At 30.8% G+C, this 71123-nt stretch overlaps 9 protein-coding genes and 1 long non-coding RNA gene across 17 annotated transcripts; 6 read left to right on the top strand and 4 right to left on the bottom strand.

Moving 5' to 3' along the window:
- Window positions 1-5888: 5888 nt before the first annotated feature.
- On the bottom strand, window positions 5889-7900 carry LOC112695735 (uncharacterized). 2 transcript variants are annotated; one of them, XM_029298868.2, is made up of 3 exons: window positions 7397-7900; window positions 7146-7289; window positions 5889-6696 (listed from the first exon to the last, which is right to left on the bottom strand). In XM_029298868.2, exons 1-3 carry the CDS (start codon window positions 7480-7482, stop codon window positions 6096-6098), a joined length of 831 nt encoding a protein of 276 aa, XP_029154701.1. In that variant the 5' UTR covers window positions 7483-7900; the 3' UTR covers window positions 5889-6095. The 2 variants fall into 2 exon arrangements, with proteins under 2 accessions (XP_029154701.1, XP_025603979.1); XM_025748194.3 differs by having other exon boundaries at window positions 5889-6708.
- Window positions 7901-11293: 3393 nt separating this feature from the next.
- On the top strand, window positions 11294-12481 carry LOC112695736 (uncharacterized). Its single transcript, XM_025748195.3, has one exon. It carries the CDS (start codon window positions 11430-11432, stop codon window positions 12288-12290), a length of 861 nt encoding a protein of 286 aa, XP_025603980.1. The 5' UTR covers window positions 11294-11429; the 3' UTR covers window positions 12291-12481.
- Window positions 12482-23470: 10989 nt separating this feature from the next.
- Window positions 23471-25219, top strand: LOC112695737 (DELLA protein RGL1-like). Its single transcript, XM_025748196.2, has one exon. It carries the CDS (start codon window positions 23471-23473, stop codon window positions 25217-25219), a length of 1749 nt encoding a protein of 582 aa, XP_025603981.1.
- Window positions 25220-33460: 8241 nt separating this feature from the next.
- Window positions 33461-41071, top strand: LOC112695738 (histone-lysine N-methyltransferase EZA1). Of its 4 annotated transcripts, none has more exons than XM_025748197.3 (17): window positions 33461-33695; window positions 34210-34311; window positions 34568-34830; window positions 35163-35324; window positions 35663-35747; window positions 35864-36019; window positions 36125-36175; window positions 36440-36511; window positions 36853-37487; window positions 37861-37999; window positions 38200-38420; window positions 38799-38930; window positions 39605-39692; window positions 39794-39841; window positions 39930-40058; window positions 40232-40309; window positions 40409-41071. In XM_025748197.3, exons 1-17 carry the CDS (start codon window positions 33510-33512, stop codon window positions 40601-40603), a joined length of 2742 nt encoding a protein of 913 aa, XP_025603982.1. In that variant the 5' UTR covers window positions 33461-33509; the 3' UTR covers window positions 40604-41071. The 4 variants fall into 4 exon arrangements, with proteins under 4 accessions (XP_025603982.1, XP_025603984.1, XP_025603983.1 ...); XM_025748199.3 differs by having other exon boundaries at window positions 38209-38420; XM_025748198.3 differs by having other exon boundaries at window positions 36128-36175.
- Window positions 41072-41271: 200 nt separating this feature from the next.
- On the bottom strand, window positions 41272-43953 carry LOC112695740 (protein trichome birefringence-like 6). The gene is made up of 5 exons (XM_025748201.3): window positions 43000-43953; window positions 42657-42849; window positions 42382-42572; window positions 41916-42074; window positions 41272-41807 (listed from the first exon to the last, which is right to left on the bottom strand). Exons 1-5 carry the CDS (start codon window positions 43671-43673, stop codon window positions 41510-41512), a joined length of 1515 nt encoding a protein of 504 aa, XP_025603986.1. The 5' UTR covers window positions 43674-43953; the 3' UTR covers window positions 41272-41509.
- A 5371-nt stretch (window positions 43954-49324) lies between these two features.
- LOC112695741 (cytochrome c oxidase subunit 5C) lies at window positions 49325-50123 on the top strand. Of its 2 annotated transcripts, none has more exons than XM_025748202.3 (2): window positions 49325-49490; window positions 49770-50123. In XM_025748202.3, the coding sequence occupies exons 1-2, from the start codon at window positions 49340-49342 to the stop codon at window positions 49982-49984; spliced, it is 366 nt and encodes a 121-aa protein (XP_025603987.2). In that variant the 5' UTR covers window positions 49325-49339; the 3' UTR covers window positions 49985-50123. The 2 variants fall into 2 exon arrangements, with proteins under 2 accessions (XP_025603987.2, XP_072054049.1); XM_072197948.1 differs by having other exon boundaries at window positions 49383-49490; window positions 49750-50123.
- Window positions 50124-50835: 712 nt separating this feature from the next.
- Window positions 50836-56927, bottom strand: LOC112695742 (probable glutamyl endopeptidase, chloroplastic). 2 transcript variants are annotated; one of them, XM_025748204.3, is made up of 11 exons: window positions 56503-56927; window positions 54938-55925; window positions 54124-54252; window positions 53554-53853; window positions 53014-53472; window positions 52804-52869; window positions 52525-52585; window positions 52281-52430; window positions 51949-52086; window positions 51496-51803; window positions 50836-51245 (listed from the first exon to the last, which is right to left on the bottom strand). In XM_025748204.3, coding segments are annotated over exons 1-11 (2871 nt in total). In that variant the 5' UTR covers window positions 56774-56927; the 3' UTR covers window positions 50836-51244. The 2 variants fall into 2 exon arrangements, with proteins under 2 accessions (XP_025603989.1, XP_025603990.1); XM_025748205.3 differs by having other exon boundaries at window positions 50836-51242; window positions 56503-56913.
- An 8801-nt stretch (window positions 56928-65728) lies between these two features.
- On the top strand, window positions 65729-66805 carry LOC112695743 (uncharacterized). Its single transcript, XM_025748206.3, has one exon. It carries the CDS (start codon window positions 65842-65844, stop codon window positions 66337-66339), a length of 498 nt encoding a protein of 165 aa, XP_025603991.1. The 5' UTR covers window positions 65729-65841; the 3' UTR covers window positions 66340-66805.
- Window positions 66806-66949: 144 nt separating this feature from the next.
- On the bottom strand, window positions 66950-68991 carry LOC112695744 (uncharacterized). Of its 2 annotated transcripts, none has more exons than XR_011862847.1 (4): window positions 68700-68991; window positions 68441-68544; window positions 67765-67897; window positions 66950-67201 (listed from the first exon to the last, which is right to left on the bottom strand). It is a non-coding gene; the product is annotated as an uncharacterized lncRNA (long non-coding RNA). The 2 variants fall into 2 exon arrangements; XR_011862848.1 differs by lacking the exon at window positions 66950-67201 and adding an exon at window positions 67289-67658.
- A 554-nt stretch (window positions 68992-69545) lies between these two features.
- LOC112695745 (calvin cycle protein CP12-2, chloroplastic) lies at window positions 69546-70305 on the top strand. Its single transcript, XM_025748207.3, has one exon. It carries the CDS (start codon window positions 69645-69647, stop codon window positions 70023-70025), a length of 381 nt encoding a protein of 126 aa, XP_025603992.1. The 5' UTR covers window positions 69546-69644; the 3' UTR covers window positions 70026-70305.
- Window positions 70306-71123: the final 818 nt, after the last annotated feature.

A 71123-nucleotide genomic window follows, 5' to 3' on the forward strand; every position in this document is an offset into this window, starting at 1 on the left:
TCTTTTACCGACTCTAATTTTTATATCCCAATTTTCAATTTCCTCTTTCATTTCAGCGGTCCAAACAAAATACTCACATTTTTTATTCATTTTTTGTCAGAAAAATTAGATAGAAAAAACGATTTAATAATGTAGAAAAATTATAACATCCTTTTCAACGTGCTTCAATCAACACCATAAATATTTCATACCTATTAGGATGGGTAACGAAAAAAGCTTCGTCCAAGATTTGTAGTAGTTTTTGACTTCAGCATCACAACCTCATCATGGCAGAAGCAGGTTCCATCAAAGGGTTTTTCTCTTTATCTGCTGCACACCTCGTAGTTTTTTTCGCACATAAAAGCATACGAATCCTTTTCCATTCTCTTTCTACCAGTAATGTCTGGAGCAGAGCCAAATTTTTTAATTCAGGAATTTAAGGTTCATCATTATAGACGAAGGTGATTTCGTACCTACATAGATCACTTAACCCTCCATGTAAATATTTAACGTGTTACATTGGAAGTTTAGAGGCAATGGTTAAGGTTCGGTCCAATTTGTCTTGGGCAACCCAGAGTAGCAGTAGTTCATGCCAGGGTGTTTGGTCCATAAACTCAGAGGCCGATTTAAGGGTGCTTAAGGTGGCCATGCTCCCCCAATTTAAAAAAAAAAAGTAGTATTATTAGTTTATTATTATTATATAATTAATATATATCTATTAATTATAGATTAAATATATTTTAATATATTACACACTAAAAAAAAATTATATGTTAGTAATATGTATAAATTATAATGTGTATTATAATATATTAGTAATAATTAAAAAATAATAAAAGTTTATAAATATATAAATAATTAAAAAGTTATTGAAATATATAAGGTTAGATTAATGTAAAAAATCAACAATTATAAAAAAAATTATTTGAATTTTTTTATAACAACAGTAACAATTGAATAGATTTTTTAAACAATAAAAATTATTAAAACAAGATGAAAAACGAATTTTTAGCATATTATATAATTGTATATGTTAAAAAAAAGAATGTTTTAAAATTTATTCTAGATAATAAATTGATAATTTTAGTTATATGAAATATCATAGAACAAATTTAAAAATATCAAAATCATAAAGTATCTAATTGAATGTTAATTTTTATATAATATAATTATTAATTTTGATGACTTATATACTATAAATTATATTTTATTAATTTTTTTATTATATTATATTTTAATTGATTTTGTATTTAATTTGATCCTCTCTTATAAAATTTCTGGATCCGCCACTACGCACTGCATAAGGTATATTTGTTTTTCCTTGTATCTTATATGGTGGTAATGTTAAGCTGAATTTTTGTAAATCAGTCTTTCAACTATTATAACGCTGACAATATGATTTGGTATATAGAGAATAACTAGTATTTTTACTTGTAATACTATTATGAGAATATAAATTTTTTAAAATTACGTCGATTCTGATATTATAGATTATGACACAAAAAATGTATAGTATTAAACTACTTTTATAAAATAGTCGTAAGGAATAAAAATCCCCGTCGGCTAAGAAGACCAAAGTCTTAAACAAAATTAAATAATAAATTTTTTAGTTATTATTTTCAAATGAAAGAGTTTAATTTTCTTACTTAATTTTAATATTCGTTATCTAAAATTTGAAAGAATTTAATGTGTATAATTTTATATCTGATTAGATATTAAGTTTGTTGCACAAATAGAAATAATTAATTTTTATACTTGCTATTTAAAAATAATATTTTTTTATATATAAAAATATAATTAGATATTAACATAAAAAAATTTATATTGATAGTTATAAAATTAACTCATTTTTTTAAAACAATTGAATCTTAATTTTAACTTTTAATTACAATATTAGTATTTTTTTAAAAAGTATATGTAATAAATATTTAAAAGAAAAGAAGTGAAAATATATATTAAAAAGATAAGCAGTAAAAATTTAAAATTAAATAAAAATATGTATATAATAATATTTTTTATTTAACTTATATTATGTTGTTAATTTTATTTAATTTTTTGTAGAACATAAAGATAGAAAAAAATAAAGAATGAGAGAAAAGAGAGAGAAAGATAAAGAAGAAGAATGAGAGAGGGAGTTTGTTAATTTTGAAAGTTAAGAAAATTTTTTATTTTAATTATAATGAAAATATCTTGTGACACATTTTGATTTGTCAAATTACTAATATAAAATATAAATTATATATAAGTGAGAAGGATAAAGAGAAATAGAAAAAAAAAGAGATGTAGATAAGAAAATATAAGAAGGATGTTTACTAATTTTAGAGAAAATTATTTTCTCTAAATTTTAATAAGAGAGTGCCATGTGACACATTTTAGTTATTAAATTAGTTAGTAATATATAAATATAATATATAATATAGCTATATTTCAATTTTAGTATTTCAATTTTAATTTTAATTTAATTTAAATATAATTAGAGAATATTATGTTGTATATTTTTATTGTCAAATTCGTAATTAGTCATTGATAATGATATATAAGAGAGATAGAATGAGTAAAGAGAAGAGAGTTCTTTAATTTTAGAAGGAAAGATTTGATTTCAAATATAATAAAAGAGGAACATGTGACACATATTGGCCTTAAAATTAGAGATATATAACAGACACGTTGCGGCGGAGCAGTTGACGATGACATCGCAAACACCATAGTTGCGCAGCTTCTTTACCTTGATGCTGTTGATCCTCAGAAGGTTTTTATCCTTTTTTTTTCTATTCAATATGATTATTACCTTGAACCTGTCTTTAATCTTTACAAGTTTCTAGTGTGTTAAAATCAACTTTCTCTAGTGCAAGCACTGTATCAACTAATATTATGTTATAGAGACTAAATAGAGACTTTAAAAATTTTATTGGCCAAAGAAAAGTTATACAGACCAAAAACCTATTTAAGCCTTTTTTTTTTTTTGTACAATTCTTGACAGAAAATTAATCATCAGTCCTGATCCTCAGGCAAATGAAATGCTGCATCACAAGGCTAACCTGAATGGGTATCTTTCTTACCACACTGGACAAAGTTTGGAAAAGATTAACCAGGACACTGACCGCGATTTTTTCATGAGCGCAAAAGAGGCCAAAGAATATGGATTCATAGATGGTATCATAATGAATCCTCTCAAAGCCCTCCAGCCGTTAGAAGTTGTGGCTGAGGGTAAAGATCGGGCTACCGTTTGAACTGCGGAGTTGAGATTTTTCACTTCCAGGTAAAACCATCAAAGCGTATTTGTTAGCTAAGAACAATCTTCTTGGCTGCTGAGTCCAATTTAACTATGCTATCCATGTTGGTATTCATGTAATTACGTGCCAAAAAGTTCAGGTAAAAATTGATCACAACTTGTGCCTTTACCCTTCAATCTCTTATCTATACTCTGGCGATAACAGGGCAATCCTTCTTATATCTTTTATTTTCAGCGTATTGTATTATTCTTAGAGAAACCATGAGATGGCCTTTGTGAAGAGCTGTTTTCTGGACATAGTAACGGCGTTGTAGTTGTTACCGGGGGAAAAAGAAAATCTTGATTTGTAACTTTTATGTTTCTAATGGATTCGGATTCATTCATTTAATAAAAGTAAAAGACAGAAAATTTTACTTGCTGATGCCATATTTTGTGCACGTTCGTATATTAACGTTATAAACGTTACAGAATATAATAATAAAACGTGAGAATAATTGTCAAGATTTTTTAATTTAAATTAAATAATTATAAAATTTACGGAAATACCAAAAAAAAGGAATAATTACTTAACTACACAACATACCACATCTCGAGTACAAAATTCAAATACGGATGTATTCTGGATATTAAGATCTCGGGTTATAAGAAACGAAAATCTTATATATCTTGGGTGCACCGGGATATGGGGGTCACAGTACCGAAAATATAGTCAAAGGCCTATATATATTATTTGCAATTGAGATTTTCATTTTCAAGAGTTTGGAAAAATTTAGTAACTTTGTAACACCTTCAGTTCGAGTTCCTAAAGTACAGATGGCTCTCGACAATATAGATCGATTTTGCATCTAGCTAGATTACTTGAGGACTTGAAAAGGACGATCCACTACCACCAACTACGTTACGAACTGCAACATACCACTCTATGCTATGTTGTGGCATTAGTTTTACATGTATGTCAAACATTACCCTTACATGCTAATCATCTTCAATTCAGAATAACTTGTTAGTAAATCCACTACTTAGAAAGGCAGATAAAAATTTATATGCAACCCGCCCAACCTCCTTAGAATATATTCTTCTTATATTACTTAGTATGACCGTCTTTAGGGCATGTAGGGTATCAACACAGTAAATGTATAACATCACAATTGAAGTAGACTCAAAAATCACTTATTTATCACTGTTTTTTACTATCCCATTAGAATAAATTACAACAAAAAAAACTGATTATTATCTGTGCGAATAAAGTTAAAGGATAAAAAGAGAGAAAATAGAAAAAAAATGAATTGTGACTAATGGTTGAGTATGGGAGAATATATATAGAATTTTTCTCAAAGATAGAATGCAGAAAAATCTAGACTATAATACACGTATCTTGGGTACTATGGCTAATTTGTTTCTAACTATATCTTGGGTGATGCGACTCCTTTTTGGGTTTGACCGTATCTTGGGTGATGCGACTCCTTTTTAAACGTATCTCGGGTGCTCAGTATCTATTTCTCTATGTGAAACGTATTTCGAATACGTTTGGGATACATCAGATTTTCGTTGCGTCATAGTTTGACTGAAATCTCAATATCCAAAATACGTCCGTATTTGAATTTTGCTTTCAATACTCAAAATGTGATACGTTATATATTTAAGTAATTATTCTATATTTTATATATTTTTATAAATTTTATAATTATTTAATTTAAATTAAAAAATCCTAATTGTCACCTGAGCTACCTAACCTCACCTTTAAAAAAGAGTGTGTATATATTATCTTATTACATTCAGGTACAGCAAGTGATCAGTCTTTGAAACTACTTTCTATGGGGTAGGCAAAAATACGATCATGCAAAAACGTGATAGTTGTTACAAATTACAATTTGTAATTAATTGTTTTTGGGTGTGTTTGGTTAAGGAACGAATATGAGATGAAAAAATTTACATAAATGTTTTTAATAATTAATATATAATTATATATTAATTATAACTTTTCATAGTATGAAAAAATTCTTTCTATTTTTACTTTTTTAATCAGGCATTATTAAAGATAAAACAATGGTAACTTGGTTTCTTAAACCATAAGTAACATTAGCTTAGTCTTCAAAATATTCATCAAAAGCGACACCATAAAGAGTAATAACCGTTGAGTAGTGCCAAGGGGTGGCAATTATATTGCAAAACAATACATATTTTTAAAGGACATCATAAAAAATGTTTTATTAAAAAAAGAATGGGTAAATAGAAATAAGTGAAGTGGGTGTTCATTTTTTATATGGATAAAATCAAAAAATAAAATAAGTGTCCGGTGTTGACAAAAAGAAGGGAGTGAAGAGAATAATGATAGGAAGAAAAGTGGCAAAGGAAAGCAACACTAACTCCTCCATCATTTTGGGCACCCAAGAAAAAGGGAACACTTGGTCCTTGCTAAGTGCTGAGTGCTATACAAAGACAAAAAAAGAAGAGCACTACCTCGCGAACCTCGTGCCATTTATCATTTATCTTTCAATAAAAACCAAATGTAACATCCAATGCCATTGGCCCCCCCATTCCTCCATCCTCTCCCTCATGTCTTCCAACTCCAACAGTCCAACCCCAATTCCATGCGTGCACCTTTTAAAATAAAAATGATCAAATTTAACCAATAATCATGATTTTTAAAATCAGAAACTATATTACATGAAATAACTTTATAAAAATTGTAATAGCTGATGATAGATTAAATTAAAAATGACTAAGTCCATGCTTCAAAAGTTAAGAAAAAAAATTGAAAATCTAACCCAAATGGATGATATCAGGAGATAAATAACATATCTGAACAATAATACTACTATAGATAGATACATTCTTCTAGGTGGTGGCAATTATCCAAAAAAAAAAAAAAGACACACGTGAATCAAGAAGGAAAAACGGGAATCCTTTCATCGGATAAAATGCTCCTCGTGAAGTGCAAGAAAGGTGAAGACATGGGCAACTCCTCAAGCTCATCGAAGAAATCAAGTTCATCTGATTTTTTCGTTGTCAAGTTCTTGATCTGTGCATAGCATAGTGGCTCTTCCTCTTCTAACAAAAGATCTATTCTTTCATGGCTTTTCTCACTGCTTAGCTTGAATGGATCTTCTTGGTCTACAACAACAATATCTTCATGGCTGCTTATTGGAGACTGCAAGTAATGGAAACTCTTCTCATCAGCCGTGGCCATAGACACAGTAGTAGTACTTGGCTTCTCATGATCCGTGCTGTGTTCTTCTTCAACCTGTTCATGCTCATGTTCATGTTCATGTTCTTGTTCTTGTTCTTCCACCTTTGAGAGTTCTTCTTCTGTGGTTTCTCCACCTTCTTGTTCTTTTGGTTTTTGTGATAAATTCTGGGTGGAGATTATTGCATCAGGAGAAGGGTGATTATGTGTAGAGGTGTATGTGATGATGATCATTGAAGCATCTGTTCTGCATCTCTCTACTTGCTTCTTCGCTGAACAACCCTTTGATGTGCTGCATCTGTAATAACCCCTGCACAGTTATCATACCAAGATCTTCAAGGCATAGCTAGGAGACAAAAATCATGGGTTGAAATTGAAATTGAAATTCCTTTTACACACTAACGACACATTAAGATTATGTTTTGAAACTGTCCTGAGACACTAAGTGACACAAGTTTAAATAAAGTCTCTCTTGAAATAAACTGTCTCCATATTTTGTGTTACCAATAATTATTACTAAATAGGCTTAGTTTCTCTGTATTTACTATCATCAAATCTAACCATAATGAATTGCTTTGGAAACCCAAAAAAAGAAAAGGTTATAATTTCTATAGGGGTTTGGAATTAAGAAGGACTGAATAATATACATATATATGGGACTAATTAAGGGTACATATAGATCATAAGAACATTATTACATGATGATGATGATCTAGTATAGAAATTAAACAAAGAAGGTGAATTAACCTTGGATATGGAGACCCTTTGATTGGCTTTTGTCCATATTTCCTCCAAGACCAAAAATCTGAAGGTAGCCCTTCATTCTTCAGTCTGCTGATATTGTTTCCCTCTCCTATCCTCACCCTCACAACAGTTTTCTCAACCATTTTCCTGCCACACATGCACATCAACATGAAAACCAAAAGTTGCAACAAAATAAACTTTATGTTGAAATTACATAGCCAAAATCAAATATCAGAACTGCATATTATGTCCACCTTTTCTTGGATGCCTGAGTTTCTGATGATTTGAGCTCCTCAGAAGTTTCTTCTGATTCAAGTTTAGTGGATACATTGGCGTCCATAGTAGAAGGTTGCAACAATCAGTGGCTGCTATAGCTAATAAGCTTGAGAGTATGTAGTAGTTTTTGAGATTCAGTTTTAAGCAAAGTGGATCTTACTGATTAGAGAGAGAAATTGGAGTAGGAATAAGGACAGTGAATAGTTATGAATAGATAATGGCAAAACCCCCCAAGTTGCTTTCTATCTATCTTTTCATTCATTTAATATAAGGGAGCTACTCAAATGAAGATGTAAAAAACATCTTTTTATGAAGATGCTTTGTATAAAAGTGTGATTTATTAATTTGGCCACACTTCAAATAAAAACAACACTTTTATAACATATCAAAATCTAACTCTACAATCCATCATCTAAAGGTCAAAAAGAAAAATCATCACATGAAGACAATTATAATATCTTCATGGGAGTACCCACCTTAATATAAAGCCATATGATCAACTACGCACATATATATCACTACCACCAGCTCTCATCAACCCCACCTTACTTATAATACATATATATCACTACCACCAGCTCTCATCAACCTCAATATGTTTTATTTTTATATTTTAGAATATTTTGCTTAAGATTAAAATTCAAAATCTAAAATAAAAAATAATTAAAAAATCATTGATATTGATTAAAAAATTAATTTTTAATTAAACTGATTTGATAATAAAAGATAGAGAAATTTTTGAAAATTCAGTAATTTTAATTTTTTATTATTATTTGATTAGTATAAATATTAAATTATTTTTAATAAAAAATTATTAATTTATGTGTGTAAATTCTGAAAAATATAAGTGCAAATTGTATTGATTTATATGTGCAAACTCTGATAAAAATAGATGTAAATTATATATTGTTTATATGTAAAATTTTTATAAATATAGGTACAAATTATTTTTGATCACATGTTAACTAAAAATAATAATATTTATTGATCAAGTAGCATTAACAGGCTAATTTTTTATATGAAAATTATTATTGTATTATTCTCAGTTATGGAGAAGTGGTGTATTTTAATTTAGTAGGGAGATAATCACAAATATGAGGGTTTGATTTGTGTTTTAAAAATTTTTAAAAATTAACATTCACAAATCATAAGGTTAGATTTGTGTAAGTTGACAAATCAAATGGTCGGTTTTGTATTTTAAAAAATTTTAAAAAGTTAATATTTACAAATTAGAGAGTCAGATTTGTGATTTTCTTAGAAAAAAAAAACACACCAAATTTTATATATTATTATTAAAAAATACTACTATAAATCCAATATCAAAATTAAATTGGATTATATTAGGTAATTAATGATTTTCTTGAATAATATGAATGACGAATCCTAAATTTGACCTAATTCAAATAAAACACACTACACTTTAAATTACTCATGTAATTCTTAATCTTAAAATAATCATTCCCATACCTAATAAATTGAACATCCGATATATATTCATTATTCACATTGTTTAATATTCTCATTGTCTAGTTATACTTTTCTAAATTAAAAAGCCGCATTAGCATTGCTCTCAAAAATATATTACTTAACTTTTCCATATTGCTTAGCAATTGGGTTACTACCGGATTTGGTGGAGGGGACTATGTCATCACAGCAAGTTGGCCAATTTTTATTTGGTGGACACCATTTAAAAAAATATAAATTATATTTAACATAAAATAAAATAGATCACAATCATCCCAAGGATCTAGCCTTATTTTTACTTGTTAGTATTTGTTTTATGTGAAATAATTATTCTTCAGTTATGACTGTGCCGAGACATGGATGTTACTCCCTGTCCACTAAAACGAATCGGAGCTTGCTGACATTTTTATAAAAAGGCTGTCACTTATTTTGTAACCCTAGATAAGATTATTGAGTCACGTGACATGAATTCCAGAGCTGGATTGGATAATGTGTGTGTGCCTGATTTTGAACAGGAGAATAGTGGACGAAGTTATAACCCTTTGGGGCAATGTATATAATTGAGGCTATAAAGTATAGGCATTGTTCATTAATGCTATCACCATCTTCATTCAACAACAAAGAGCCAAATGGGAGATAAAGGCGTTGGAAGAAGGTTCTAAATTATTGGACTCTTGAGTCTCAAAAAGTCAAATCTTATTTTTGGGATATGGTAATTTTTTTTTTTAGTCTTTACATTATCAATGAATAAACTCATACATAGGTGTCTACCGAATAAAAAACTCAGTATACTTATCTTTAGAGAAAAATATAGTTTATTTATTTATTTTATTTGAAGGAACTCACATGAAACGACTTATATAGGCTTTGCCGTTAAAAACTATGAAATTGCTTAAGTCTAATTTAGATAAACAGTTTAATTAATTTTTTTAAAAATAATTTAAATAATAAATATTTATATAAAAAGTAATTTATAAATAAATTATTTTATATTTAAATTTTTAGTTATAAAATATTTATTTTAAAAAAAATATAATAAAAAAAATTTATTATGAGATAAATTGTTTTTTAATTTTTTTATAAGTACTTAAATTTTATTTTAAAAATTATATTAAACATTAATATTACTATTTTTTATAAGTCAAAAACTCAAAAAAATAATTTTTAAAATTTTTTAAACGGAGGTAATTACCAACAAAATAGTGGCGTAGATTTATTTATTTTATTTTTATCTTTTGTTAGACAATGAAGATCGTTGAGGATACCAAAAGAAAAACTGAAAAAATATTAATTTGGGCCAACCTACTACTATCATCTCCAAAACAAAAAAACCATGTCTACGGTCAATCTAAATACAGGCTGGCTCACGACCAAAAACAACTAAGGCTGGACTCAGATAAATATGGGCAATCCGTATGATTTTTTTTTTGAAAAAAAAAGCAAGAAGAGAAAGGAAATAATCCACCCAAATAAAAACTTTTTAAATTTATCAAAAAAAAAAATTTTTCAAATTTGTTCGAATATCGCCTTGCACCAACTCATTGGTTAGCGAGAAATTCTTAAATGGAGTTTTGATCCACGATAAATTAGTCCTTATTCTGTCAGTTAAGAGATACCGTGAACAATTAAAAAAAACTTTTCAAATTTGTTTCTACTTTCTATAGTTATTAGTTACTGTTTACCTTTACCACCCACCCTTCTAAAATAATCCGCAGCATCGGTAGTTAAGACTTAACACTTGAGTCAGTCATGAGTATCAGTTGTATGGTATGCCATCCATGTAACGTTACGTTACTGGAATTTTCTTTCCATTCCCACTCCTATAAGCTATTCTCAATTAATTACTAAAAATTGAGTGTGTGCTAACTTCGAAAATGCTTATTTATCTACTATGATGTGCAAACAAAGTGTTATTCTAAAGTGAGAGAATGCAAGCAAAAGTGATCGTTTAATTTTCCTTAAGAAAAACAAATAATAAAAACCTAGTGGTAGTAGAGAGTGTTAATTAGTCAAAGATATACATAACATTATAAAATTGGAGTGAACCTTAGCTTGGTGGGGAAGCACGTATCGGCGTCCTCCAAATCTGAAATCTCAAAAGTCCAAATGGCTTAACCTAATTAAATTTGCATTTTCAGCCAACCATATATGGCAGCACCACTTCAATCCAAATTCCAAGTTAGCACCAATTCCATTTCCAGCCTCTGTACCAAACCAACGCGCAAATGATTCAAGGATGCAACTCAATTGAATAATACCAACAATATCCTACATACATCTTATCAAATATCTGACTATTCAAATGAAATTCTATTCATAAATATTATTAGATAAATTTAATATATTTGATCAAATTATTATTTATTAATTTCAACTAATATTTTTATAACCAATATAAAATTGTGAAGCAAATGAACGATGGACGTGGCAACCACTTGGAAGTTGTTAAGTTCCTATACCTCTATTATCTCTATGTATGTGCTTCAATTTTATGTTGTGATCTCAAACCTTCATTAGTAGCTGTTTCCAGAAAAAAAAGCCACAAAGATGAAAGAAGATCCATTGATGAATTCTTCATCATTAGCTTCAGCTGCAAGGGAAGTGTTCTACCTCATCACTCTCACACTTCTCACACTCCTTTTACCCCTCTCCTTCCTCCTTCTATCAAGCCTCTCTACTCTTCAATACTACCTTCAAACCCTCACTTTCTACTACCACCATTATTCACCACCTTATCTTCTGTCCCTTGCACTTCGTATTGGTTCTTCTCTTCTCTGCATTCTTGTCTCCATTCTCACTGTTGCATCCTTGATCCATGGCTTCACCGGTGGTAACATCACCCTTTTCACATATTCTTCTTCTTCTTTTAAGCCTCGTCTCTACACTGCGTGGATTCTTCTTTGCGCGTTCCAAGTTTGTGTTGGGTTAGGCATTGAGGGAAGCATTCAAGCTGGTTTTTACGACGATGACGGCGACTCAGGTTCTGGCGTTGAGAGGAGCCTCTTGAGGAGGGTGGTGTTCCTCTTGGGGCTGCACGAGACAACACATGTTTGGTCCAAGATGGTGGTGAGGCCGGTGGTGGATGACACGGTGTTCGGGGTGGAAGCAAGAAAGGAGAGATTGGTTGAGAGGGTGGTGATGGCGGCGAGCCTGGGAACCTTGTGGTGGTGGAAGATGAGGGAGGATGTAGAGACATTGGTGGTGATGGGTGAGGTAAAGAAGGAACAGTTTATGGATGTGGGAATGGGTGATTTTGTTGGATGGTGTTTGTATTATGTCACTGTCATAATTGGGATCATTAAGATTCTCAAGACTCTTGTGTGGATCTTCATGATTTCCCTCTCTACAAGAAGAAGAACAAGGATTTCCATGGTGGAAACTAGTGAGGACAATGACGCCAAGGTGTAAAAGTAAAACTTAAGCAATATTCTCTATTTTTTCTTTTTTCTTTTCATACCCAAATTTGTTGTATTAGGGACATGAAAGTAATATTCTTATGGGCACCCAAAATAAATTAAAAACAAAAAATTATTGTTATACCTTTTTGCTGAGTTACAATAGATTTGTAATGGATATTTGTATATTAACAACACCACTTTGTATAAGTATAAAGCATTATGATGATTGCATCTTTGACATATGCAACTCAATGATCAGATTTTCAAAATACTAAGTGTGTGTTTGGATTAGAGTTGCCCAAATTGGAGTTTGAATAAAAGTAATTTTGTAAAATTAATTTTGGATAGAAGTGAGTTTGTCCCAACATGATTTATGTTTGACAATTTTATACTAAAATTGATTTTAATAAAATGAAATTGTTTGGATAATATTAATTAAAATCACTTTTAGATAGATAATTATTTAATTACTAAAAAAATATAATATTAAATTATAATATTATTTTTTAATATATTTAATCCTTTTTTATATTTCTTTTAGTATATTTTTTATATAATATTTTTTATAAAATTTTACTTTATTTTATTATAATTTTTTTAATAAAAATTAATATTTATTTATTAAATTAAAAATAACATATAAAATAATATATTTTAGTACCTTTTATGAGTACTCTCAGTCATTTTATTTTGTTTATTGTTTTAGATTCTATGCTTTTATTATTATTTATAATTAATTTTTTATTTAATTTATCATTTTCAATAGAAACAATAATACATATTATAACAAATTAGAATAATAAACAATGAACAAGAATTATAATAATAAATTTTACAATATCAAACAAAAAATATTCTATAATTTTATTAGTATTTTCAGTATTCTTTTATTTATTATTAATTATTACTTATGATTCCATTGTTATGTATGATTAGTTTTTTATTTACTTTATATTTTTAATAAGATCAATAATTCATATTATAATAGAATTAAAATAACAAATTTAATAAAAAAACTAAAATATAAAAAAACTAAAAATTGAAAAAAAATTTAAAATATTTGAAATGACTTGAAACAAATATGAAATTTTTTTTAGAAAAAACCAATAATGATCATCAAAGGCGAACTCCCGCTGAAGTGAACGCAGAAGCAACAATTTTTTGCTTCCAGTAAACGCGCTTTTAAGCTGCAAAATCACTTCTGCTTTAGAGAAAAAAGATTGCCAAACATTAAAAAGCAGCGTTCAAAGAACTTTAACACACTTTTATCCTCTCAAACGGGTTTGCCAAACACACCCTAAGTCTTGACGAAATTAATAATAAATATTTTAAAGTGATATTTCTTCCCAAGGATTACAATAGATTCTTTAATTAGGATCTGACACACAAAAATCTTGAGTAAATTTTTTTTTTTTATACATTAAGTCCATTCATTTACCTAATAATAGATCTTAATTTCTTTTTTTTTCAAGTAATGTTATTAAGTATATTTTTTCACTTTACTTTTTTAAGTAAAACTTAAAAAATATGTGAAAGAAGATATTAAACAATATAAAAAAATTTTTGAGATGATTTGGTTCCTCCATCACTCAAATGACTCCATCTCGTATTCTTTTTTGTTTTTTTTTTTTTTTTGGTGGACTTCTCCACCCGCTATTCTAGAGAATTAGATAAATGTGATACCTATGGGCTTGTATTGAAAATGGAGAATAGTTCATGGCCCGTTTTGGAAGAAGTGATTGAAATTACCGCTAGCCAAGCTGCAGCTTAGTCCACCGCAATCTGGTTCTGTTGGCCTAAAAGGCTAAAACCACTGCCATACGGCAATTCACAACTGTAAACAAATAATGATTCTTTCAACTGTACAAAAAAAAAAACACACACACACACACACACACACAGTCTTGTTGGCAATAGGTAGCAATTAACTAATACTGTAATGAATTATACCAACAACAAAAAGCCTAATACTCTAATGATCGTCCAAAATAAAAATAACCAATATTTTATTAGTATAATGTGGCAAAGATTTTAGTTAAAATGACAAATTATGATGGCTCATCTCATAATATGCTGCATCCATATTTGAAACTTGACGAAGGCCAAATAATAGATGGAAACTCTTAAGTTTTATGTGTAATTGTATAGTGTGAGTAAATTTGTGATGTTGTAATATCTATAATTAGAAGTTATTTAAAAAAATCAATTTCTACTAGTATAAATATTTAATAATTATGTTAAATATATATATTAAAATCAATAATTAGTATAGAATATACATGAAATATAAATATATATTTAAAACAAGTTAAATTATATTTGTATTTATATACAAATATATGATGACTGTTTTTAGTAATTAATTTTTGTTTGTAAATAATATTTTTTATTTTTAAAATGTAATCAATCTTCTTTACCCACAGGTGTATAGTTTCCTAAGACAGCACAGCAGGGCAAAATCTTGTTTCAATATTTTTTTGGTGTCCAATCTTGTTTCAATATTAATAATGCAATGTTTTAGGTGTTTTAAGAATAAATAAGTGTTTTTGTTCTACTTTATTCATATTGTGATACATCAATATACTAGAGAAAAAGAGAGTTTGTTTAAAAAATATAAGCTTTTTAAACTTTTAAATTTAATTTTAAATAATAAAAAAGAGCCACAATACAAATATCCTAAACATAAATAAAATAAACCGAAAATTCTCATGAATACCTAAATTTTCATAATAAACCATCAATCATAGAATATTCCCGTAATTTATTTGCTGATATACTGATAAAAATATGTTTCAAAAAAAGAAAAAAAATGTAGATAAGATCTAATTGATTTTGACATTTTGGTTGCTTCCCTGTTTCATTGGATGCAGTCGTCAGTCAAACGCTCATCCTTAATTTATCCCTCCATCGTTCTCTTGTATTGAATTTAAAATTATACAAATCCTCCCGGTGTAGGTATTATGCATTGTTTGGATCTTGACCATTTTTACAATAAAGACAAATTTATAGCAGACCACGATCAATTAAAAATGCTTTGTCGTGTAATCGACTAATCGTTAAAATTGATCATCACATTATTATAGGATAAAGTATAGTAATTTACTTAAGCAAAAGTGTCACTTTATTTCATTTTATGATGATAAGAATATAAATTATAAAACCAGAATATAGAAAATAATTGTTAAGTTTTAGACTCCTTTTATGTATAGGAAAAATGCTTAAATATTAATTAGGGACGGAAATAAGTATTGGAGAAGGGGCAATGGCCCTCAAATTAAAAATTTGAGAAAAAGACAAATAGGTCCTGATTTTTTAAACTTTTGATAAATACGTTTCTGACAAAATTTAAATACAAAAAAGTTTCTGACTTTAACAAACGGAGGACAATTTAGTCCTTCCGTCTATTTGCCTCTTATACACCTAACGGAACTGGCTGACGTGGCTGAAACGGTGTCCAGGTGTCCGTTACGGTGCCACGTTGGAAGGGGAAAAAAGTTCGAAGGACAAATAAGTCATTGACGTCATTTTACAAATAAAGTTCGAAAGACAAATAGGTCCTTGAGAATTTTTTTTTTCAAAATTAATAAACTCATTTCCTAAATTCTCTCATCTACCTCTCTCCATTTTTATATTTCTCTCTACTATTTTTACTCTATATATAATTATATTTTATATTAGTAATTTGACAAATCAAAATATGTCATTCGATATTTTTTTACAATTAAAATATTTTAAATGTAAAATTATACACATTAAATTATTTTAAATTTTAGATAACGAATGTTAAAATTAATTACTAATAAAAAATTAGACTTTTCATATAAAAATAATAACTAAAAATTTTATTATTTAATTTTTTATCTGCAGATATCTTGGTCTTCTTAGTCAAAAACTTTTGTCAACTTACGACTTTTTTGTAAAAGTAGTTTGATTTTATAAATCTTCTGTGTCATGCATAATTTATACTGTTAGAACAAAGTGAACTATAATTTAAAAAATATATATATTCTCGTAATGTTATTATGCATAAAAATACTAGTTCTAATATAATACACAAATGCACTAATGCTAACTTAATACATGAATGATGCACAAATGAACTAATGCTAACTTGATGCATAAATGAACTGATGCTAACTAATGCCACTGGTATGATGAAAACTGAACTAATGCAATTTAACAAATTCTAATATAATACACAAATGCACTAAAACTAAACTAATGCAATTTAAGAAAAAGAGTAGAAACATAACAAGCCCAATTTCTACAATTTTAATACAAATAATTTAAATTATAGAATAAAACAAGTTAACTAGATTTCAAAATACAAGCATAATTTTATCAGAAATTATTTTTAACATGGAAAGAAAATTGGTGTTTTGGTTGAATATTGACATTTGAAGTGTATTACAGTATTGTGAAAATTATTCAACACGGCCACACGTGTTGGCTAAGATGCTGCCACGTGTTCAACACGCCCCGACGTGTTGGCCAGAATGATGCCACGTGTTCACCACGCCCCCCACGTGTTGCACCACGCCCCCCCCACGTGTTGACTTCCCACAAAAAAATCCACCCATCTATAATTACACTACATTCTCCCATTTTCAACAAAACACCAATATTTTTTTCATACAAAAAAAATTAGCCTAATTTTATAAACTAAATTCTCATAATAGAAGCATAATAGAAGTATAATGAAAAAAAAAATTCTCAAGGATCTATTTGTCCTTCGAACTTTATTTGTAAAATGACGTCAATAACTTATTTGTCCTTCGAACTTTTTTTCCCTTTCAACGTGGCACCGTAACGGACACCTGTACACCGTTTCAGCCACGTCAGTCAGTTCCGTTAGGTGTATGAGAGGCAAATAGACGGAAGGACTAAATTGTCCTCCGTTTGTTAAAGTCAGGGACTTTTTTGTATTTAAATTTTGTCAGGAATGTATTTATCAAAAGTTTGAAAAGTCAATGATCTATCTGTCTTTTTTCCTAAAAATTTTAATGTATAAAGGTTATTAATTTTTATATTAATCTTTTCTTAATTTTATTTTTTTTTCTAAAATTATATTTTTATGTTGGTTCTCTTTTAAGAATTATTTTAGTTCCGCTCCTGATATTAATATTTAAGTTCATGGTTGCTTTTTTTTAAGAGTGAAACGAGAAGTTGAGTTAAGATGGATTGAGAGAAGTTTCTTTTAAAAGAGAATATAAAAAACACTAAAAAAAAGAAGAGAGAAAGCTATTTTTGTACATATATAAAATTATTTCTGTAAATTGGTCATTGCAGTCTGCAGATTCGTTAATTGTTAGATCGAGTTTAAATATGGACGTGTTTCAGACACCTAATTTTTTATTTTCACCGTTCCGATCTTTAATACCAGGTTTGTAGTTAGAGATATTAACTTTGTGGTATTTTTATCTTCTTGGTTCTTATTCTGTAAGGTTTAATGCTTTGGTTATTTGGCTTATTCTATGCATATTTTGTGCAATAATTTGTGACTTTCTTGTACCGTATTTTGATCATAATGAAGTGATTTTTCTGTTCTTGGTAACTTGTGATTTTTACTTCTCACATTAAAGAGAATTTTCATGTTAAAAATTTTGGTATGTTCTGTTGAGAATAAGTAGTATAACCACAATCCAATCAATCATGTGTCAAATAATTTGTTATTGTTATTATATTAAAATGTTAATATAATAAGATCCTTAATTAAATTTAGAGATTTATCATTGTGATAGTAATCATAATATTGAGAGATGAATCTTTTATAATTTAATCTAAATTGTTCTTGGTCATAAGATTATTAAAAATGACATTAAATAATCCGAAAAGATCAATATATTTATAATGGTCTTCATTGGATAAAGATTAATAGATCTTATTTATTAAATTATATATATAGATGGTACATATAGAGATATGACCATTAAAGTGACTCACTTTTAGAATTCCTAATGGTTATAATTACCGCATATTTGTCAATAGGATATTCTCAAGATGAACATCGTAGTAGAGTTTTCTTTGACCTGCGACTGTCATAGTAATTAACAATGTATTTATTATACTTTGATTCCGTACACCTAATACCCTAGGGTGCTAGTTGAATGGATATTGTGTATGATTTAAATACTTGTAGAATTAATAATTGGTAGATACTACCATGAAGATTTTACTATTGTTTTCATATGAAGATGTTTTTTTTTATCATTAGATGATGAAATGTATGGTTTAATTTTGATGTTTTACAAAAGTGTTTTTTTTAAAGTGTGGCTAAATAAACAAAGTACACTTTTAACACAAGAATCTTCATAAAAAGATGTTTTTAACATCTTTATTTAAGTAGTTGCCTTAATAATTAGTCAATAAGGAATCCGTCAACTTTTGGTAAAGAGTTTGAACTCTATGATTATAATGACTGAGATGAATAAAACCTTGGCCAAGGGGATTGAATGAATGAAGAAATGAGTTTCTTAAGTCATTCACAGTTCATTATAATAATGATAACAAGTTAGAATTTTACAATTAAACCATACTCTAAAGGCTAACCAAGAGCTAGAAAGATAGAAGGAATTATACTTTGTTCTTCTAAGGTTCTTAGTAAAAATATATTACTTCATACTATCGGGTCGTTCAGGAGTGTTGCTAAACGCCAACCTTGATTAGTAAATTTAGTATGACTAATTTACTACCCGCTTAGTATTGAACCTATGAAGTCACACACTAACGAGTGTTCTAATCTTTGTTGTAGAAATATTTAATTATTATTTTGATTTGATCAAATAAATAATTATATTAATTCAAATGGAATATTATTGTGATTTTTGCTAGCACTAAGAATATAATAAAAATATGATAATTGAGAATATTAAATGAGATTTGAGAATAATTAGTTATTCTATTTCTAAAATTGAATTATATATTTGGATGAGATCCAATAAATCAATTATGTTTTAAATTATTATGATATGATTCATAAAATTTGAAGGATTCAGATTTGAAATTTCAAGATATGATTTAAATTTGAATTGAGATTCAAATTTAAAATCAGTAACAAATATCATACTATATATATGTATGCCAAGAGTAGAGGAATATGACGAGAATAAGAGAGAATAAAACACAAGGGTTGGGTTTTATTCCTTTACCTCTACACACATAAATGTATGTGAGCCTAATTCTTGCAGAAGAATTTTATGGTGTGTAAAAAGTTGCAAAGATGTTCTCAATTTAGATCAGATATCCATTGGTCAAAGAGTTGACAGCAAAGGTTGGTCTCGGTGTGGATACGCATAGCGCCTTCGTACCATCCAAGGAGAAAAAGATTTTTTTACTAGCGTACTCAGGTATTTATATCTAATCTACTATATATTTATTATTGGAATAAAATTTAAGCACAAAAATAGATCTTTAGGATTAACTTCTTTTCTTCCGCTGTGTGTTATGAACACATGATAATCCTTTATGTTCTTTTTTCTATTTCTGATTTTTCTGTGCATTTTTTACTACTATTGGTGTGTTAATTTGCTACTGCCATTTATTTATGAGTAGATATTATTGCTCATCTAATTCTTACAAAAAAAATTGTGTGTTTTATTCCTATCATTTGATGTCAGAACTCAGTTTTAGACATTTGGTTATAACTTAGTTGAAAGATAAAAAAAATAATTATACTAGATAGGATGATAAATTTGAATGACACTAATTTTCATCTATGAAAGGACAGACTAAAATATTTGTTATTTGTCAAAAATCTACATTTACCTATATTTACTACACATAAGCTAGAGTCTAAAACATATGAAGAATGGGAGTTTGAAATTTGAACATCAACAATTTTGTGATTTTATTAGACAATGAATGGATGATAATATTTATAATCAAATTGCTAATGAAACGCATGTTAGAGTTTTGTGGAATCAAATTGAATCCTTGTATGCTTTCAAGTCCGGCAATAATAAATTATACTTATTGGGTAAGTTGATGAATTTGAGATAGAAAGACAAATTGCTGGTATTAGATTACTTAAATAAATTTTAAGGAGTTTTTGATTAGTTGTTAAGCATGAGAATCAAGTTTAAAGATAATGTTTATAAATTGTGGTTGCTAAATACTCTACCAAATTTTTGAAAAACATTTCATATATCTCTTATTAATTCTGTTCTGAATAGTAAAGTGACCATACAACTTGTTAAAGGGTATCATTTTAAATGAAGAGATGAGAAAGAAGACGCAGAATTCTTCATCACACTTTGAAATGCTACTCACTGAAAACACGAAAAAAAATCAGAGCAGAGATAAAAAAGGTAGAAGTAAAAGCAGGAGTAAATCGAAGTCAAGATATAAAAATATTGAGTGTCATTAATGTCATAAAATGGGCCACGTCCAAAAATATTTCTTTCTTTAAAAAAAGGAGAACAAAAATAAGTAAGAAAAGAAGGATGATGGTGGATTGATGGTAATGATCATATATCTTCTATTTCAAATGATCTTCTTATTGTTGATATTGTTGATTATGAGTATAAGATCAATCTTATTTATGATGATGAGTTCAACCGGACAACTAATGATGGTGCTTTAATACATATTTATTAAAAAAGGAGTTCTTCACTTCTTATACTCCAAATAATTTTAAAGTACTTAAGAAGGGTAATGATGGTTTGGCTACGGTGATTGATATAGGAGATGTTTGTTTTAAGACTAATATAGGAATGTGATTGCAACTCAAAGATGTTAAACATGTTCTATATATTTGTTTGAATTTGGTTTCAAGTAAAAGACTTGATAATGAAGATTTTGTAAATACTTTTAATTTTGGACAAAGAGAGGTATGTATTGTTTTGTAATAGTCAAAGTGCTATACATCTAGAAAAAATTATACTTTTCATTATCGATCCAAACATATTGATGTGAAATATCACTGGATACATGATGTTTTGGATATTGAGTCGGTGGAACTTGAAAACGTTCACACTGATGAGTATAGTTCTGATATGATGACCAAGACAATTACCAAGGTGGAAGTTTGAAACTTGTTGTTTAATTGTCAGATTGGCAATTACCTCCACATAGTCGTGAGGAGAAGAGATTTATTGGATTTTGTGATCTTTTTCTAGGTGGAGAAAAGACCCAAATGTTAGTGTCCAAATCTATGGTTGCTCTTTGTTGAGAGTAAAGTGATTGAGGTTGAGTTAGAGTTAATTGAGAGAGGTCTCATCTAAAATAGAATAGAAAAATACTAGAAAAGAGAAGAGAGAAAATCATTTTTGCACATACACAAAATTATCGTTGTAAATTAGCCACTGCATATTCATCAATCATTTGAACGAACTCAAATTTAGATAGTGTATTTTAGACATCTAATTCTTCGTTTTTACCATCCAGATCTTCAATATGAGATCTTCAATGCGAGATCTGTAGTTAGTAATATTAGTCGCACAATAACAATTGTGTTTTGTAGTATTTTTATCTTAGTTGTTGCTTTCTAAATTTTAATACTTAAATTGTTTGGTTTTATGTATGCACATTTTGTACAATGATTTATGATTTTCTGATATCTTATTTTAATCATTTGGTAACTCATAATATTTACTTTTTACATTGAAAGATTTTTTATATTAAAAATTTTATTTAATTTATTATCTCTATTCTAATTTTTTTGGTTACATTTTTCTGCTGTTATTGGTATATTAATTTGCTACCATCATTTATTTATGAGTAGGTGTTATTACTTTTTTAATTCTTATAAATAAAAAATTATGTTTTATTTTTGTCAATAAATTATCTATATCTTTTGAAAAACATTCATATCCATATTCAACTTGTACACATTGTAGGAAAAAAAAGGATTGACACATTGATTTTTCTCTCTGTATTATTTGTGTAGGTTTTTAAAATGTATAGGAGCAGACAACATATTTTTTATCTTTTGGTGAGATCACTCTTTAATTAATAAATGATTGGTTTCTTTAAAAAATTGCTGGCTTCGGACTGCAATGTATAGAAACATCGAGAACATCACCTTCAAAGTTGCGTCATGCCTTACATGCATGTTCCCCATAGTGATTTGCAATATTTATATATTTGAGAAATGGTATATTTGTTTTTATGTATAATTTTTCCTTTTAGTATTAAAAATATAAATTTAATTTTGATGAGATAGATAAAAATTTTATATAATTGAATTATATTTATGCGTTTATATAATTTTTTAAATGATAAAATTTCACATACACTTAAATATATATAATTAAAATAAAAAATACTATTTGTACACTAAAATCAGCTACCAATATATTTATATATAAATACATGTATAATTTAATTTATTTTCAATGTATATTTGTATTTCAATATATATTTTATACTGGTGGTTGACTTTAATGGCTGATTTTAGTATACACGTAGCATAATCCTTAAAATAATAAAAAACATAAAATAATGTAAATATCAGTTATCTCTTGTATTTTTCGATGAGATAATACTCAATTTGGTCCCTGAATTTATGCGCGAGTCTCAATTTAGTCCTTGAAGTTTCAATTGCCTCTATTTGTTCCCCAAACTTTGTGAACATAACTCATGTTAATCCTTGAAACAATTTTCAACGTACAAACGTTAACGGAACACTGTCGTGACAGCCGGATGCCACACTAAACTTTGTAAAATGATGTCGTTTTGATTTTGGTACTCAAATAACCCAAAAACAACATCTTAAATGGTGTTTATTAAAATTTTACCTAACAAAATAAGTAATACGATGCCCTTTTTGAGCTATTTAAATGTCAAAATCAAAATTGTATCATTTTACAAGTTTTAATGTGACATGTGATAGTCTATAACAACGTTCTATTAACGTTTTTATACTAAAAATGGTCTAAGGACTAATACGAGGCACGTTTATAAATTTCGGGGACTAAATAGAGTCAATTGAAACTTCAGGACTAAATTGAGACTGGCGGGTAAATTCAAGGACCAAATTGAGTATTATCTCATTTTTCGATGGTAACTTTGTGTTAGCATGCTCATTATTTATGAGCTTCGCTTAAATTAAATATTAGTTTTTTCTACTTAGGATCATGATAGAGCAAACATAATAGTAACACTCTCCTCGATGTTTATCAACCTAAGAACATTGTCCTGAGTGTAAATTGCTCAGCTCTCTCTTCAGTTCGTATTCGTTTGCGACGTGACATGGGGATTGGGCCTCTTTCCTCCACACCATTCAATTTCAGTGGATTCCAAGGCGGTTATGATTCTGTTAATATCCATGAAGAGAAGTTTGTGTTACAAGAGAAGCAAGGTTTCTCAGCAGTAATGGAATTAGGTAGAGGAGATAATCTGTTCAAACATCAGCAGCATCATCAACACAAGCATGATCATGATGATGAAGATATCAAAGTTGGTGACATGATCCTACAAGATGTCATCAATTTTGACCCTGATTATGATAGTCTCCAACCAACTTCACAAGAGTTTCAAGAAACAATAGAATTCAAGAATATTCATCAGGCACCGTCGTCTTTGACAATAGCATCGTTGGAGCTCTTGAGAAACTATGGAAGCAAGTTCAAGAAGCTAACCGGGGAAAACATAAGCGATAACTTCAGCAGCGACAACATCGAGAATAGTACTTGTTCGGAGAATCAAAGATTGTCAACTGAAGAAATCATGAGAGTTGCAGGGGCAAGGTATGTGCATTACTCTGCACACTGGAACGATGATTTCTGCATCCCCATGCACCCTTATGGATTGGATCTTGGAAACTTGTCGGAAGAAGAGAACAGAGATGTGGAGCTTGCTCAGTTTCTTCTTGCAGCTGCAGAGAGAGTAGGGTGCCGGCAATTCGAACGTGCCAGCCGCTTACTCCTCCATTGTCAATGGAATTCAGATGTCATCGCAAACGCTGCTCAGAGAGTTATCTTTCACTTCGCCGAAGCGCTTCGCGAAAGGATCAAAAAAGAAACCGGAAGGGTAATGGAAGTTGTAATGTCATCATACTATGATACTCAGAATCAGAATCAGAATGAAGAAACTGAAATGATTCGAAAGATGAGTGTAAATGAGTCTCTTAAGTGCCATCAGAAACTGCCTTTCAATCAAGTAATGCAATTCCCTGGTGTACAAGCTATGGTGGAGAATCTTGCTTTTGAGACCAAGATACACCTGATAGATCTTCAAATCAGAAGCGGAGTGCAGTGTACGGCTCTGATGCAAGCGATGGCGGAGCGGAAAGAGTGTTGTGTGGAGTCTTTTAAGGTAACCGCCATTGGAACTTGCGCAGAGAAGAAGAAAATAGAAGGTACAGGACAAAGGTTAACGAGTTTTGCTGAGTCACTGAACTTGCCGTTTTCATATAAGGCGATTATCGTGACAGATTTGGCAGAAATCAAGTTGGATGATTTCGACGTCGACGACGATGAAGGCGTTGCTGTGTACTCTGCGTATTTTCTTAGGACTCTGGTTTCAAGGCCTAATTGCTTGGAAAATTTGATGCTGGTTATAAGGAATATAAAACCGTCAATTATGATAGTGCTGGAGATAGACTCAAATCATAACTCGCCTTCTTTTGTGAACCGATTCATCGATGCGTTGTTCTACTTTTCAGCATTCATGGATTGTCTTGAAACGTGCCTGAAAGAAGATAGCGAGTGCAGAATGGCGGTGGAAGCAGTGTGTGCCGCGGGGATAAGAAACATTGTCGCTGCTGAAGGCAAAGAAAGGACAGTTAGGAATGTGAAGTTAGATGTTTGGAGAAGGTTCTTCGCGAGGTATAAAATGGTGGAAACAGGGTTCAGTGAATCGTCGCTTTACCAAGCTAACTTGGTTGCTAAGGAGTTTACTTTTGGTAAGTTCTGCAGCGTCGACAAAAATGGTAAGAGTCTAATTGTTTCATGGAAGGGAGCTCCAATGCATTCACTCTCAGCTTGGAAGTTTGTATGATCAAAATAATTGGAAAACTTACAATAAAAACTAACACGTGCTTGTCTTTGATCAAAATAATCATATAACGGTGGAAACTCAGGTGCAAACTTCACGTGAAGTTGATATCTCAGAGCCTTTAGATAATTTGACTTATTTGACTAAATTTTCATCTAACGACTTTAAGATATTAACTTCACGTGAAGTTGACTTCACCTGAGTTTTCACCTCATATAATTCTTCTTAACTATTAACTTAAGACATTTGCAGGTGAGTTTCTATCGAAATTTAATTTTGATTACAGCTATTAACTTTTTTTTTCACGTATAAATTACATATCGGTCCCGCATCACCTTTATATCAATAATCATCTAGTTGAGCAATTAAACAAAACTCAATGCACTAGTAATGTGCATGTTCCTTCAAATTCACGCGTCCATGCTTTGTTCAATTTTTGTATTGTGTGGACTTCTTTACTTCTATGGCATGCTGGTCCCAATTTGTCCCTCTTGAATTTTGATCTTAAAGTTTCATATCTCATACTAATTATAAGCATTTTTGTTGATTCAATTCTTTTATATATGAGGAACTAAACTAATTTTTTTTAATTAAAAGGTATCAGATCCTGAATAAGAGAAGAAATGAGAACAGAAGTGAGAGAGAAGGATAAAAAGAAGAGTTTAATTAGTTATGATTGTGATTCAACAGTTATGAAGTTGTTATTATACTTATATTTATAGTAGATGAGTTTAGTAACTACTAACTATTAGCTTAACTAATCTCTAGCTGCTTAATAGTCTCAAAGAACCTTACAACTCCTAACAGCCTCCTCAAACTTAGGATCTAACAATCAGTAATCCTGAATTTCTGCGAAAACTATTGAACAATTTGGAGGCCACGATCTTTGTAAAGATGTCTGCCATTTAAACACTTTTTTGGAACATGTTTGATAATGATGCCCCCTTTGACTACATGATCTCGAACAAAACTCAAATTTATAGCAAAATGCTTGGATTTTGAATGAAAAATTGGGTTGGCAGCAAGTTGAACGGCTCCAAGATTGTCACAGTAGAGAAGAGGAAGACTTCGAAGAGGTGTTCATAGCTCATTCAAGATATTCTTGAGCCATGTTGTTTCAGGAATTAGTGTAGTAATCTCCGATACTCTGCCTCGGTTCTAGACCGAGATACAACATGTTGTTTCTTGGAGGACCATGCTACTAAATTAGCCCCATAGAACAAACAGTAGCTGTTTGTAGACATACGGTCATCTGGATCACTTCCCCAGTTGATGTTAGTATAACCAATCACTCTAGTATCTTGCAATGGAGATATGTGTAAACCATAGGATGCAGTCACACTTAGGTACCTCAAAACCCGCTTGATCACCTTCCTATGTGAATCAAGAGGTTCGTCGCTACGTGAACTGGCATACTTGATTCACCACATAGGCTATCTCGAGTCGAGTCACAATGATGTATTGAAGACTACCAACAACTATTCGATAGAGACTCGAGTCAGAAAAGGGAGAGTTATCCCTGCGGGACAGTTTAGTGTCAGAAGCTATAGGCGTAGCATAGCCTTTACAATCACTCATCTTGGCCTTTTTGAGTACCTGTTGAATGTATTTAGCTTGATTGAGCTAAATGCCACCTGAGTTATTAGAGGTAACCTGAATACCAAGGAAGTAGTGAAGGAAGTAGTGAAGGTTCCCATGTCTTTAAGAGCAAATTTGGAGTGCAATTGCTTGATGAAGTTGTCAATTAGAGTAGAGGAGCTGTTGATCATGATTATATCGTCGACATATATAAGAGCAAATGTGCTTTCACAGCCATCAAATCTGGTAAAGATAGACACATCAAATTTCGTAGCTTGAAACCCAGTGGAACGAAAAGCGCTAGCCAACTTGAGATACCAAGCTCTTGGGGCCTGCTTGAACCCATAGAGCGATTTGCTGAGTTTACAAACAATGGAACTGTCCCTGGTCTCACACTCTTTCGACTGAACCATATAGACATCCTTTTCAAGATCATCATTGAAAAGACATTATTTACATCCAATTGACGAATTTGCAAACCATTCAAGACTGCAATAGAGAGAACCATTCTGATTGATGTCGATTTAATAAGGGGACTGAATGTTTCTTTAAAATCACGGCCAGATTGTTGGTGAAAACCTTGAGCCACAAGGCGGGCCTTATACTTTTGAAGTGAGCCATCGGCATTGTACTTTGCTCGAAAGACCCACTTGCTTCCAATTGCATTCTTATTGGGTGGCAGTTGGACCAAACTCCAAGTATTATTTATCATCCATAACTTGCTTCCAATGAGGAATAGCTACTGCTTGCTTAATAATTTTTTGTTCAAGTGATGCATTGAACAATTTGGGTTTAAAAATCCCTACTTTGGACTGGGTGATCATGGTATGAGTGTTACGGTCAATGGATGAGATGTGGAAGATGGTTCTGGGCTGTATAGGAGAGCGATCAGGTACTGGGAACAGCTGGAAAGAGGATTAATCAGTTGAGACAGAATGTGGGTTAGGAGAAAGAGGTGGAGAAAAGGGAGGTCTTGGTGAATGTGTAGAGGAGGAATTGGTGATGGATTGGTTGAAGTGGCATTTTGGAAAGGGAAAGTTTCCCTGTCAAAGACATAATGTCTGGTGATAATAATCTTACCAGAGGGCAGCAATCATCTAAATCCCTTGTGTTCTGTACCATAGCTAAGAAAGATTATATTGATAATTCAAACTGAAAAATGTTGATTATAGGCCCTCAGGTGTGGAAAACAAAAGCACCCAAAAACTTTTAAATTCTGATAATTTGGTTTCTTTTTCAACAATTTCTCCATCGGAGATATGTTGCTTAGAACCGGAGTAGGTAAAATGTTGATCAACTGAGCAATTGTGAGAAAGGCTTGTCCTTAATATTTCAAAGGTACACTAACATTCGTCATTAGTGTTAGTCCCATCTCTACAATATGTTGGTACTTCTGCTCTGAAGCACTATTTTGTTGATGGACATGAGGACATATAAAACGGTGTACAATGCCTTGTTCTTGCAAGTTTTGAGAGAGACTAACATATTCCTTAGTATTATCACTTTGAAACATACTAATCTTGGAATTCAATTGCAATTCAATCATTGTTTTGAAAATTTTTAAAAATTGATTTGAGCTGTGATCTAGATGAGATTAAGTAAAGTCAAGTGAATCTAGAATAAGCATAAAAAAAAGTGAACATAGTATCTAGCACCATTTATTCCAGAAATGGGAGTTGAGGGCCCCCAAATATTTAAATACACTCATTCGAGAGGGCGAGTATACACCGTGGTAGAATCTAGAAAAGGTAAATTGTGGGACTTGCCAATGTAACAAGCCTAACAAACAGACTTGGAAATTGAGAATTTTACATTGCTAAGTTGCATTATTTTGGTTAAAACAGAAGAGGACGGATGACCAAGCCTATTGTACCAAAGTCTAAAGGAATTGTGAGAGGAATTCGTGACTAACAGTGCCTTCGGTGCAAGTGATGCTAAGCTAAAATTATGGAACTTGTAGAATCCATTTTTCACAGATCCAAGGAGTAGCACCTCCTTAGTCTCATGAGATTTGACACAACAAAAATCATCATGCAGTTCAAAGAATACATTATGGTCTCTAGCAAACTTATTGATACTGATTAAATTCTTAGTGATATTGGGGACATGCAATAAATTGACAAGTTTAAACAATGTTAAACTCAAATTAGATTTAAATAATGAGTTTCCAACATGAGTTATTTGTAAACCTGCACTATCTCGAATGATGACCTGATCAGGTCCATCATAAACTCTCATTTGCATCAAATTGTATGGGTTTGGAGTCATGTGATGGGTTGCTCCCGAGTCAGGGTACCAGCTTGGGTCAGCTATTGTTTAATGTGTTGCAATCTGATTGTTCATTGCTAGATTTTTCCTTGGTGGTCCTGACCTCTGATTTGGTGAATTGGCAAAGCTTCTTGCATCATAGTTCCGATTATCATAGTTTCTGGACTCAAAGCCCCTTGAATCTGATCCTTCATCATACCTATACTGGCACTGTACTGCAGTATGCCCAGGTTTGTTGCACAGTTGACAAAAGATTCTTGTTCCTAAAAATCTTCCGCCGCTTCATCATACCTATCCTTCATCATACCTATTCTTGCTCTCGGCGTAGTGCCATGTCGTGTTCAACTTGTTAATGTCTCGATCACGTGTATCTGCATGCATCATTTTTGTCTAACTCTGATAATATGGTCAGAAAGGAATAGAAGAGACGAAAAAGTGGTGAAAAGGTTTGAAATGAGGCTCAAAACCTCGTTATAAACGATATTTATATATAGGCGTTAACCAATCTTATCTCGTATATACTGTAAACGAGATATACACGTATCATGCACACTGATCTTATTTTATTTATAGTGTAAACAAAATACATAAGAGCTTATATTAGAAGACGTATTTTCATAATAATTTTTATAATTATTTATTTCAATAAATAAAATATTTATTTAATTTATTTAAATAAAAAATCCCTTACTCCTATCACTAATAATTTAATATTTTCTTTTTTCCCTTCACCGGCCAATAAAGTAATAATTAGGTATTGTTTGGGTAATTGTGAAATATACTTAGTTATCACTTATTAGTGTAAATACAAAAATTCTCTCACTAAAAATATACCTAATTATTACCATTGGAGATGATGTTATTTTGATTGTAAATAAGTGAGTAATTTAATATGATAAAAAAAGAAATTCTTCGATATTTACAAAAAAAATTGTTTAAATTTTTGAAATGCAAGTTGATTTAGGTGGATTTACCTTCTTTATATTTGATTTCAACATGTGAAATATAGATATGGTGGAAAAGACTAAATAAATATAGTTATTATATCTCACTAATTCGTTTAAATAAGTATTAAAAATTTCAATTTCGTTTTATATATGTGATAATTTATTGGCTAGCAGACTCTTAACTAGAATTTTATTCCTTAACTTACTGGGATAAATAAAATTGTAGAAAGAAAAAAATTATAAGGATAATCATTTTAGTATTTAAAGATAAATTAAAAAAATAAAAAATTAACAAAAAAATGAGAAAATGTCTAAAACTCTAGTAGATCTAAAAAGAGAGTTAGAAATGAGAGAGAAAAAGAAAGTAGAGAACGGAGAGATGAGAACAGAATGAGAAAATAAATTTATTGATTTCGAAAATTATTTTATAAAGAAATTTTACTCTTGTATTTATAGTCACAGTTTAGATTGAGTTTTCTAATGACTAATTATCCTTCAACCTTAGCATAACTAATTCCTAATCACATGTCTCATATTTCAACTAGTTTCATTTCTTCTCTTTATTTACCTTCAACAAAAAAATAAAAGGAATAATGAAGAAACAATATTATATCTGAATTGAAAAAATTCTATGATACCTAAGACATTAGTGTTTAATTTGCTTAGAAAATAAGAGAGATAAAGATGGATCTCACATTTTATTTTTGGTCGATACTCTTATGAAAATTTTATAATTGTCTTTATATAAAAAAGTTTTTTTTTTACCATTAGATGATAAATTATAAAATTTGATTTTGATATGTTGTAAAAGTATTATTTTTTAAAAAATGTGACTAAATAAATAAATCACACTTTTAATATAAAAATTTTTATAAGATATTTTTAACATCTTCATTTAAATAGATATTTTTTATTTTTATACCAAATAACTAAAAAATTAGACACCATAAAATACATGATCTAAATTTAGATATAAAGTGTAAAAAATATATGCAAAAGGCGTATAAAAATACGGACAAACTGACTCACGTTACGTTCTTTCTGATCGGCAGGCCATTAAAAATTTCTTGTGAATCTGAGAGCAAATCATGTCTACATTATAAAGTAAAATTTTTTTATATGTTTAAAGAATAAATTAAACTATAAATAATCTTAAAAATGTAATATTAATCAATTTTAATTAATACTATAACAAATTATTAAATAATTTTAATATAGATCTTATTTAAAATAATTTTACGTTAAATTTAAATTTTAGATATTTTTCTATTTAAATTTTAAATACTTTTTATTTTAAAAAATTTTAGATATTTTTATATTAAATATTAATTACAATATTAGATGTATAGTAATATTTTTTTTACCAAAAATAAGAAAACTCAAATCTACGATTTATTAATTGAGTATATGTATAGTAATATTGACTCTCAAAACATTTTCTTTTTCATTTACATGCAGGATGACTTTTTCTGTTTTCAAGTCTTGCTATATTTTTTTTACTAAAAATATGAAAACTCGAATCTGTGACCTTTAAATGAGTATGAAAAAATTATATCATTTTATCAATAGTTTATTGACTCAAGTCTTACCATATTGCACTCTTAAAATTTTGTTGATAATATTAATAACAAATAAATTTCTTACTTTAATGTGAAATAACAACATATGCATAATAGGAAAAGAATCAAATATTTGAAAATTATAATGGATTTTGTTAGGGAGACAATGATTTTTATAAATAATGTGAATAATAGGTTTTAAAATTGGTCTAATATAATAAAAATATGAAAAGTCTAGGGGCCAGCAATTTTATTGCATTTTGGCCAGCATGTAACCAGCAGAGAAAGGTGAGCCATTGGATGAATCTCACACCAATCTCACACCATCAAATCATCATTGATGGCTAGTTGATGGCTACCAATCACAAATGTTATTGGCCCCTAGCATTGCTCATAAAAATATATTATATCCCAAATTATCCACTTAAATTATAATACTAGAATAACTATTCGCACATTTAGTGAATTAAACATCTGATATATCTATTATTCACATTATTTAATATTTTTATTATCTACTTATATTTTTTCAACTATAATTATTAGATCAGATACGCTATTACTACATCACAGCACGTCAAATATATGCATATAACAAATAAATTTTTGTAGTCATATTTATGATATACAGATACTGATATAGACACAGAATATAATATGATATGGAATATGTAGATATACAAATTTTAAAATCTTATAAGATACAAAGTATTTTTTAGATAAATTACAATAATTTTTTAATATTTTATTTGTATTAAAATATAAAATAATTTTTTAACTATTTTTAGTCTTCTTTTAATTATATAAAAGTATCTAAAATATTTTTATTTTAATAAATAATAATATATATTATTTCTAAATTCATTTCAATAATATATGTTAAGAATAAGATTGGATACACTGACACGTAATGGTATTTAAGTATGTCTAAGTGTGTCCAGAAATTTTTTTATTTTTTATTAAGACACAGTTAGACACAGCAGACACGCGTATGGGAGGAGTGTGATAGAAGTGGCAACGGGGCGGGTAGGAGCATGTTTTTGCTCTACCCGACCCCGCCCGCCGCATAACAACCCGCATAGAACCCGCCCCACTTCTATCCGCGAATAGTAAAAGGTTGAACCCTCGGGTACCGCCCCGCCCCTATAATTATTAAAATTCAATAAATAAAATTAAATTTCAAAATTTATATAACCATCGTCACATACATAACATAAATAAAAGTAAAAATTTAAATATGTTACAATATTATTAATTATTTACTAATTATTTTACATATATTATACATATTATATATTAAAATTATATATATTATATATATAGCGGGGTGGGTAAGGGCGGGTATTACCTAAACCCGACCCCGCCTCCTCCCAAGAACCCGTCCCGGTGCGGAGTGGGTACCCACGAGTTCGGGTGGTATTATCATGCATAAGTGTCGATGAGTGTCATGTCTAAAATGTGTTTAACATGTGAACACGATAACTCAATGAAGTATTCGTATTTCATAGGGTCATACTCAATGGTAATAGGAATTGAATCTTAAAAAATATAATTAAAAAACGATATGAATTATCACCAAGTCATATTTATAAATGTAAAAAAATATATATTATTTGAATTTAATTTTAATGAATTAAAATAATTTTTTATATATATCTAATTACGTAATGGCATATAATAAAAATAATTATTTTTTATATTAATTATGTAAATAATTATTTAAAAAAATTAAATTTATTATTTTTCAAGCTTTTATTATATTTTTTTTTGCTATAATATATTCTTTACGAATAATTTATTTAGTAACTAATTTGTAAAGTTGACTAATATAGTATTGACAATGGCCAGTTGGCCACATAAATAATTCGTCATAGGAATAAAATCTCGGAAATTAAAGTTAGCACGTCAACAAACGCTGTATTCTCGTTAGATTTTGTTTCTATGAATAAATGTGAAATATCAAATAAAATAAAGATCACTGTGTTCTGTTCTGTTCTGTACTCACTCTCCATCTCTCTTCCTCCCTCCATCCTTCCTTTCCTTCTCGTCCGCCAACCTCTTCTCTGCGCTGCGCAGCGCAGGGAATCAATGGTTATCAAAGCCACCGACTCCGCCTCCAAACCTCAGGTATCATTTCATTTTTATGTTCCTTTTCCTCTAGCTGCTGCTGATTCTCCTTTTCTAATATATCTTTTTCTTCTTCTTTTTTTCGCACTGTATTTCGTGTGTTAACGTTATTTTAGAATTCATCTACGTAATAGTAACACTGCTGCATTTTGTATCTTGTTGTATTCTGATGCGCTGTAGTTTAACGTGTTCCTCTATGTACCAAATAGAACCATAATTGAGCTCACTTGTACTTGTAGGGCTTTAATCTCCAATTTAAGCTCATTATTTTGTTTCCAATCATTCGTTTCTCTGGAAAATGGCACGTGAATCCTCTGTGGGATCGCGTTGGAATTGAACATCCCATTCGTTATATGCATTTTTCTTTTCTTTTGTTTTTCAATTTCCGTAGCCAGAGCTGTTATTCACAGAGGTTGATGATTGTGTACTATTTTTTTTTATTCTGAATGTTAATGTATGGTGTTCTGTGTAATTGGTTTATTTATTTATTTAGTTGTATTATATAATGTTACAGAATCAGCATGGAGAGCCAATGGAAGATACTAGTGGAACCTTGGCGAGCAAGATAGATCAGATGAGGAAGCAAATCCAGGAGGAGAGAATTATATCTGTCAAAGTAAGCTTTTAATTGAATGACTTGATTCATGGAAAGGGTCCACCAGCTTTGAGATGTTGTGTTTTACAAGTTACAGTCAAGTAATTTCTTTGTTCGTTCATTGTTGAGCGACCAAAGGTTTTATTTAATTGGAATTTCGGACCCCAGCTTTGTGGTTTCTTATTTGATTTTGTTTCCCTCAACTGTTATATGGAATTCTCTTGTTTTAACAGCTTGCTAGGTAGCTTGCAGCTAATATTGCTCATGTTTTTTGCAGGAAAAATTACAGAAGAATGGTGAGAATCTACAACATCAGATTTCAGCTATCTTGTCAGTTATCTCAAGTTGGGACTCATCACAGACCAAGGAAAACAGGGCCAGTGAAATGCTTTCTTCAAGAATTAACCAACCTCAGTCTAAGTACCTTTCTTTATTTCAACTTTTAGGAGAGAACAATCCTCATGGAATACCAGCACCAAGTATCAGGCTTCCATCCATTGAAAAAATACCAACATATACAACTTGGATGCATTTGGCCAGGTACATTTGAATTTTAGGCACCAAATATTAAACTCCTCTGAATATGTTCCCACTTCCCAGTATCCAAAATATACCAAAGTGAAAATACATGTTTCTGGAATTGTATTCTCTTTAAATGGTGATCTAGTTTAAGGAGGGTAGACATACATGTCTGCAAGTGAAGACATTGTTTCCACTGCTTAAACTTGTGACCCCCTAAATCACAGGTTGTAATTTTATTGTTACATCATGGCTGAATAAATAGAGAATTTCATCTTAAATCGTAATTGAGCAATCCATATGCATACTGCATTATGTTTTTTTTATTCTCTTCTAAATATCGCATAACACAGAAATGAGAAAATGAGTGAAGATCAGTCAATTATTGGTAGAAGACGCATCTATTATGAGAAACATGGAGGTGAAGCACTGATATGCAGTGACAGTGATGAAGAAGTAACAGAAAATGAGGGAGTTAAGCATGAATTTTCTGAGGGTGAAGACCAGCTTTTATGGTAAGTTAAAATGGAGATGCTTTACTTGCATGTAGAAGTTCTATTTATTTGAACAAAGACAAAATGCCAAGAAGACCAATGGATCCTGACAGCAGTATTTTGTCATTAGATATACTGGTCCTCATTTTTAACATATTTAATTTCTGAGTAAGATAGATACTTTGTTTCTCTATGGTTTTTTCTTGCTGTTGTTCAGGAAATAAGACTTGTATTGTGACCACACGATGTTCAAATTCAAATCTTTGCTCATAGTGCATTATTTTCTATTTTATTTTACTGTCCATGTTTCCATTCTCTAGTCTCTACAATTACAGTCTTTGACTCTTGAATTTATTTAGGATGGCATTTGAGGAACTTGGGCTAACTGATGAGGTATTGAATATTGTTAGCCAGTCTGTTCAGGGTACCAGTTTAGAAATTCAGGTAATCTAAAATATTGTGGACATTATTGTGTGCTATGCTTATTAATCATAATTTGGTATTGCAAACATAAGTTGCAGAACTGAGATTTATCTTGAGAAGACATATTTATGTATCAGGATAGGTATAAAGATCTCAAGGCAAAAGGTATGGGGAGGCAGAATCAGCATCATGAAGATTCTGGAGAATACAAACCTCACATTGGCATATGTTTGGAGAAAAGCCTGAGTGCTGCTTTAGATTCTTTTGATAACCTTTTCTGTCGCCGTTGCATAGTACATACCAACATACTAAAACATTATCCTTCTAATATTATTTGTTAATCATGTGGCATCCGATATGATATTAAAATAGTGCCTCTGCTTTCTGATTTCTTCCAGCAGCTGTTTGACTGTCCCCTGCATGGATGTTCTCAGCCTTTAATATATCCTGTAAGGAACAGTACTTATGTTTTCTTCAACTTCATGAGTGTTTGGTATACTTTTAGTTTTCATTTCATGTTTTGTCAAGGAATTAGTTGAAGAAACCAAAATTTTGTTTATTTTTATTTCATGATATCTTGAAAATAGAACATGGTAAAGAAAAATGATGGAAATCAGTGAAATACATCAATTAAAATGAAAATAGATATCAAACAGGATATGTTGTAAATGGTTGGCTCCAAAACTAAATTATATTGATGCTCTACTTCACAGAGTGAAAAGCAGCCAGTTTGGTCTGAACCTGAAGGTGACCGGAAACCATGCAGTGACCAGTGTTATCTTCTGGTATTACACTTCTCCTTGTCTGAGAATTCGGTTATTATTATTATTTCGAAGCAGGGTGGGAAGAAAGTAGACCTTTTGCTTGCTTACAACATCAAATTCTATGAAAATGGTTCTCGTGAGATTATTTTTCACCCTGTTGGTATTATGTTCTGGACATATTCATTGTAGGAGGGATTAGTATGCTGTGAAGAAAATTGGCTGAATATGTGTGTTAAGTGGTTGTTTATTTCATTGACCGAAGTTACTTAATAATACATGCTTTCCACTTCACTTAGGATGAACTATTCTTTATATGTGTATGGTTACAGAGTTGCACCTGATCTCATTTTACTTTCTTTCAGTTAAAGGATGTCAAGATGTTGTCGGAATGCTCGACTCCTGGGTCCTTGCAGGGTAAGATAACTGCAACAGAAGAAGCAGATGAGATATTGGCACCCTCCAGTGGAGAGGGGCCAAGTAATCAAAGTACTAAAGCTATCTCACAGGAAGAAAGACGTCTCACAGAAGATATTGGTTGTTGTGGAGATCTCAAATCTGATGTTCCTGTCCCAGAAATTATGGGGAAACGGAAGGTCAAAAATAAGTCAGACTCAGCATTACGTGATTCCATATTGCCTCCTGAAGATTCTCAGACTCAGAACTCTAGTAAAAAGATGAAGAAAATCTCAGATGATATAGTTACTGGAAGCAATGACCATAACAGTGACCTAAATTTGGATGCATGCAATGAAGAAAAACAGAGAGTTACTCATGCATCATCAGAAGTTTCTGTTGAACATACTTCTGGTAGCAGTGGCAATGTAAAACCTGACAAAGATTTTGTGGATAGGCAAAAAGATACCAAAAATGAGATTGAATTTAAGAATTTGTACAGTTCAATGGAAGCGCAAGTTGATGAGAAGCTAAGTTTCTCAGATTGGAAACCTCTAGAGAAAGAATTATATTTCAAGGGAGTAGAAATGTTTGGAAGAAACAGGTATGGAGCATTCTGCTTTTTTCATCACATAAACCATGGACCTGTTGGTTTAAGCATCATTCAAAGTGTATTGAATGCTTTTCTTTCCTTCACGGTACTGAACTATATTTCTTTTCTATAATGTTCCAAATATAATATTTGTACTTATAAATTAGTAAAATATTTTCGTTACTTGTGCACTAATTGTTTTTATTGAGTTTTATGCTATTATAGTTGATAGTTACTTTTGAAGTTTGAATGCACTAAGCAGTTATTGTCTCCTGTTTGTTCGAGTAATAAAGCAACTTTTAAATATACCTGAATATAATAATTTTGATATTTTGTTGGAAACCATTATTTAAGTGTGTGCTCATGTACAATTCACTCTCTGCAGCTGCCTTATAGCACGGAACTTGCTTTCTGGCTTGAAGACTTGCAAGGAAGTAGCTACTTACATGTCATTTCCCCACACCTCCAGTAATGGACCAAGTTCAATCACGGACGAAAATGGAAAAATCACTGCAAATCGCACGGTGAGAATCACAGCCATTCATCCATACCACTCTGTTGTCTTCTGTCTCTTGTGTTCTTTCTTGTCTTACTGAACTATTTTGTCCATTTAAGGATTCAGCTTCTACACTAGAATCCAATTTTGCAATTTTTTGTTGTGATGAATTTAATTAGCACTACTTAGATGACAGTGAATTGTTTTTGAACCTGGGTTATGACGTAGGACCAAAAGATGTCATCAAGGTCACGGACGCTGCGGAAAAGGGGGAAAACAAGGAAATCTAAATATTCTTCTAAGTCTGCTGGCATCCCATTTGCTTGGAAAAGAATTGCTTCTGGGAAAAACCAATCTATCAAGCAGTATACCCCATGTGAATGTCAGACAATGTGCGGAAAGGATTGTCCTTGTCAGACTAATGAAACTTGCTGTGAAAAATATTGCGGGTATGTTTGTGCACATTCTCTACTAAGAAGGCAATAAATGCAGGATATTCCATATTACTCATTTCTTGTATCTCTTCGTTTGAATTTGGTTGTTGGCCTTAATCCATAGCCCAAATCCCCAAAGTTTCAAGGTTAATGATGGTGGTCTGGGTATATTATCAAATATGTTTATGTATATCTTTGAACTCAAAATAAGCAAGACATTGTGCTGTCCTGACAAGAGTATACTGTATACGTTCTATCAATAAAAAGCTTTCTATGGAAAGAAACTTTTATATGCCAGAGAAGGTTTCAAAATGCAGTTTTGACTTAAATTATGCACCAAATATTTGTTACAAATTATGTTCTAAACATGATAAAATTGCTTTTTCACCTCAGGTGTTCAGATATCTGCAAAAATAGATATAGAGGATGCCATTGTGCTAAGAGTCAGTGCAGAAGTCGACAATGCCCATGTTTTGCAGCTGGACGAGAATGTGACCCAGATGTGTGTCGAAACTGCTGGGTTAGGTAATGTCAAAATACAACTATTCTTATCCCCTAAACTTGATTTAATGTTGCCTCGTTTTCTTTTCTTTTATTAACTTTTCTTTTCCTTTTTTTTCATTTTGCTTGACAATTCTCAGATTTACACTTCCTCATAGAGACTACAGAGAAAGTCAAAAAAATTATTTTTGCCATCCACAATGCAGTACATCTATCATATTGCATTTTTTTTTTCTTCCCTTACCAGTTACCAACCCTTCTAAATTTTTCTTTTTGCTTTTGATCTAGTTCATGCCTGCTTTGAAGAGTCAAATTGCAACATTTTAATAATTTTTTCCATGCGATGCACACAAGTATCCTGTTTTCAGGAAATATTATTTTGTTTATGATAGTCAGGCAAAAGCATCACAAATTCAGCATTGGAGTAATGTTTTCCAATTATTAGTATTTAGTAGTTGTGCTTCAGATAAAAAAGGCACCCCCAATGTTTGATTATTGAGGATGACCAATGGGTATTTCTATATTATACCACATTAAAAACAAACGACCAAAGGGCTTAAACATGTAAGTTATAAGTGGCTTCGATTCATCTGAAATAAGTGTAAAGTGTGTCAACCCATTTAAGAAAGAATATGTACCAGTAGAACTGAGCTGTGCCTTTTTAAATGCCTTGAAATATAACACATTTCTTTGTACAGTTGCGGCGGTGGTTCACTAGGGGAGCCACCTCGACGTGGAGATGGTCATTGTGGAAATATGAGGATGCTTTTAAGGCAACGACAGAGGGTCAGTAATTTGTTTGCTTGATAAAATTTTTATGTTTCTATCATAAATAGAACCTTAACACACGTGTCTCATATTGTTTTCCTTATTTGCATCTCTGTCAGATTCTTTTGGCAAAGTCATCTCTTGTAGGATGGGGAGCCTTCATAAAGGTTGGCATACCAGTACTTGTTTGCTTTTTTTTTTTTCAAAGGAATGTGATGTTTTGTTTTCTCCTCACAAATTTATAATGCATTTCAGAACTCAGTTAACAAAAATGATTACCTAGGAGAATACACAGGCGAACTGATTTCTCATAAAGAAGCAGATAAGCGTGGGAAAATATATGATCGTGAAAACTCATCTTTCCTTTTTAACTTAAATGATCAGGCATGTTTCTCATATCAATCACCATTTTCTTGTAAACCATGTTGGTGTTCAGATAATTTCTCGTTTTACTATTCTTATGTTAGCTTTCATCATTCATCTCCACATCTCGGTGGAAGAATATATCTATACCTTCAAAGTAATATTTTATGATCTCACACCACCTGTTTCTTCAGTTGGTACTCGATGCTTGTCGCAAGGGTGATAAGTTGAAATTCGCAAACCACTGGGAAAGCCCCAACTGCGTTGCAAAGGTCGGTCGAGAAACTCAACTTTTATGGAGATTTAAACTTGCCCTTTGGTTTCAGTCTTCAGATCATTATTATATTTTGTATTGTGTATGCGTTGTATAGGTAATGCTGGTTGCTGGTGATCATCGAGTTGGGATATTTGCCAACAAAAACATTAACGCTGGTGAGGAGCTCTTCTATGATTATTGCTATGAACCAGAACACAGGCCACCATGGGCGGTTCCTAAAGGTGAGGCTTCTAAGAGAGATGAATCTGCAGCTAATCAAGGCAGGGCAAAGAAAAACCAATCTCATTGATGTAGCAAGGTCAAGTATGTATCATAAACAATCGCAGCATCCTACGAGTCTATGGTAAATACCAAAGGCATCTTCCATAAGGAAACCAAACAAAGAATCACAGATTCAAATATGAATAAGATCAAAGATACTGACCAAAAAAGGACAAGTGATCAGCAATTGAAGTTTAATTTAATAATTTTTTTAGGCTTGTCAGTTTTCTAGATTTTAGCCTAGCAGAGTAAAATTTGGTATAAAATTGTTGTAGGTATATGAAATTTTTCTATGCACTTCATCTTATTTTGCCAATTTTCGTGGTTAGTCAATATTTCTATTGATCAAAGCAGTTTTTTTTTTATTATTATTTTTAGGAACGGGGGATGTTAACTTAATTCCCATTGTACTTGCTGCTACCGTTGATTACTTGGGAAACCCTACCTACATTCCATATTTCCATCGGTTGGTAAATAAAATGTGAATTTACAATAATTTGCATTATATATATTTTTTCTATTCTTTTCTTTGATAAAGCTTTTTATACCAAAATAGAATAAAAATAATATCTAGACTTTTAACTCGATTGTTACAGAAATATTGGAAATGTTACCTTAAAAAACCTTTGAACTCAAACACCATTATTCATTACTCAAAATAAATAAATTAAATAAGAAATTGATGGCACAACAACATTAGAAATTTCTCTTTGTTAATGCAAAGAATGAAGTGAACTACAGTTGGATTGTGGAAGAGAGGCCTACAACAGTTGGTCATAGCATGCCTCCTGAGGGGGAAGAAAAATCAAGAAAAGAATACAATTTGGTTTGATTTATCCTATAAACCAAAAAGTAGCAGATTGGAATATTTGACAAGCTATGTACAGCTGCAATGCAAAGGAACTTGGCAGTCTCAAGTCTAATGCATCTCATGTCATCTTGTTTGTAAATGAAAATATAAGAGCTCATTCCATGTGTCTGGTACCCCTGGAAGGCACCAATGGCTACAATCTTGTATGCTGCGTGTTTGAGTTTTTCTTCCATAGATTGATGGGTGACCATCTATTCTGTACTCTGACAAACCAGTTATGTTCAAAATTGTCACTGGAGTTTTCATCTGCTTTATTATCTCCTCTGTTATTAAATTCTTCTCAGGACCTGTGCCACCTAAGGTTTCATTGAGAGGTTGTGTTGCTTCTGTGCAGTGTCCTCCAGAGTTCCAATTCCCTCCCCTGTGTTGCACATATCAAATTCGGATTAAAAGTAGCCCCGGCTCCGAGTATTTCGATACTGAAACTGTTCTTGCACAATGGATTTGTCAGTTATCATAATAAGCATACCTGAAATGAGATGGTGCTGAACTCCTGAAGAATACTTTGGTTTTCCTTTGATTTATGTGCCTGTCCACCCATGAACCCCATGTTTTTAAAGCTTTCCTAAACGCCGTCGAAACGTCTAGCCGAGGATGTACTAGAGTTCCTTCCTGGTAGTAGTTGATCCTGTCATATGACCACAAAAGTTACAAATGTATTTCATAAAAAGAATAGATAATTCAGCTATGAAGTATGATTGTATGAATGATCACTCATTTTTCCAAAACCGGCATGTTGTAAGAACAATAGAGAACATCATTCTTTCTCAGCAAGATTCAACTTTAGGCTATATACATTATCCATGTTCTGGAGTTTAGACATTTTATTTCAACTACAAGTAATCATGTCAGGTTCTATACTTTTTTTGACAATTTTAACCTATGATATCAAGACCAACAATTCATACATAAAGATAAAGGGTGGAACTAACTACCCAGCCTTTGTTTTGTAATGTGACCACCAATGTGCGGTGTTGAAAACCAAAATATCAGCTCCTCTCCATCTAGATGAACCATGATCAATGGCGTCGAGTCGCAACGTCGGTCTCCGTTTCTGCCCTATCCTTGCCTTGCTTTCATGAACTAAGAAATGACTCGCATAGTATTCAACCGTGCATTGATAATCCTGCAAAGTTGAAAGTGCAAATATCTTATACTCCAGGCAATCCATTATGCAGCAACAAAAACAAAGTAAGGTATGCAGAATTACCAGAAACCTGAAACTATAGTTTCCCTTCTCCTTGGTAATTTTCCTTCCATGAGTCTCATACACTCTCTTTGGATCCTTGATAGCACTCAATAGCATGCACAACATTGATTCCCATTGGTTCCTATTAATCGAATCGCCCACGAAAACTAGTCGCTTCCCTCTAATCAACTCAAGCATTCTAGTTGCATTGAACCTTTGCAAGAAAATAACACAGTAGCTTATTGAAATGAACCATTTCCTCAGCAGGAAAAAATGAAGTGAAATTCTTAAGCTTAATCCCAATGTAACTAAAGTTGCTAGGATCGAAAAACAATAGAGAATTAATGATTGAATTTGACCGTACCTTGGAATATCACAGTCTTTGGGTTGCCATCTCCACTTCGAATAGTTTCTATCCAATCTTCCATTCCCCTCGCAATCAAAACCTTCATCTATAAAAGGGCACGAATCTTTTATATAAAGAGGGTAACTTTCATCAAAAGCCCAATACCCTTTTGTCAAATCACACCCTTTTGCTTTCTTCTGCTCAATCTTCTCAAAAATCGGAACTTTAACTCTCCCAGTAGAACCAGCAGCTACCTTCTCCTGTTCATTGCTTACCTTCCTTCCACTTGAAGCTTCATGTTCTTGCATTGCAGTGAAATTAACAGTTTGAGCACTAACATGGTGGCCTACACCTTCAGATTTGGATCCAAAAAGGCTATTGTTCTGGGTCCCAAAAGTTGGAAACTTCACACTTTCGACAGTGAAATTTTTGGTGGAGCCAGCCAAGAACTGAACAGGGAAAGATCTAAGACCCACATTAACAGTGTCACCTACAGCCGCAGAAGCAGCAGAAGAAGAAACGGTATTGAAGTGAAGATGGATAGTGGGTTGGTGAAGTGAAGGGGTGGAGTTGGTGAGCCAAATGGTGAAGGTTGAGATGAAGAAGATGGAGGAGAAGATTATGAATGAGAAGACCAAAAGCCTTGTGGGTTTGAAGGAAAAGCTTCTCTGCCTCTCCATTGATGAAATCATGTGGCTTCGGTGGAAAAGAAGTCAGAGGAAGCAGTTAATAGAATTTGGCAGTGTCATGTGTCCATGCACCATTTTTTATTTAACCGAACTTTAAAGAAAATATATTCCAAATAATAGCGACAGGTTGTTATGCGGGAAAAAAAATGTGGATAGAATATTAGAATATAGATAGACTTTGGCCTGTGATAACAGCAAAAGATTGAAGATATTCTGGGTATAATGAAAATTTGGGCGGAAAGGGAAGGAGGAGGGGGGTAGGGCTGGCAATGGATAGGTACCCTAATCCTATACGCGGGTTAAAAATTTTATTAAAATTCTACACTATCCTACTCGCAGGTTGAGAATCTCTCGACCATAATTCTATCCGCACTCTAAAATTCTAAACACTACCCTACTCTATCATACCCGCAGAAATATCAATTTTTTTCAAAATAAATATAAAATTCAATTATTTCGAATTTTATACGTATTAATAACATAAAAAATAAAAAAAACTAATGTTCTAAATTACTAAATTAACTAACTAGTTTAGTGGTTGTTCATTTATTATAAGTCATTACATAAGAGAGATTGTGAGTTCAACTCTCATTTTCTTCATTATATAGAGAGATTTTTATAAAATATGTTTTATATATGAATTGCGGGCCCTAGAGGGGATACATAATAATTATTATTAAGTTTATAATTTTTATTACGTATGAATTTATTATTTTAATTTAAAGATGATTAAATTTTTTTTTTCATTTTACTAATTTACTCATGTTAAAAGAACTTGATCCATTTTTATTATTTTTTAACTCTCATGAATATTTAGGTTATATATAATTAGGATCTTACTTTGTTTGTTTATTTATTTATTTTTATTATCTGAATTATTTATAAATAAATTTAATTTTAATGTATTATATAAAATATTTTATATAATTATTTTATTATATTTATTATTTTAAATAATTATTTGTATAATTAATATAAAAAATTTATTTTTATTGATATAATATTATATAATTAAATATATATATAAATTTTTATACAGAATATTAAAATAATTAGGTTTTCATTATTATATATGTATAATCCTAAAGTAAGATGAGAACAACAAAGAGTTCCAAGTGACCCACTTACACACGTTAGTACGTTACCACTATTTTGCGGCCATCCAATAGAAAGTAGAAACGATTATCTTTTTCATGCTTTTACAGGTTTGTTTTTTCATAACTTCAATCTAAATATCGATATTGAATTATTGATACAATATAATGATATATAGTTGAAATATTATTTTTATTGCAAACGTATAAAGGAGTTTAATTTTGCTATCATTATTTTTTCTTACTTTCTTTCTAAACATACGTCTTTTGTACATATACAGGCCGTTTGGTTCAAGGGAAATAGGGGAGAAAGAAAATAAAGAAAAAGAAAATGAGTGGAAAATAAAATTTTTTATTGTTTGGATGATCCAAGAAAATTAAGAGGAGAAGAAAAATATAGTGTGAGGTCTATTTAAAAGTTTTCTCTCCAACAATGAGATGAAAATGGATGAAGAAAAAGTACATAATGATTTAATTACCAATTTACCCTTTATTTAATATAAATTATAATTTTATATAATTTAGATAAGTATATTAATGTAATTTTACTCAATATAACTTTTTTTTTATTTTTTCTTTTATCCAAATAAAAAAAAGTTTTTCTCCTATTTTCTTTTCATTTATTTTCTCTTCATCCAAACAACACGCACAAAAATCTACTTTTTCTCTTATTTTTTTCTTTCTATTTTCTTTCTTTTTATTTTCTTTCCTTCCATTTTCTATTTTGCATCCAAACAAAATACAATTTAATAAACATAAAATACCAGACAAGACGCAAATTTCTTTAATCAGAATGTACAACTGTTGAGTCATATGCATGATGAATAAGGTCAACGAATACGTTAGCTGCTTATTGCGAGGTAGGAGTATTTAACAGACTAAATCCCCATTTTGGTCCCTGAGATTCACGCGATTATTCATTTTGGTCCCCGAAATTCAAAATTACCTATACTGGTCCCCCAGATTTAAGTTTGGGCACTAATATGGTCCTTCAACTCTTTCCGGTGATGATTAGGCAAATGGAGTGCTGAGATGACACCCTTCCTGTCACGTTGGACGCTGTAACAGCTAGTTAATGTAGCGAGGGTTGTATTTGTATCCAATTTAGTCCCCCTTATTAAAAATTTGTCATTATAACTCAGATAAATAATAAAATAATTAGGATTGTAGGGACTAAATTAGATACAAATATAACTCTCGCCATGTCAGCTAGCCGTGACAGCATCCAACATGACAGGAAATATGTCATCTCAGCACTCCATTGGCCTAATCATCACCGAAAAAAGTTGAGGGACCATATTGGTGCCGAAACTTGAATCTGGAGGACCAGTATAGGTAATTTTGAATTTTGGGGACCAAAATGAGTAATTGCGTGAATCTCAGGGACTAAAATGGGAATTTAGTCGTATTTAACACTGCAAGCTATCCAATCATTCGTTCATTTGGCTAAAAAATTTATATATGATAATAGAAGGGATAAATATGATTTTGATTTTAACATAGGAGATAAAAATTTATTTTGTTTTTCGTATTTTTTTCGTTTTAAAATAATCTTCAAAGTTTCAGTTTGTTTTAAAATCGTCATTTTTATCAATTATATTTTTTTATTACCAAATTATCATTTATTAAAAAAATTATAAAATAAAATAAATATAAAATAAATAATAAAAATTTATTCCCGCCGTCGCACCGGTACCCGCCGTTTCTTCTTTTTCTTTTTCCCGTCGACGTACCGTCGCCCGTTTCTTCTTCTTCTTCCCGCCGCCGCACCCACTGCCGTCCGCTGCTTCTTCTTCTTCTTCTTCCTCCGCCGCATCGCCGTCCGTTTCTTCTTCTTCTTCTTCCCGCCGCCGTCCGCCGCTTCTTCTTCTTCTTCTTCTTTTTACTGCCGACCCCACCGCCGCATCCTGTCCGCCGCCCGTCGCTTCTTCTTCTTCTTCTTCTTTTGTGAATTCTGTGAATTGGATTTTGTGAAATTTTTGGATTTGTTGTGAAATATTGTTGTTGATGAAATTTGAATTTGGAGTATTGTTGTTGCTGATTCTGGGTTCTTGATGATGTTGATTTTCTGAGTTTTGGTTGGTGTGATGCAGATGGTGATGAAGTGGCAGTGGGTGTGGGGTGGTGTTGGTGGTTTGGTTCTGAGTTCTTATGATTCCATTATGATGATGATGATGATGGTGGTGGTTGGTGGTGGGTGTGATGGTGGTGGTGGTACTTATGCTTCTGTTTCTGCTAGTGCTTTGCATGATTTTGAAAAAGAAGTGATAGGGGCATTTTGATCCGAATGACGATTTTAAAACAAATTGGAACTTTGAGGACTATTTTGGTGCGAAAAAAAAGACGAGGGACGAAATAAATTTTCAGCCCCTACGTTAAGGACCAAAATCATACTTATCCCATAATAGAATGTGTGATATATTTTAATATTATAATTTTTTTATTTTTTTAAAATTATAGGAGGTACATAAATAAGACTATTTGTATTTAAAAAATTTAAAAAAATTAAAATACATAAATCAAAAAGTCCGATTTTTGTACTTCTTAAAAATCTTACGGTCTAATTTTTACTCTTTAAATTAAATAATCTTAATTTTAAAAAAATATTACAACAGTTCACAATTCAAAAAAAATATCATTACTAATTTAATATTAAAAATAAAAATGTGTCGATTCATTGCTTTCTTTTACTATTTAATAGTTTCATGACATATTTTTTAAGTGGAATTATCTTGAAATTTTCTTCTACATTTGACTGGAACTTGTAAGTATCAACGATTTCTTAACCTTAATGATGCGTTCTATATGTGTGATGTACCTAAAAAAATGTTGGGCGACCAGTAATATTTTTTATTTTTATTTTATATTTAAATTAATATAAATAATTTTTTTATATACACAAATTAAAAATTGAGATTTAATATGGTATCTAATATTCATAAATTAAAATTAAAATTTTAGTCTAAAAACACAAAATTTTAATTCTTTAAATACCTCCAAAAAAAATAGAAGAGATTAAAATTTGTTGAGTCTGAAAACTAAAATTTTAATAATATTTATTTTTAAAATATTTTTACTTAATTTTTTAAATTTTAAATTTACCTCTTAATTTTTATATTTATTTTAAATTAAATATGATACTTAAATACAGGGATGAAGCCACATAGTGAAGAAGAGACAGTGATCCTCCTAGTTTTAATTTTTTACATATAAATTATATGTTAATTTTAGTTTAACTTTTTTAAATTTTATTTTAATTTTATTTTATTGTGTAAATATTTTTAACTCCTTCTAATATTTTATCTAACTCCGTCCTTCCTTAAATATAAATTAATACAGTGTATTTTACACCAAATACAATACAAAAACTTGATTTCGTTTGTCTTTTAGTCTTTATCTCTTAATCTCCACGTAACCTAAGATCGCCTTTGTTTTTCGGGGATTGAAACTAAGATTGACAGACTAAAATTAGTATTATACTTAGTGGTCAGAGACTAAAACTAAAATTTCAATTACAAGATACAAAATTTTAGTTCATTTAATATCTTTAAAACATAAAGACACATAAAACTAAAATTAAAATTTTAATAATATTTTTTTATAAAAATAATCTTATTTTTTAATCAACAAAGATATTTAAATAATTTACTTATTTCAATTTTTATATTTATTTTAAATTAAACATAATATTAAAACATAATTCAGTGATATACACTTTATATCGGATACATCTCATTTCTAAGTGTGTGTTTGGATTGTGGTTGGTCGAACTAGAGTTTGAATAAAAATGATTTTATAGAATTGATTTTGAGTAGAAGTAAGTTTATTTCAACATGATTTATGTTTGACAACTCTGTGCCAAACTTGATTTTGATAAAATAAATATTGTTTGGATAATATTAGTTAAAATCACTTTTAGATAGATAATTACTTAAAAGGATATAATATTAAATTATAATATTATTTTTTTATGCATGTTTAATTTTTTTATACTTTTTTTATATGTTTTTTATATAATATATTATTAATACTTTTAATATTCTTTTTTAGTACGTTATAATTTTTAACTATTATTATTTATGGTTAATTTTTTGTTTAATTTATTTTACCTAAGGAAATCAATAAATTCTATTATAAAAAGATAATAATAAATATAATACACAAAAATTATAACTATAAAAATATATAATGTCAAATAAAAAAATTAATAAAAAAGTAAATAATAAATAATAAAAAAGAGTTTATATAGAGAGAAATAACAAGAATTTTATAAATAATACAATAACATATATAAATGATAAAGTTGGCAAAAGAAAAATAAATGTTTGAATGTAATGGCTAAAAGCACGTTAGTGCAACGAAGGAGCTAGAAATTATTATTTCTTCTAAACGTGATTTTATGAACATAATCACTTCTCCGTTTGTAGAGAAAAAAATTTGCCAAACAAAAAATTGAATCTTTTTTTCCTAAATTAAAATCTGCACTATATTTTACACGTGTGTTTTTTTTTTTTTTTTATGTTTGGTCTGAGCTTTAGCTAATTCAATATATCTTGGGCCAGTATTTTAGCGGAGATGAATGTGCTAGTTGGGCCTGCGGGAAATGAAAGCAGAGCCCAAAATATATACAATGCCTCCCCATTATTCACTCTCTATTCTCTAACCGAAGAACAACAACAACGAATTCGTGTGGGAAGGAACTTTCGCCTCTTTCTCTCTGCCTCGGGTAAATCTTCTCATCTCACTACGATAACAGATCTTCGATTTCTATTTACAACTATCAAAACTAGTTTACAAATTCCAACTGACTGTTGTGATATTTCATTCTGTTGATTTCTTCCATTTACGAGATTTTTTTTTATTCTTTTTGCAAAATAAAATTAATAGCTATTTTTATTTTTGTAATCCCCTTCATTTTGAGATTGATCGTGTTAGTATTGTCACTGGATATGCTAATTTTATATTCAAAGTGATTACAAAGGCAGTGATTGATAACTGTTTGTAGATTTGAGAAGGTTAAAGGAAATGGCTGGCCCTAGAATCGCTCATGCTACATTGAAAGGACCGAGTGTTGTGAAGGAGATTTGCATTGCGACAGTGCTGGGACTTGCTGCTGGCAGTGTTTGGAAGATGCATCACTGGAATGAACAGAGAAAAGTTAGGGCCTTTTATGATTTGCTTGAGAAAGGTGAGATTAGTGTTATTGCGCAAGAAGAGTGAGACTGTTCTTGTTTTGTGCCCATTGGGGTCTCCTTTTTTTCCTCTTTCACTATTTTCAATTGGCTCTTGGAATTAAGATGAGCTGAATTTGTCTATCAGACTCAAAGAAATAAGTTTCTTGCACTGGAATTTTGATTCATATTATTGTTGCCTTTTAGAGTTTTCATCAAGTTTTTCTTTAGATATACTCTTGTCTGCATCAGGCTAAATGTTTTGATATTGCTTTTCATTTTGAAGTTTAATGTTATTAGTTTTTAGGGTTGTTCTTTCACCTGACATAAAATAAATTCTTTCTAGAATTAAATCATGAATGAATTTGTTGAGGATTCATAAAAGCTACATAAATACACAAAAGCCGATGTGTTTCTCTTAAACTGCGCACTTACCAAGAATAGAAAGCGAAGGACTTTAATCTAAATTCGCCATTCTAAACACGTAGCTATGTTGAAATGTCATCTTTATTTTTATGTGGTGATGATAATTAAAATGTTAATAATTTTTATTTTTATGTTAAATTATTTTAACAGTTTTTAGTTATCACCAATGGTCATCTTTTAGTATACTTGCAGTAGCAGCGACATTCGATAGAATTCATGAAATTTATGTTATGCCAAAACAACAATTGTGTTGGAAAGCAAGGCATCAACTTTCATTTTCCACCATTATAAATAATAAAACGAGTTGGTGCATGATTAATTCAAGTCACTAAACCCCAAAAGGCCTCAATTCAATATCCAGTTGTGAGAATGGATTATTAGGTTAAATTTTTTCAAAATTTGACATGATTTGGCAATCATCATAAACCTCGTAGATGTGCCGTGAAAAATGAACAGTGGCAGATGCAATGAAAAGAATCACAACTCCAAAACCAAGGCAGCAAGAAGGGTTCAGCTGCATTGGATCAATTAAATGGTTTGGTTTGTACAATGCTTATTCCTCTTACATTCAAATTGCATTGCCAAATGCAAAATTAATTGGCAAAGCAGCTAATTATCATTCTGAAAACAAGCAATATATGAGACATCCCGGTGAATCCATCTAGATATGAATTGGCAAGTGCCACGACCAGAAATACTGTGGAAGGCTGTTAAGGACATGACATGGTGGGTATACTTTCCCACACTTGAATGATGATGATCCTTGTCAATTTCATCGTATCCTCCACTCCAGCCCCACGCATGTTGCTGTTCTATATCCCACGTGCATCTTTTGGATGCTTCTATTTTGATCCTTGGCGGGCGCCAAAGTTCTGAGAATTCTTCTGCATCATTAAAAGCACAACATATTTAAGATTTAATGTGAGATTTTTCATAATTTCAATTTCACAAGTTTAGACAACAAATGTTATTGCCTTAAATTCTTTGGTTGCTAAGGGTTTACGAGGTAGGTAGCAAGTATACGGACAGCCTGGACTAGACTGTTCTGTTTGCAAAAATACCATTATAAAGAAGTAACTAAATCCAGTAAAAAGTGCTTTGTTTGGATTAAAATATGAAGGGTTAAGAGGTTACCACAAGGATGACCTTGGCAGAGAATGAACTTCATCATACTCAATATCAGACTCCTCTTTACCGCCACCTCCACTGGTAGCAACAACTTTCTTTTCAGCATCTGTAGTTTCTATACTTTCTTTCTCTTTGACTGAATCTGAGCCTGCATCAGAACTGCTTGATACACAGTATTTGTACAGCCATCTGTCTGTTTCCCATAGAACATGCATTATGCTCTCTCTGGCGGTATAACCATGGCTCTCATAAGGCAGAATCACCAGTCGACAAAGAGCCCCATGACCCTTCAGAGCGGTGAAGAATCTGTCTGACTGCAGTGCAGGACAAAGGACAGAAGCATCAGGTAAATAATCGGGTAAAGTATAGTTCCAAGGGGATTGTCTCTTCCAAGGTACTACAAAAGCCAATTAACTAATGGCAATTTGTGAGAATAAATGAGTTGCAAATCTCTCTTACCTGCATGGTTAATGTTCCAGAATTATTATCCTCTTCCCCATGTATAAGCAAGATCGGCTTCTTAATTTTATTAGCTGACATGAAAGGACTCATCTCTACATAAGTATTCGTGGCCTCCCAAAGAGTTCTATCTTCATTCTACAACAAATTGGAATATAAGGAGTAAAGCCTTCACCTTCAAAAAGAGTCTCATAAATAAGCTAACATGTACAACGTGGTATTACGAGAAGGCTATGAAAGAAAATTAAAAGGAACTGTGCAACAAAAAGAACAAAGTTTTTATGGTAAATAGTAGCCATTGGAAGTAAAAGCCAAGGTATTTTAGGCAGAACCTGAAATCCAAAGGGAGTAAGTGTTCTGTTGTAAGCACCAGAGCGAGCAATTCCACAACAGAAAAGATGAGGAGCATGTGCCAGGAGGTTGGCAGTCATGAATGCTCCGTAGGAATGTCCACCAACAGCTATTTTCTTTGGATGAGCAACCTAGATGCGACAAGACAAAAAATAATTGATAATTAATCGTATTTCAATTGAATTGGTAAATTAATGCACCATACCCAGTAAAAATAAAGCTTACCCCACGCCGAATAACTTCCTCTACAGCAGCTTCTGCACTTGCAACTAATTGTTCCACATACCTGGTTGATAAAAATTTAGCATATAATCAGCTATGATCTAAGGCTTTATGAGGCAAGTTAAAGAAGAAACCCACAACAGAACCCAAAGCTATTCAGATATTTGATTTGAACATAAATGATAATGAAGAGAAGATCACTCGGGGTGCATAAGAACAATTGAGTAGCAGTAAACATATGGTAATGATCCCACAACTACAACAATATCATTATCTATTTACCTATCATTTGCCTCCTCATCGCCCTCACCAATAATAGGAATAGTAGGTCCTGATAGAATTGCAAATCTGCATCATTTCACCCACCAAAGAACAGTTCAGCTTAGTTGACATATAGAATATATTTTTGAATGGAGATCGAAGCAACTGCAAAAGAGGTGCTAAACAAGAAATGGTAAAACACAAAAAGGACTCAGTAAAAGAAACTCATACCCTCTAGCCAACCAAAGAAGGGCTGATGTGGGACCTATCCCAGGAAATTCATTTGGAGAACCACGAACCTGCCCAGCAGCTTCTTTGCTCTTAAATTCTCCAGGGTAAGACCAAACCAGACATGGCAAAGGGCCATCTGTTGATGGATTGTAACCCGGTGGCAGGTATAAGGTAGCAGTGAGTTGAACCCCATCTTTCCTTTGATACCTGATCATCTCTTTCTGCAATGATTCAAGTTGAGGATATGGATGAGGGAAGCTTGTAATCTGAACTAATTTTTTATCTGGCCATCTGACAAAGTGATACTGGGTGTTTTCGGTTTTTGACTCTTTTGAAATCAGAATTTTCAGTAGATCTAAATGTAGATCCCCTTCTTCTTGATCAGACATCAAAGCAACGACAGTTTCATAGTATCTCTCCTTATCACTCTCCCATATCCGTTCCTTTTTACCGCTATTTCTGTAACATTTTGTTCAAGCCACCTTAGCATCAATGAGAATGTGTGACAGCTATAGGAGGCAAGTAGTTCAAGACACTTACATGTCAAATAGATCAAGGAATGGAATGTTCCCTTCTGGTGTAGCACCACTTCCATTCAGTATAATATATCTACCTTCATCATTTTCCTTCTTTATCCTGGCAATAACATATGTCCCAGCCTGAGTTCTCCGCAGCATGGGAGATCCAGGATCAGAGTAGACGTCTTCTGATGATCGATCAAAGAGAATTCGTGGAGCCACGTCGTCAGCTCCAGGAGATATTACCCATGTTCTTATTCGCCGTGTTTTATACCAAGACTCGTATACCAAAGCCAATGAATCATCACACCAAGAAATCCCTCTGTAGATATGGAAAAATGGGGAACACCAATGATCAACCAAGACTTTAAGTTGACTTTATGATAGTTTAGAAGATATTAGTAGCATGAAATTGATATTGTCCAATTCAGAAAAAAGGAAAGAAAAGAAAAGAAAAATCAACAATCGGGGGACAAAATAAGAGTTCAACAGAAATGGTAAAAAAAATTCTTAAAATTACTATAGATGATCATAGCATTAAAATTAATATAAAGAGATAAGACTGATGTATAACAATAACTTGAATCCATACCCATAACGGAGATCAAGCTTGTGTAGAATAGCTGGTTGTTCACCGTCTAATGGTTCAGCAGGCTCTGTATAAATTATATCACGAGGAGAAACTTCCACCTTTGCATCGCCTCCATCTTGAGTTTCTACCCTAGAACATCAAATGAGAGTAATTTTAACAGATAGTGACATTTCTATCAAAAAATTGGGGTTTGGGGGGGGGGGGGGGGACGGGGGGACATTGACAGCAAATGTGACTACACTGCTACAATACAAATGCTGCAAATGCAGGACAAACATTCAATTTCTTATATTAGATGAAGAACAATTTTAATTAAGAAAAGAAAAAGATTATCCATATATGGTGAGAAGACCAAAAGCTATCCATATAATAATAATAATAATTATACAAGTCACAAAACAACCATATTTAATCATACATTGATCATCAACATGAATTCTTCAGTAAAAAGGGGGGCATAAAACTATCCACCTATGTTTCAAATGACTGAACAAAATCTTCCATGATCACAGGCTTTCAAATATAGATGACAATAGATTGTAGTTCCATCTTTTTGGGAGGGAAGGCTTTGGATGTGTGTGCTTATGTTCTATCTCTCAACAGTAATGAAAGAATTTAAGAACTTGTCAGAAGTAAGTTTTTAAAAACTTGAAATTATTGAGATAAAACAGCAGAACAATTATAGTGTAATTTCTAATCAATAAGGGAGTGTGTGAGCACATATGCCTGTCTGTGTTTGTTTTGTATGCTTAATTTACTTATCGTAATTTATAATGTCCCTAGTGCACACCCCACATCAGTAAATGATCTATACCAGTAAAGTGAAGATGGTTTGTCAGATCTCCAATTAATGGAACGCTTCCCTCTTCGCACACTATTGAATGCAATAGGAATGTCCTCTGCAAGGGGCAAGTCACAAAGCTCCCGCACTAACTTCCCATCAGCTCTCCATAACTCTACCTTCTTTGGAAATCTTCCACAAGGCACAGTAAAAGAGTATGGCCTGTGAATCGAACTAATCAAAACATACTTGTGATCCGGGGAAGGATCCATAGAAGTATAAACAGCGGGGGGACCAATTTCCTTTGTTGCACCATCCAAAGAAGCTAAAACAAGCTGTGATCTGGCATAGTAGTCAAACAAATCTTCATCATATTCATCCTTCAGCAAATCTTGGAATGTTCTTACTTGAATAATGTTTTTCTCCTCATTAGATTGAATTTTGGGGCCACTGGGAACCAAAGGTTTTTTTGGCAAAGCCCCACGAGATAGTGGAATAGTGCAAACTAACAATGAAAAGTTATCTACCCAAACATAATTTTCAAATACTGCATTCAAGTGTATATCAGGTGACTGAAACAAAGGCCTAGCCATCCCTGTTTCCACATCTGCAATCCATACTGTAAATTTACTGCTATCACCGTCCTCTTGATTCACACGAATGCTAAAAGATAAATGACGGCCATCTGGAGACCAAGTAACAAAATTTATCTTTGCACCCTCAGGTAAACCATGAACTTCAGTCTCTGGGCCTAGTGTATCATCCGGAAGAATCCGATGGATCCCTATACCAGTGTAAAAAGACATACGACTCCTACAATTACTTTTTCCATCAATACGTACACCAGCCAACTTCTCCTCCGGTCTTGCTAATTCTGAGAGTGGAGGTAAGGCTCTTCGCTTCAGAAAAAGAATTTTATCTCTAAGTGGAGAAAATGACAATGAAGGAACTGGTGGTGCATCGACAATGTCCTTGATCTCAGGTGGAGGAACACGATACCCCGCTCCTAAGCTTGAGTCATCTAACATAAATTAATCACAACAACTGTCAGCAGCTGTAAACATGTATGAGGATATGGATTTGTCAACTATATTCTATTCCAAGCCAAACCTCAATAATAGATGGACAAATTATCATATAACTGAAAATGAAGTTAATTTCTTCAGTAGCTCAGTTCTGGTGCTCAATCTTTCAATAGTTCAAATCCTAAGCATTGACAAATAAAAACTCCACATAATCGGATCAAACTAAAACTCTGACTAGCTGCCAAATATTTCAACAATTTAAGTAGCTGTTTAAGATTTTACAAAACTACACGCGTTCACTCATATTGCACCACACTGGAACGCATCAAAGCTAAGATAATATTAGGAATCTCAGTTACAGAGAAAAAGAATTTATAACAATGACAAAATCAGAAAGATAATCAAAGCGAACTAATACTTCACGAAATTAAAAAGGTCGTAATCATCAATTCACGAAAGGAAAACAAACAAACAAACAAGAACAATCAGCAAGTGAGATTCGCAATAATATAGTTTGAGCTGAGTTGGAGTAACAAAAAAGAGTAGAATAGAGAAATCTTAAAGCTGGCTAACCTTCGTAATCAGCGAAAGTAGTGATTGCAGCAGAGGAAGAAACGGTGCCGTTAGAGGCAGCAGCGGCACTGTCTTCAGCAGGAAGAGCAGTGATAGGCGCTAAATTGCGGGGGCGGGAAGTGGCCATGGAAGGGAGAGAGAATCTGTGAGTGTGGCGGAGGGAGAGGCGGGGGAGTGGAGGGGAGAGAGAGGAAGAAAGAGAAGAAGGGAGCGATAATGGCGAGAAATGGAGGAGAGATAAACGATGGTACACTTTGTGAAGTCGCAACATCTCATTGACCGATAATATGATTCGATAAACTGATAAACGGAATAAAAATTCCTTGATATTTTCTCTCTCTCTCTCTTCCACTGTGCTTAGTAGCTTACTAGCTAGCTTCGGCGTAACTGGCACTTGCCACTTGCCACTTGCCACTTGCCAGGTGAAATATAAAAGAATAAACATTTTTTCCGTGTAATTATCAAAACTAATTATTTGCATAATATTTTTTTGAAAAAATGAACACACTCTTACCCTATTTTGTCGCGTATTCTTTGCAAATTGGTTCCATACTTTTCATCTTAATCATTTTGAGACGATACAAATATTATATTAATATGTTAAATAGTTATTTTAATCTTTTATATTAAAATTATAATAATTTTATTTTGATGAATCAAGTCCTTTTTAATTTGGAGTATTTAATTTTGGTTCTCAAAAAATTTTAAACAAGACACTAGTTTTCAACTAAAATTAATTGTTTCTAACAATTAATTCTATCACTTCGGTCTTTTGCTCCATTAACTCTAACGAATAATAAAATAATTTCTAACAATTCTAACAGGAGATAAAATAATCTCTAACCTCTTCTGTTCGAAAACAGCACTATTCTTTACACAATGCACACTCTGTAACTTCAATGTTTATAAGAAAAAAGATTCTCAACCTATTCTCAACTAATTCATACTCAATAATTAATGACTATATCTCTCAAGTACTTGTTGTCTTTGACAAATTCGAACAAAGAAGAGTATAAATATTAGAATTATATGAGATATAATAAAAATTAGGAAGAACAGTGTTATTTTCGTTTGAGTTGATTTTAGTTAATGTCATTCGAATAAATTTTCTTCTAAATTAATAAAAAAATATCAATATGCAAAGAGGCATTGGATCATTGCCTCATCTATGACATTATGACAACACAATATTCTATTCGGGCCAAAGTTTGGACGTTTATATAAAGGCCTATTCTATGGTGGCTATGGCTATAATGGTTAAAGGTGGCTAAGGTTACACTTAAAAGCGTATCCTTTCGTAAAAGAAAAGCGTCACATAATGGAAAAAAGTAAATTAGAAGATTTAAAAGAAGAAATAATTAATCTATCAAAATTAATAGATCAAAAATTAATGATTTTAACCAATATCAATTGTAATGACACTGAATTTTTAAAATCAATATAAAACGATTTTTCTCAAAATCTTAATTTTACTTTAAGTTTTATTGAAGGAATTCAAAAACCTGAAAAAACTTATATTTCACACGGAGTATCTAAAAAATGTTATCATGGAGATAATTATCCCCATCTTCATCATACTTTTAACCCACAATTAAATTCTATAATAGATATGCTTGAAGAAATATTAGTTTCTATAAAATTTCAGAAAAATAAAGAAAAAGAAGAGCCTAATATAATAAATAAATTTGAACAGATACTTGATAAACACTTCCAAAAAGAAATTCCTAAGAAAGAAGAAGTCCAAAATAAAATTGATACAACAAATCTAAGGGTTAAACCACCTCTAAAATTATGAATATTGACGAAAAATTAGAAGAAGTTACAATGCTTTTTAAACAATTAAAAATGGCTCAAGAAGATAATTCTATGGAGCAAGATTTTCAAATTAAAGAAGAACCAGAAATTTCTGAAAGAGAAGAATATGTCTTAGACTATTCAAGTGATGAAGAACCAGTACATCCAGTACAAGTAAAAGATGAAGCTGGAACATCTAGTAATAATAATCAAACCCAATTTAAATGGGAAACAGGTTTTGAAAATTATGCCTTCAAAAAAGGTTTTATAAGCAAAAATTCGAAATATACTAAAATACCATCTAAATACGTTCCTAAAATTCAAGAACTAGAAGGAGAAAAAATGCTTGATCTAGATTGCAAAAAGAACGAAAAAGAAATTTTCGAAGATTGGATGAACTCTTTTTTATTAGAAGCTTATACAAACCCAAAATTAAATGAATTATCTGAAATGGATATCTGGAACTTCATAGGTTTCCACACTAAAGGAACCATAAGAAATTATATGTTATCAATAGATAATAAAATAATAGAAGAATTAGCAGAAAAAACAACAGCTTATGATAGAATAGCACACATAATGAGAGTTCTATACAAAGAATTTTTTGGAAAAAATGTCATAAATCATAGAAAAGAAATTTCTGAAAAAGAGTATTTAGAGGCAAAAAATCATTTGGCCAATATTCAGATTTTCGATCTTTGCTATATAGAATCCTATATCTGTGAATATAGAATATATTATTATAAATTAAAAGAAGAAGATAAAAATCATTATCTTAGCATGTATATCACAAAACTTCCATACCCTGCTAATGAAATTATTATGGGAAGGTTTATTAGAGAAATAAATAATAAAACAATTGAAAATAATTTTGGTGGAGCAACATTTGCTATAAGAGAGGAAATAAAAGAACGCTGTATGCAAGAAGCTACTCAAAAAAGATTTAATAATATAATTAGAATTTGTTGTCAAGATAACGAAGAAATTCCTCAAAATTATGGTTCTAATAAAAATATTCGGAAATACCATCCTTATAAAAATATCCAAAGAAAAAGAAAATATCACTTTAGAAAAAGAAAATATTATCCAAATTGGAGAAAAAAGAGATATTTTAGGGAAAGAAGTATCAATAAAAAACAAAAGAACTATTGCCCAAATAAAAAAGAAAACTGTAAATGTTGGTATTGTCAAGAAGAAGGACATTATGTAAATGAATGTCCAAAAAAGAAGGACAAAAAAGACCTAACTAAACAACTGGAAGTCGCAAAAACTTGTTTTATGGAACCTCTAGAAGAATCTGATAATGAACTAAAATATATTTTCGAATATGTCTCAGAAACAGACTCAGAGACAAACTCAGGAACTGAGTAATAGCGCTACGTTTATTACTGTAAAAAATATTATTTACAGTCAGTATGCTAAAATATTACTTTAAACGATATAAATTATAATAGTCGAACAAACATTTATATCATTATACCAAATATTAATAAAAAAATACAAAATAAAAAATACTTAACATTGCACCTTGTGAATTCCCAAGAGTAACTATAAATGAGAAAAATAATATAAATGCTAACCACTTGGCTCCTTTTTTTATGTGGTCCTTATATAAATAGCCACAATTATAACCTTATCTTCTTTAACATGATAAAACAATAAAATAATAATAATAATAATATGTTTTAATTAACAAAAATTATCTATAATTTTTAACTAAAAAAATTAAAATTTAGATTATATAATTGTGTAATAATAAATATTCTTAAAATTTATAGTATATTAAATTATATACTCTAATAGATATAAAATAAAAACTTTTATACTTAGACTTTAAACTCAGAATTCTAGATAATAAATCTTAAAATCTAAACACAAATCTATAAATATTAAAACATAAATCCTAAAACCTTAAACAATAAATTCTAAATCATAAATCCTGATTATGAAATTCCAAATTCTAAAATCAAAATCGTAATTCCTAAATTTTATTATTTTAAACATTACATTAAATCAATAATTCCTAAGGCCTAAACCAAAAATCATAAATACTAAATTTTAAATTCTAAATTTTAATACAAAAATCTTAAATTGTGAATCTTAAATCGTAAATCATCAAAATTAACTTTCAAATCTTAGACTTTAAAACAACACATCGCTAAATCATAAATTCTAAATATTAAAAACTAAATCTAAATCTTAACCCCAAAATTTTAAATCCTAAATCCGAAATCGTGAACCTTAAATTTTAAATTTTAAACTCTAAACTCAAATATAAAATATAAACAAATTAAAGTAATTTATTTGTGTATTAATTTAGTAATTTTAATGGTCACCTTTTATTTTTTAAATATGAATGATAAAAAAATTTATTTATCTTTGTAATTTAGTATAAATCTTTTGTCTCAATTTATAAATCATAAAATTTATATGCTTAAGATAAACAGCGTAAATATTAACTTTAACCTTTAGGACAAGGTCTTTTATTTGTTTATTCACGATTTATTACTTGAGTTATTCTTCACATACAAGCGATTAAAGCTTGTAAACCTTATAAGTTCAATTAAAACTAACTCAAAACGTGCTTCGAACCATTCTTCTTCCTCTTCGTCTTCTCCTTCTTTTCTTTCGTTTTTTGTCTTTTCTTTCTCCTTATTCTTCTTCTTCTTGCTGCACGTTCTTCTTCCTCTTACTCTTCTTCTTCTTCTTTTCTTTCGTTTCTGCACGTTCTTCTTCCTCGTCTTCCTCTTCTTCTTCTTCTTCTTCATTTACGTTCTTTTTTTCTGTTTTTTCGTTTTTTTTTTATTTTTCATGGTGAAATCGTTTTTGAAGAAGAAGAAGCAGTAGAAGATGAGGAGGAGAAAGAGAAAGAATTCTGAATTATGCATAAGATGTACTTCAACGAATTTTGGGTGTATTTCTTAAATCCTTTGGGTGTAGTTTTGTAATCTTTTGGGTGTATTTCTGTAATCCTTTGAGTGTATTCCTATAATCGTTTTGGGTGAATTCCTGTAACCGTTTGGGTGTATTTTTGTAATCATTTGGGTGTATTTCTGAAGTTTCATTATCTTTAAAAGGATTATAGAAATACACCCAAAGGATTACAAAAATATACCCAAAAGATTTAAGAAATACACCCAAAATTCGTTGCATAATTCAGAACTCTTTCTCTTTCTCCTCATCTTCTGCTGCTTCTTCTTCTTCAAAACGATTTCAAAGCTTAATTTCAAAAACCATGAAAATCGAAAAAAAAAACGAAGAAAAAGAAGAAGAAGAGGAAGAGGAAGAGGAAGAGGAAGAGGAAGAGGAAGAGGAAGAAGAACCGTTCTGAGTGTAGCGCTTTGAAAACAGAAAAATCGAAAAAAAAATGAAGAGGAAGAGGAAGAGGTAGAAGAAGAAGAAGAACCGTTCTGAGTGTAGCACTTTGAAAACAGGAAACGGTTGAATAACGCATTAAAAGACCCGTATGTATAGCAACTTGTAAGACTTGTAAATTAAAAAAACTTGTATGTATAACACTCCTCTTATTACTTACATTTCATATACACTATATATAAAAATTTAAAAACTCAAAAAAATTACATAAACACTAAATCCTAAATCCTAAAATTTTAAACCCAAAATTTAAATCCTAAACCTTATTATAAAATCCTAAACCCGAAATCTATATCGTTAGTACCAATTTTATAATTTTGTTGTTTCTTAGTTTATAATAGTTATAGTTGTTGGTTATGTTTTAAGATATATAATAATATTCATAACTAAAATTTTATAAAATAATTAAATATTAAGAATTTAATTTTATTATAATATCAATATAAAATTTTATAAGAAATTAATTATGTGTTATTACGTTAGTAACCATATTTTGACATTTATACGGTCTCAAATATGCCTTACATAGTACATACTTTACGTAAATAAATACCAGTATAACTCTAGGCAGGAATTGAACTTAGTTAAGATAATAGAGAATCATAATCCAAAAATTTTTTATAAAAAAATTAATATTAATTTTTTAAAAAATAAAAAATAGTTCAATTGGCTCATATATTTTATTAAAATTAAATCAAATAAAAAAATTATTTAACAAAAAAAAGATAAGAATAAAAAAATCATCTAACAAAATAAAAGATAAAAATCATCATTATAAAAACATTGTTAACAGTTTCTCTATTCGTATTTTACAATTCTCTATTTAATAAGTAACACTTTTTTTATTTTTGAGTTCAAATATAAAAAATTAGGTATGTTTTATTTATTTAATTTAATATTATTTAATATTTATTGTTTATTTAATTTAATTTTTTATATTATAAAAAATATTAGAATATTCAATAAGTATTAATATTATTGTATTTATATAAATTAATAAAAAAATTCAATAAATATTATAAATTATTAAAAAATTTAATTTTAATTTAATTATTGAAGATTTCAAGTCACTAAAAATTCAAAAAATATCATTATAAATTATTTTATATTTTTTATCTGTAGAATTATTTATTTATTATCTTATTAATAATAAATTTAAAAAATAATTATATTTATAAATTTATTTTAATATAAATATTATTATTAAAAATTTTATGCTAAATTTTTTGCCCTTCCAAAATTTTATTTTAAGTTTTCGGACGAAACATATTATTAAGAAGTTCCATTTTAAACAACTATTTATTTTTAAGAAACATTATTAATTTATGCCCTCCCAAGTCAAGTCAACCGCGCCAATGGAATAGTCAACTTCACACTTGAAAAATAAATTTTTAATAAAAATAAAAATTATATTAGATAACCAATAATTTTTTTAATAATATAAATAATCACCAACTAAATAAAAATATACTACACTTTTAAATTAATCGCATAAATCTTAATATTAGAATAATCATCTGCACACTTAATAAAATAAACATTCGATATATCTATTGTTCACATTATTTAATATTTTTATTCTTTACTTTTTATACTTTTCCTAAAAATAAATAGAACTATAGAAGAAAAATGACCAAGGTTCTAAAAACCACTTTGAACAAAAAATCGATAACAACCACAACTCAATTAACAAAAAAATTACTATCTTCAAAAACTGCCTAAAAATCATTAAATCAGTCGAATATTGACCAGTCAAACTAAACTGAAAAATACTTCATATAATGCCATTTTGTCAATTAGAACAAAAAACACTCTAATTTCTTGCAGCTCTTTAGCCTTTCTCTTTCAACTCCAGAAGATCAGAAACATTTTGAATATAGCACAGAAGAACTTGCAACTTCCATTTTATTGCCGCTCTCCATTCTGTTCAACCACCGCGCTATCACGTCTGTGCTGCCCCATTCGAACTGCTCCAGCGTCATAACAACGTCTCTGTTCTGTTGTTGTTTTGCATTGCCTTTTGGTCCATTCACATTGTCCTCTGTTTCATTGTGTTTCTGCTACCATTTCATCATGTTTCTGCCACTAATCAGCTTTTATTCTACCACATTCTAGTCCTCATCTTCCAGCTTCTATTCAGCCATCGTTTTGTCATTGTTCAACTATCTCCATCAAATTTTAATGTTATAGTGTAGCACCCAGAAATAGAATAATTATAAAAAATTTTTAAATAGTATATATTAAACTACTAAAAAAACCAACAGCAAAAGTAAATAAACCTAAATAATACTCACAAAAAAAGAAATAGGTATAGCTAAAGAATTTATAACAAAATAAAAAGAAAAAAAAACAGATAAAAAACAAAAGTACCATCAACTTTCAAACCACATCTAAAATTGACAAAAAATTTGATGTTATTACTAAATGAGGGGAGAAGCATTCTAATATTAGGAATTAAGAGTGATAAATTATTGTATTAATATGTATTTTTTTTTTCTTATAACTTTCAATCACATAATTCCTCAATTAAAAATTGGTCTTTTTTTGTGTGTAGCAATTTTCACTTTTTTAATTTTATTATTTTTTGTCACGCAATCTGAAAATTTTAACCTTTTTTTTTCATCTATATTTATGTGTGAAATGACTCAAATAGCCCCTAATATCACAATATTCATTTGTTTCTCCCTCCTCGGTTGATTTTCAAAAAGGCCTAACGTGATTTTTTTTTTCTTTTTCTTTTGTTGTTGTTACAGTTTTTGGTTTGATATTGTTTTAATTTATATTTGTTATTTTTTTATGGTGATTTGTTTTCTCCTTCTTGTGCTGTTGTATTAATTTGTTTTTATTATGTTCTTAATCTTATTAACTTATTAATTTGATAAATTGATGTTGTGGTGTTGTATTTGATCTTGTGACTGTTAGGCAGTTGTGTTGTTTTTGACATTTTAATAATTTATTAATTTGATAAATTTTTATTGTGATTTGTTATTCTTGATCTTAATTTTATCATTATTTTAATCTTAGTTAATTATTTTTTTATTATTTAACTTTTGAGTTTGTATTTAAATGAGATTATAACATTATAATTAATCAATATTATTAGTTTAGATAATATTTTAAAATTTTATTAGACTATAATTATATTTTAATATATTTATTTATTATTTTTTTATAAAACAATTATTTCAGTTGAACAATAATTAAAATAGTTAAACCAATGGTTTGATAACCTGTTCCATTTTTGAAAAAAATTAAATTCTATTATTCTCTCTCAAAATCAATTCCATCCTAAATAAGTCCAATTTAAAATTTTATTCCATTGGAATTTTTCTTAAAACATAAAATATCTATAATGTGCTTATAATTTAATTACTTTTTCTTAATTTTTTTCACGCACTTATTCTAAATGTCTCCCACATTTTAACACTCTTTCTCTTCTTTCACTACCTTCATTTTCTTCTTTTTTTTTTTCTTCAACAAACTTATACATACATTTTTCTAAAATACCTACTATATAAATCTAAAAAAATATTCACACATTTAAATTTTATGTGTTAAATTTAAATTAATAACACCAAGCATTTATCAATACAGCTGAACATTTTAACTAAAATTGTATCAATCATGACTCCAACAAAAAATGATATAATTTTATTCTATTTTAATAACATGAACTAATTTTTATAATTTACTCTTAATAATTAACTTTTTTTTACTTGCTATGTTATTAGAGCATTTAATAAATTAGTTCTTAATAGTTTATATTTATATTTTTGTTGAACAAATTATTTTTTTTAATTATTAATAATGTTTAAATTTTAATATTTTTAAATTAATATAATTTTTATTTTAAAAAAAGTGAACAAATTTTACTTAAAAAAATTAGTTAAAAATATATTTTTTTTATTATTTCATATAATTTAATAAATAAATATATTTAATATTTAAATATAATATTATATTAATAAAAAATAAATTATCTATTATAAATTTTAATTCATTTATTAAATATTTAAACATTTAAATTCAATTCAATAATTCCATAACACTTGAATTTAATTCAACCACGGTGATCTAAACACTTAAATTTAATTCAACCACGGCGAAAGGGTTTTAGGAGGTTTTGGGCAGAGCATTCAAAACGCACCCACCAATCTCTGCCCACCCACAATGTCCGCCGCCGCCAAGCAAATCCTAGCCGACCACCCTGAACCCAAATCTGAGCAGCTCCTCCCTCCGGATCTGCCAGCTCCGGAGACTCTCCCGTTGGATCAGCCTCACTTGGACCCTTCCGAACCCGAAGCAAAGCAAAATCTCGATCACCATGAAGAAAAGGAAGGGAAAGTAGAAGAAGCGGAAGAAGAAGAAGAAGAAGGAGAGTGCGGATTCTGCTTGTTCATGAAAAGTGGCGGTTGCAGGGAATCGTTCATCGAGTGGGAGAAGTGCACTGAGGAAGCGGAGAAGAACAAAGAGGACATCGTTGAGAAATGCATCAATATCACTGCGGCGCTGAAGCAGTGTATGGAGGCTCATTTCGATTACTACGAACCCATCCTCCGCGCCGAGAAAGCCGCCGAGCAGCAAGCCATCGCGGAATTGAAGAAAGAAGCCATGGAGAAAGAGTCCAAGGAGCAAGATAGGGCTTCTTCTGATTCTGATCAAAAGTGAGATCTTGCTAATTCGAGATTTTTTTACTTTTACTTTAGCAATTGTTTTGCTTGTATTTTAGTGGCGAAAGAAGGAATTGATCACAGTTTAGTGGCTTAAGTTATTGGAGATGGAGAGTATAGCTGACCACAGAAAGAGGCATTTTTGAATTCACAATAAATTAGAATTTTCATGAATATGTTCTTACTCGGATTCACAGGTCTATGATATGATATTGATCGGTGATCTATCTCTGTTCAATAATTCAATTTGTATTAGAAGTAACAGTATGATGAACTGATTACAATTTTTGAACAAGTTATACATGATTCATGTCATGTTTTGCTCTACTGGTTCCTCCTTATGTAGGTGGTAGTTGAATGTGAAGAATCTCTATATGTAAAGTGAAGATGTGGATCATCATCTTCTGACTCTGTTTAGTACAATTGAATTCAGGTGTATGACCGTATGAAATTTTTTGATGATCCATGTGTTTGCCTTAAGTTTATATTACCAAGTGTACTTTGCGTAGTTTATATGACCGTATGAAGGAGCTTTCTGAATCTATATCTACTTTGCGTAGTTTATTGTGCCCTAGGATAGAAAATTTCTGTTTCTCAAATGCTTGTGGTGGAGAAGATTTGTTTCTTGATGATTCTGTTATAATGGGGTTCTGATGAGTATAAGAAATGCTTAGTTTCTTGGCTTTGTAAAGCTTTGATTAGATAGATACATATTCAGCAGCTGTCTTGAGCAGACTCTGCAAGTTTAGGTATCCTTCTACTTATTTCCATTTGAAGTAAGTTCGAGTGTTCGACTAAGTAACCATTTGATCCCATAACTGGCACTCAAACTCCAAAAGGTGCCACTGAAAATGACAGATCTGCAAAAAAAATTAGACAATGCTAAATACTAACAGTGTCTTTTTCTACATGATGATCAAAACAGAAACAAAGGATAAGAGACGGTGTCAATAATGAAATCATGAAAATAAACCAAAAGCAATAAAAGAGATACAACAGAATTTAGACATCAAGCCAGATGGTAAAAAAAAAGTACATTCTCCATATCATAGTAATTTTCTACTACTACGGTGTGTAGAATGTATGTCATTCTGCTCACAATAACCTGAAACCCACACAAATGTCTTCTGCACTTTGGGGTATCCTCCAATATCTCCTTCAATTATACCTCCAGTTTTATTGGTGCAGAGAGAACTCTTGGCCTAAAGACTCAGGTGATATCATGGAGCAATTGTAATCTTTCTTGTTGGGGTTTCAACAAAATACTGGACATCCTTATATGCTATTATCAGAGGCTGAAAGGACAGGACCATTTTCCTTGTATGCAATGACCAACCATGCAAAAGATTCCAAAATCACATGCTCTTTGTTTGAATGTAATAAATCATGTTGAGATAATTTATAATTTAGTAGCTTTGTTCACCTGTGCTTTGAGTTTCATTTCATGTGCTCCCAATATCAACTGGAACTGATTTATTTTTGAGCTCCACGCTATTGCTATTTTCTTCTCCGCATAGTTGAGATACCTTCTTTTTTGAAACCAAGGCTCGAGATGCCTTAGGCTCCAAATACATTTCCATCAAATCAGTGAATTGAGCAAACTAAAATGATTGTTTGATTTTTCTTTCCCACTGTAATAACTTGCATGTTACTTTAGATATAAATTTTCAACCAAATCATAACCAAGCACACACATCACACCTATCATGTCCCAGGAAAAAACAGATAATCATGAAAAAACAAAATGTAAATTACACATCACCACCAAATTTTAAGCCAATTAATTTCGAAATTAAACCCACAATCTTTCAAATAAACATGATCACTTCAAAATTGGCAATATTACATCATGCAGCCGTATCTCAAGGTCAGCTATAAAAATGTCAAACTTAGAAATACTTGGCTGGATGCAAAGACAGATCCACACTTCAAAACCCAAAAAGTATGCAGGAATATAAATCAATGACATTACTGCATTACTGCATTGACTAAGTAATGGCTCACTATACAATTGCAGTATTAACCTCTCTTCCCCTTTCCTTCCCTTCCCCCACTCTTGTTTTATATTAAGTCACAAAAACGGTTAATTTTTACAATACCTGAAAATGCCGTATCAAAACCATTGCTCTTTTCTGCTGCCAATATTCATAAATGGTTTTGGATATAGGCATCGTTGCAACATCAGCCATCAGTTCTTTTTTTCCTGAAACATGGCAACCCATTTAGCAGCTGGATAATGCTTTTCCAACGGCACTCAATTTAAAAAAAAAAAATTTAATAGTGGCAATAATAGTATTTTTGTGAGATTTAAAATAGAATGTGAATTTTTCTTTTGATAGTAATTGGGCTAACATATACTTCGTGCATATTTGTTGAGGTGAGCCAGGCCACCTTAAACTCATGCAGTCGCCAATAGCCTTGGCTCTAATGGTATTTCTCTCCCTCCCTAGGATTCAAACCCTAGAGAATGCAATTGATAAAAAATGCGATAAAACATGTGAGGAGTGTATGGGGTGTATTGTATATCTAGGATTGGGGGTTGTTCAATCTATTAGAGTACCTAAAATTGAGGATTGTATAATCCACCGACAAAAGAAAAACTCATGCGGTCAACATGTGAAATGAAAGAAATATATAATTTACATAAATCAACACAGATAAATGGAATCTTTAAATAAATAAACTAAATTTTATATTTATAATTATGTATTATTTTAAAAATTATTTATATTTTTATATTTTATTACATATCTTTTTTATATTGTTTACGAGATAAGTAAAAAAAATTATAATATAATTTAAATCAATTAAAAAATAAAATAGATATATTTTTTTTGAATTCTTTTTTATCAATTTGATTTTATTTTTTAATCTAATTTAATTTGATTCAACAATTGTAATTTGTATTATATCGATTTAATTTTTAAATTTAGTTCACTTCAAAATATTACAATTGGATTAAATTGGTTTGTTATACATGTAAAAATAATTTGAAATTTTTATATAGCTGTAAATATAAAAATTTAAATAATTTATTTAAAAAAATCCCAGATAAATAGATATTGATATTGGTGAAAACAGAAAGGATAAAGTAATTTCTTTTCTAAAGAAAATATCAGATCGGAATCCTAAGTGTCACATAATGATTGGGCAAAAGCAGATAAGAAATATGTGTTCGCAAATCCACAGAAGGGTCACTTATAACTTCCAAGGCCACTCCAATCTTATCCCCTTCAGATTCATCTTCACCATAAAATCACCGAACACAAACAGAACTTGAACATCAAACGAGATAGCAATAGCATGGCAACAATTTCAGGTCTTATTAGCCGTTCAACGCCCAGGGTTGTAGTTTTCAACGCATCATCGTCCGAGTCGCGGCGAAACTGCCACGTCGTCAAGTTCCCCACGGGAATGACCGGATCTGGTCGCTTGGCGAGTGTTCGGCCAGTGAGGACGGCGCCGGAGAAGATATCGGAGAAAGTGGCGGAGAGCATAAAGAACGCGCAGGAGACGTGCTCGGAGGATCCGGCGAGCGGAGAGTGCGTGGCGGCGTGGGATGAGGTAGAGGAGCTGAGCGCCGCCGCCAGCCACGCCAGGGACAGGCTGAAGGACTCAGATCCGCTTGAGGATTTCTGTAAGGACAACCCGGAGACCATCGAGTGCAAGACTCATGATAACTGAATATTAGGGTTTCATGGTTATTCTTCATGGATCTATGAAAGTAGACTATCAATGTGTTCAAGTGTTGCATCTTTCATGAAGCATGATACAATAATGATATGCCAAAAATATATGTACTTGGTTAAGTTTTCTTATATGTAAAGCTTAATTTGTAACATTATCGTCTGAAGAAGTCAACGTTTCGTCACGATAGATTTATCGAAAATTTGGTGTATGTTGTGATCAAATTGACGAAACGGGATATACTTATTATATCAGAAATTTTTGGTTGCTCTGCAAACATAATATTTTGTGGATTCACTATTTTTTTTTCCTTAAACCACATAAGAAATTCTAGTATATATCCCATATAATTGCAATTATTCATTCGTTTTAATATTTTATGTCAAAAATAGTAAAGAAATATAGTATTCAAAAATAGTGTTAGTCTTCCGCTATTTGTAAATGATTCAAGTTATCAGTCTATCGTTCAGATGAAAGATTAACTTGTTTAATTACGATATAGTGTTAGCTAGGATTTTTTTCATTAACGAAATGCTAGTTGTAAAATGAATAATTGAACACAGAGAGCAATGATATCATGCGGCTTTCGGGTTTGATTTGAGTATATCGTCCAAGATATAATTGATGTTATTTATTAAAAAAAACACACGAACTGTTAGAAAATCAAAATATGACAAGCAAATATTGAAGAGCATGTCATTAAAGTTAGAAAGTAAGACATCCAATCCATGCTTTATTTTGAAATGGCATCACATATGCATTTAGATATGGTATATGGTTGGTTTATGATTCTATATTTCTCCCAGGAAAAAAAAAAAGCGTACACTTGATTGGTGATATGCATTGCAGTTGATGCTGACATGCTCATTCATCTAATCCATTGCTAGACTAGAAAACTCTTTAGTTTTATATTTGCATATTTCCAATTAAAGTATTTTATATTATTGATTAATCCAATTTTAATATTTAATTAAAATTGATCATTATCTAATAAACTTTAAATATTTTAGTTTATTTGACTATTCAAGCACTGTCTTCACACAATATATAGCTGTTTTGACTTTTTTTTAATAAAAAAATTAAAAATACGTACTG

This window comes from Arachis hypogaea, chromosome 6, assembly GCF_003086295.3.
Source record: "Arachis hypogaea cultivar Tifrunner chromosome 6, arahy.Tifrunner.gnm2.J5K5, whole genome shotgun sequence".
Lineage (NCBI taxonomy): Eukaryota > Viridiplantae > Streptophyta > Magnoliopsida > Fabales > Fabaceae > Arachis > Arachis hypogaea.

Bases quoted from the DNA above. Each gene is read 5' to 3' on its own strand.
- LOC112695738 (XM_025748197.3), top strand. From the start codon at position 33,510: ATGAATAAATGTGAAATATCAAATAAAATAAAGATCACTGTGTTCTGT. The intron at 34,831-35,162 runs GTACATTTGAAT...CGCATAACACAG, and splicing joins ACTTGGATGCATTTGGCCAG to AAATGAGAAAATGAGTGAAG. The intron at 37,488-37,860 runs GTATGGAGCATT...CACTCTCTGCAG, and splicing joins GAAATGTTTGGAAGAAACAG to CTGCCTTATAGCACGGAACT.
- LOC112695740 (XM_025748201.3), bottom strand. From the start codon at position 43,673: ATGATTTCATCAATGGAGAGGCAGAGAAGCTTTTCCTTCAAACCCACA. The intron at 42,075-42,381 runs GTAGTTAGTTCC...GTCATATGACAG, and splicing joins CATTACAAAACAAAGGCTGG to GATCAACTACTACCAGGAAG. The intron at 41,808-41,915 runs GTATGCTTATTA...TGTGCAACACAG, and splicing joins TCAGCACCATCTCATTTCAG to GGGAGGGAATTGGAACTCTG.
- LOC112695741 (XM_025748202.3), top strand. From the start codon at position 49,340: ATGAATGTGCTAGTTGGGCCTGCGGGAAATGAAAGCAGAGCCCAAAAT. The intron at 49,491-49,769 runs GTAAATCTTCTC...AACTGTTTGTAG, and splicing joins CCTCTTTCTCTCTGCCTCGG to ATTTGAGAAGGTTAAAGGAA.
- LOC112695742 (XM_025748204.3), bottom strand. From the start codon at position 56,773: ATGTTGCGACTTCACAAAGTGTACCATCGTTTATCTCTCCTCCATTTC. The intron at 52,586-52,803 runs GTAAATAGATAA...TTTATCAACCAG, and splicing joins GATGAGGAGGCAAATGATAG to GTATGTGGAACAATTAGTTG. The intron at 51,804-51,948 runs GTAAGAGAGATT...CCTGCACTGCAG, and splicing joins CTGGAACATTAACCATGCAG to TCAGACAGATTCTTCACCGC.
- LOC112695745 (XM_025748207.3), top strand. From the start codon at position 69,645: ATGGCAACAATTTCAGGTCTTATTAGCCGTTCAACGCCCAGGGTTGTA.
- LOC112695737 (XM_025748196.2), top strand. From the start codon at position 23,471: ATGGGGATTGGGCCTCTTTCCTCCACACCATTCAATTTCAGTGGATTC.
- LOC112695735 (XM_025748194.3), bottom strand. From the start codon at position 7,482: ATGGACGCCAATGTATCCACTAAACTTGAATCAGAAGAAACTTCTGAG. The intron at 7,290-7,396 runs GTGGACATAATA...CATGTGTGGCAG, and splicing joins ACTCAGGCATCCAAGAAAAG to GAAAATGGTTGAGAAAACTG. The intron at 6,709-7,145 runs GTTAATTCACCT...ATAACTGTGCAG, and splicing joins AAAGGGTCTCCATATCCAAG to GGGTTATTACAGATGCAGCA.
- LOC112695736 (XM_025748195.3), top strand. From the start codon at position 11,430: ATGAAAGAAGATCCATTGATGAATTCTTCATCATTAGCTTCAGCTGCA.
- LOC112695743 (XM_025748206.3), top strand. From the start codon at position 65,842: ATGTCCGCCGCCGCCAAGCAAATCCTAGCCGACCACCCTGAACCCAAA.